A 72,089-nucleotide genomic window follows, 5' to 3' on the forward strand; every position below is an offset into this window, starting at 1 on the left:
AGGAGGTGATTATGGGATTAGCAGTTCTAAAAAGATCAATGCTAGGGAGGAGTAATACGTGGTTTTTCAATGAAGGCAAAGAAAAGGAAAGATTAAAAACTCTGCAAATATATGTGCCCGGACAACAAAAGAGTGCCTCATTGCCAGTGTATGTATCATCACTTTACAGTACAGTATTTCACGATAATTAACTAGTCATTATTTAACTGGTCAGGAATCTGTGAGCTCATTTGACATCCGCTTACCACTGCCGAGGAAGACTGAAAATACAAACACACAGAAAGACAAACGTGTTCTTATAATTTAAGCCCTAATTCCAGATTTAGCCGCCTCAATCTATCAGTAATTCCTTTGTTAAGGTGGGTGCTAAGTTCCTGAAGCATCACCACTATGTATGCAAATTTCTTAAAAATTAACAGGATGCCCTCACACCCCTTTCGGGTATCATGCTTCATCATTGGCCATCCTGTGCTGACCAAAGCCTTCTCTAATGGCAGGGGAGCCCTCAATAAGAGCTCTAAGTTACGTTTCTCTGATTAGCTCCCTGCTCAGACCAGACCTGGACTATGAATTAGTGACCTCTCTTTTGCTTCTACCCTAACACACTACACTAAAAACATGGAAGGCAAGGTAAAAGCACATTACAGCTGCACTAAGCTATGGTGTGGTTAGATGCAATTGTACTAAAAGAATGAAAAGTCAGTTGTGCTTCACTGCACACTTGCACTGCACTCAAATGGTTGCTTGTAAATATGTTTCCCGGGACGATTCAAATGGTAGAAGGGACTGGAAAGCCAGCCCATAGAAAATTCCCTGGAAACCAAAGGTGGCTAAATATTTCTGACCTAAATGTATTTCTTAACATTTCTGGTTATGCTACATTGCAGTGAGATCAATGATGAGGACTTAACAAATAATGCCCAATATGAGAAGCAAATGTGTGTGTGTTCAGACTGCAGTTTATGGCATACCAATCCCATCTGATGTAGCCTTACCTTCCCCAGTGTCCACACCTCTCAATGGTTATTCCTGTGAACACTTCCACCACATCCGGTTGTAATACCATTAGGACCATCCAACCGTGCTTCAACATAACAGTCACTTCATCAGGGTTAATGGATCAATTGTCCTGTTCGTGCAACAAATGTTAAAAAGAAAACATCTATCAAAGTCACAGTGATCTTAAGTAGTACATTATTATTAGAAGGAATAACTGGATAGCCTCTCAAGTTAAAATCTACATAATATTCAGCTACAAGATAAGGGTATCCAACATAATACCGTGTATTGTCTGTAGGGATAACTTGATATTTTCTTGAAATTAATTCTATTAAATCTTCTTCTCCCGGATAAGGGTATCGATATTGATCGAGCACATTGACAATTTCGGCTTATAACAGTTACCAAAAGTCAAACCCAGATCGGAGGATTACAGGGCAGGCCTGGGGTAATTGGCCTGAACAATAAGGTGTGACGTTTGTCTTATTTTGAGCTGCAAACTGGGCCAAGAACATCCCTGACTCACTAGACACTCAGGATAGCAATGACACTCTATCTAATGCATCTCAAGGATATAATGTGAGGGTCTGAGAGTTACAGCGCAAGCACTTAACTAAAGGGCCTGGAAGAACTTTTATTTACACATGCATAATTGGTGTAAATCTGTTTTTTTGTGTAACAAACTTTATGCAAAGTTACTGAAATTGTACCTTTATTCCACTTCTCGTGAAAAGACTCCAGTTTGGGGGGAAACTGTAACACAGGATGTATGATTTGGTCATTTTTGAGAGTGAGCTGCAGTGCTTTGAATGCAAGTAGCAGTGTTTTTTTGACCATGAGCAGTCAACAAACATTTCGGGTACATTTTGTACCCAAGTAGACTGTTTGGGTACTTTTTTAGCACACAAATACAAATCCACACACAAGTGGCAGTGTTTTGAATGTGAGTGACTAAAGTAAAATCTAAATTACATTTTCGATTTAAATTTGTATTGAACAGACCATTCGGGTACTTTAAAGAGTGTGAGATATATTTCACGTAATTACACATATTTCTACTGTAATTGTGCATAATTACGCTACAGCAAATTACATGAGTATCACACACCCATATAATTGATAGATAGAATTAATAGCTCAATACTATGCATAAGGAATATTCTCCACTTCGGAGAGCATGGTCTATGGATGTTACAACAGTTGCTACACAGATAAACAGAAACTTTAGATTATAGCACAGGTGCTGGCTAATTATGGTGAAATAGAGCAGTCTTCTTGAGTTCTGTCACCTGAAGGTCAGTCCGTATGCTTTCACTAAGCAGTTCTCTTTAGCAGGTTGCAATCACGTCAACAAAAGTCGAATAAACCTGTTAGCCAAGTTCTCAGTACATTGTTTGTTTAAAGTATAGTGTTACCTATGGTGAAGCACATCCGCTATCTTCAGTTAAGGGTGTGCAGTCTTCAACAGGCAGCATCTATGAGGTCTGAGTGAAAATGTAAAGAGAACGACAGGTATTTGTTAGTTGGTTGTTTCCTCATAAAACCTGCTATTGTGGGTGACATGACATTTATGGACTTGGATATTATGTCCTGACGCCCAGGCAGCCCATTTCTGATGCACACACCAAGGGCTATCCTGTAAAGTAGATGAGTTTGAGGTGTAGCTTAAATGCTTCTGTGACCGGGAATCCCCTCTTCATATGTGTGACATCAGTGCACCTGGCAGTTTACTCAGATCACACACCAGGAGATTAGGAAAGTAAAAATGACCAGAATAACAATGGCCAGGTACTCATGCAACAGCAGTTCCCCAATACCCTGTTTTCGATAGGGGAGGTGTCATTTTAAATGGAAGACTCACCCCTCTCAAAAAGCTGTCTCTTTTAGCTGAATTCCTGCTTGAAGAACACTGGGGAATTGAAAAAGACTAAGGGGCAGATGTACGACCCTAAATTACGGTCGCAAACAGGCAATCAGCCCGTTTGCGACAGCAATGTAGGGCATGGCCAAGTACAAACCTCATTTTGGGAATCAGTAAATTTTACTAATTCGCAAAATGAGGTTTGCCACTCTGTATTAGTAAGGAAGGTACCAAGGGCGTACCTTCCTAATAGTGACTCGCATTTGTATGTATGAATGTTTTGCAACCACAACTGCGGTTGCAAAACTATCCCAATTTACCACATAGGTAGGTGGTCAACCATTCGCAAATGAATAGGTAAAAAAATATTTTTTTTCCCAGGGATCACTGCCTGCCCTTAAAAAATGGAACTGAAAAGTTTCATTTTTCTTTTTTTTAAATGCATCCTGTTTTCCTTTAAGGAAAATGGGCTGCATTTAAAAAAAAAAGACTGCTTTATTTGAAAGCATTCACAAACATGGTGGTCTGCTGACCACAGCAGGCCACTTTCCCCTTGAGTGCTAGCCATTCCTAATGGGGTCGCAAATTGTGCCGGCCTCATTAATATTATTGAGGCATGCAAGTTGCGGCCCCATTAGGAATCGCAAACAGTGTTTGAGACACTGTTGTACATCACAATTTGTGAGTTGCAAATTGCAAGTCGCAAATGTGACGCAATTTGCGAGTCACAAATTGGTGAGTCGTACATCGGGCCCTAATTTTCCAAAAACAGAAATTCATGCACTGGACCTCAAGTGATTATTAAAGTGAAGAGTGACTGGTATATGTACGACTACACAAACAGGAAAAAAACACCCCAGATGTATTCCATGCCTGGTGGACTGATTAGGGGATTAATCCAACCAGGGCTCCAGTGTTCGAGAATGTTCTTTGGACAAAACAAATTATATAAATAGGCCTCTCTGACATCATACACAAGGATAGCAGAAAATGCTACAAAGGAGGAGTTTGCAATCAATTCCTAGTAAAATAGGTATTGTGCTCTGTCTGCCTCGTATTGACCAACTTGGTGATGCCATACTGGACCTCAAGGTTAAAAACTCTGGGCCTATGCATCAAAGGCTATTGCACATTCAGTGTGTGCCGGGAAATACCTATGTCCATAGAGTGTAATACCACCAGATAGATGGATAAAATAAAGGGGATTTAGGAAGGTTCACTCTAATATAGGCTATAGGCCTTCACATTTTTAGACTATATTGCATTGTGGGGAATGTGACACAAAGAACATAGGTTCAGATGAATGAAGGATTTTTCGATTGCAAACCTTGAGATTTACAAAATGATAAGTTTTCAGTCTACAAAATCCCTATTAATTATTTTCAAAACAAATGTTATCAGTCGGAAAGGTTTTCAACTCATAAAATGGGTTCTGCACCCATACTGAATTGCAATTGGGAAGGGAAGTTAAAGGGGTGTTCCTTCCAAATTGCAGTTTGATAACCTATGTATCAATGGTTGCCTCTACAATTCTGGTCCCAAACAACTGACCAGTTACCAACTGTTCAATGGACGTGGTGACTAAGTTGCAAAGGGGAAGGGTTGGCAACAGCAGGGAGAGTAGGCAGTGGTACAGGTGACCATTGCCTGTTCCTTCAGAAGTTTTTCAAACAGAAAACTATTTTCTTAAAGCTGCATTGGTTGCTCTAAATATTTTGTGATTACAAACATAGGTATGGTGGTATGCTGTACCTTACAGGCCACCAAACCTGTGTCAGTAGCCCATCACAAGGGTCGCAAATTGATACTCGCCTAGTTATATATTAGATTTGCAACATTTGTAGGGTTTTTGAGAAACCCTGCAAATGGTGATTTTGCACACTGACCCAGTTGGTTTGCAAAATTGGATTATATTGCCAAAAGATATGTTTCAATGATGAGTATAGTCTCACAGCGAAGCATGTGATAGAGGATATTAACTTACTTAAATGAGAATTTAATTGATGATACTCATTGGACCTCACAGGAGCTTTCAGGTTAAGGTCACAGATTGGATAATTAATTAGATGATGATGAATATAAAGGATAAGATATAGAAAATTCTGCAGAAACGTATGACCGGTTTGAAACTTGACTTCATGGAATAGACACTGAATTACATTTGCATTGGTGGGTGATATGTGCACCAAGAAAGGAAGAATGAAATGGATGTTCCTGCTAATCCATTTGCAGTGTGTTGCGGATGCGCTCTGTGATGGTCGACATTTGTGTTGATTGAGAAAGGTTTCACAGACCTCTAACTTTTGAGGGCATTTGAGGGAATTCTAGAAATTAGCCGTGGTCATAATGTTTTAGTCCATGTGTGAGAGTAGAGTGCAAAGTAAGTCATGTTAAACTATAGAAGGCCATACTGTACTGAAGGGAGACCTGATGCGAAATAAGATTAATCCTTCTTTCATTGTGAAGGTCGACTCAAGAAGGCAATAATGGGAATGGGAAGTGCTACTACAGATAGCCTAGTAGGTGATGATATGGTATATCAAGTAATTTAAAAGGAGTTTCAAACATTTGACTGTAATCATTGGAGAAAATATCAAGAAACATCACAGTTACTATCTTGTTTGCATGATTGACTCTCAATGGTTGAGTAGAAATTACTGACTAAATGCTTAAGTGAGAAATATGATTCTTAAGTGAAGACAACGATGACTCAGTGAGGTGAGTAGTTTAAAAAGACAATAGATATTTGATTTAGTCAGACAAGTTGGCCTAACAAGGTATAATATGGTTAACTATCAAGAAATAGGATGTGGAAGCATGTGGTAGTCAAATATTAAAAGTGAAGTGGCAGTCGAGGATGCACAGAATGCTATGATGGTATGTTGTATAGCACTATTGATAAAAAAATAATGAATTTTTGACAAAGCCCAAATGAAATGCTGATTGCAGGTTTGAATCAGAAACCATGTTCAATGTATGTGTCACATTTTAGAAAACGTTAAGTAAAGTCATCATCCCTTACCTTTGTACTAGTATGCTTACAGTTACAAAACTAACAAAAAGTAATAGCTAATTCGTAGAAGTATAGGATTATTTTCCCTACTAGATGTTATTAACAAAGTATTGGAAAGGCAAAAAGAGCTTCATGGGTTCATAATAAATCTATATTGAAATTTGAGAATAATGGATTTTGTAAAGGCCTCTTTGCTACCCTTAGTTGTCTTGCAATGCACAAGATGTAGGAAGATATTGTCAAATGTGCAGATAGATTATATTATCAGCTTTTGATTGAATGGTGGGCCCCAAGTTGTTCGTAGAAATGATGAGCTGGGGAATTCTGGTTTGTTATTGTTTATCACAGTGGCATTGAATGCAGAAAAGTACATCACAATAAAGGTAATTTGTAAACAGAAATTTTGGACCTTAATCAAATGGTCTTTGGTTGCATGTAGCCAGGGAGCATAGTGAAACCGCTGTAGTGTAGTTCCTATATTCTCAATAGGCACTGCTCATTGGAATAATATACACTATAGATTTGACATAGGATTAAGGTTAGTGTGTCTCTATCGAGTATACTAAACTTAATTGTGTGTGCCAGCTAGCTCAGAGGTCACTAGAAACTTTCTCGAATACACAAGTAGGGATTAGTTCCTGACAACCGCATAAACATGACAACTTTGTTTCCCCAAGAATCAAAACATATCTTCAGACTCGTGGAAACAATAGATAACTATTTCACTCAGTCAATCGTGCATGCTTCGTTTCTACAGAGTTGCACAGAAATAGAGAGACTAGCGTTTCAATAAAAAGGGGTTTATTGAACAATCTTCTTTCTCATGCAAGAGAGGTGAACTACTACAATCGTTAGACAGAATGCAAAGTATAATGTGTACAGTGAGAACAGTAATATAAAATAACACTGTGAAAGCATTGTCTGTTGCTATGACATGTAAAAATACATACATAAATAACACAGGCTAAAATACTCAACTGGTGCTTCTAAAATACGCCTACCCCAGTGTGCCTAACCTAGGTCTAGTACCAGGGAAGAAGTCGGAGTTTGTCTTTTAGCATAGGTTTTGTTCTGCCAAGAATTGCTAAAGATTTCTCTAGCTTCTAATCAGCTCCATACCTTAGAATGAGAGAGGTTGGTATCTCTTTCACGGACTCGATTTCCCAACACCCCGCTAGGGGAGTCAGAAACACTGGAGCTGGATTTCTCGGCAGGAGATGACAGCTTCTGGTCAGTGCATCAGCTGCAGTGTTGGCTTCCTTCGGCACTTGCTGTAGCGAGCTGCTTCGTGCAAGTAGGTAGTCGAACTGCACCGACCAACCCCGTGCTTTACTATAGCAAGTGAAGGTATATTTATACCTTGAAGGTGTTTAGGAATGCCAGCTTTGAAGTAAAGTCAGGCATATGAACGTTATGAATGAGCCCCTAAGGAATAGTTGTTCATGCATGATAATGAATTTCTTGGAGAAATCAATATCCAGGCTTGGGGAAGTCCCTTGTGCATTAAGTCTGGTTTTCCTAGAAATCGTTGTGACGTAGATGAACGGATGGAAGTACCCATGCCGGTATTTGGGTAGCATGGACTATGCCTAAATAAGGACTGGATTTCTATGCCTATATAAGGGCAATGTGAATTATACCTATATAAGGGCATGATTCGGGAAAAATGCATATGGAATCTAAATCGATACACAACACCCACTCCACTTTCTTATGTATGGCATTACTAAATTATTAACATGTGATACATATCTAAAACATAGCCACACAAGAAGTGTGAAAAAAAACACCCGAAATACATAGAAATGCATTCAAACTTGGTTGTGCACATAAAAGATGCATTGGTGTTGTACGCATTAAAGCAATGTTTCATTCGAAGCATATATTCACATTTTGAATGCTAAATGAATGAATCATGAAAATATACATTTATGAAATGGCTCGTGAATACAGAAGAAAAAAGGCAGAAACCATTTCATGTCAGATTACATTAAACTGTTTGTATTTGGACAAGGTCAAATATTGTCTCTTGGAAGTAATCCAATAATTCTCGTTCTCTATGAATAGTTCTACTTTAGGCAGATTACTTTGTGCCCAAAAATAAAAAAAATACAATTTTGAGGAAGAAAAAATTAATTATAGGAAAAGTTCTTTGTTTTTTTTTTTTAAATGAAGGTCAAATTCAAAGTTTCTCAGAACACTGTGTGCCAAATTCAAAAGTCAGTGTTAGTGCTTGGAGAAAACATGAAATCTTCTAAGTCTGTAAAAAAGTTGTCTATCATTGTAGGTGAAAGTTAGATTACCTCATTTAGAAGATTAACTGCACATGGATGCATTGGTCACATTAGCAATGCTCAAATTGGATGGTACCTGTGTGCCTGAAGTTTCCTTTCGTACCTCAGCGTCAGCATTTTGCGTCTGTGAGTTTTCAATGAATGCCGTCATCAGAACTGGTAGCAGTTGGGGACAACACTGCGCATGGGCCGTTACCAGGTCGAGCAAAGTATCAACATCCATTGGCATGACTGATGCGAGTGTTAGACAGATATCTAGCACGCATTCTTCTCCGCATAGCAAGCAGTGTAGAACAGGTAAGATGCAATCTTGCCCGATTGGTCTGAATGATAGAAACCATGTGGTATTTAATTCTCGTAAACGAGTTAACCCCAAAATGTGGACGATGCGCTCACAACACTTCATCTCCAATACAGCTCTCTCTATTGTTCTTGAAGTGGCACTCGTGATTTGGCTTGCCATATCATAGCAGTAGGAGCAAAAATAGTATCCCCGCAACGAGTCCCAAAACGAAAGGCAGTCTGCGAAACACAGAGTGCACAAAGTTTGGAAATATTCCTCGGACCGCTGAAAAAGGTGCTAATAGTCCGGAACATACGTTCTTAAATAGATGTACAATACACCTCGTATCAGACATGTTTAAGATACAACTTAACATTTCTGAGAAATGTATAGGGCAGTTTGTAGTTAAGAGGGCATGTATCTCGGCAGAAGTCCTTGCAACTTGCACATCATAGGTCTCTTTGGCCGAGGTCAGTGTACAGTTTTTTGCAAAAGAATGGCTTTCATTCTGCTTAAAGTAACAATTCATATAGAAGAGATGTTCAGTGAAGGCCATAAAGAGGATTCCCTGTCTGTCTTAGTTTTAGGAAACAATACTTGCATACAGCAAGTGACCCTGGCTGACACAGTTAATAGATATGGTATACCTGGCAACATGCCACAGCAGCTGTGATTGTTCAACATGAGGTAACTTCCATTTGAAAGTTGTCCATAAATTGGATCAATCACTGCAGCTGGTGAACCTTGCAGGTGGCAGGATACGTTGTTAGAGGAACCATCACAGGCCCCGTGTAAGTTTATACCCTGACAAAGGAGAGAACCGCTTAGTGCGTTTTTACAGTTTTTACCGCTAAGAAACACTTCACGTCCCCCACTCCAACATCTATGTGTGCACGGTAATTCCCAGGATGTCTTGATGTATTCTTCACCCAACCTTTCATATGTGCCTGTTGGTATGTGTTTTAGGCAATACTGAAAATGGAAAATTTTAACAGGCAGAGTGATTGTTCCATGTCATTCAATAGCTGTTTTTTCTGCTACCATAAATGGCAATCTTTCCAGTTTTTCAATGCTCAGCACCGTATAGTCTGCTCCCCTCTGTGCCAGTTTGATCTGTTTATCAGTGAGATTGAATTCTGAAAACAATGACGTTGTGTTGATTAAATGCCAAGGCACATAGCCTGAACTAAGGTTTTGCAACGCCCAGCCTAATAGCATGATAGAACGTAATTGCGACTGACCATGTTGCAACATGACCAAGTCCTGTTCCATGATGTCTATGGTAGAAGACACTATTCTGTCCAATGAATATATCCTGGACGACAGAGTTGTTAACCCATTTTCAACTACAGAGAGAGTTTTCTCTAAAATGAATACAATCAATTTCTCGTATTCTTTCTGCAGTCTCTGCTTGCATAATCTCCCATGCTTCATTATAAACAGCATAGATACCAGCATATATAAAACGTTTATGACTCGGTTTTCTTGGTCCTAGTAAGAATTCCCTAAGATCAGCGGCATCTTTAAGTAAAGATAAGTGTTGCTTTACATCCTTAAGTGTAGTTCTATGTAGCCAATCAAGGCAGAGCTTCCCTACACTATATGTTGTTACTATTCCTGGATGCTGTCTTTGAACATATCTTGGGTCTGGCCTATTGAATGTGAAACTCTGTGTTTTGTTCAGGAATCTATCTTGACAGTTGTTTGTGTCTGTGGGCCAGATCAACTATTTTCCCAATCTGGATCTGTTCTGTTGTGATGCAAAATAGTATGTACGTTGACCTCCCCCTCTGAAGTGTTACTGCTATCAGGCGTAGGTGTAGGTATGGACGGATTGTTCAGGTCTTTTATCTTGGCTATCCCAAGGCAAGACGTCTGTTGGACAGTGTAATTCAAAAACATAATTTGCTCAGTGATGATGCAGGCTCTAAACAAAGCTTCTACCCCTGAACCTGCCAATCGTTTGTACCCCAGACAGTTTTTGTCTCAATGTTTTTCTTTCCAAAAGTCGAAACCTAGTTTAGACAGTTGGGCATAAAAGGCTGCAGAATAGATCTGTTTTATATTGGTCAACATATTTTTCATTCCTGTTTTGTTTACATATTTAAAGTAAAATGATTCAGCGTTTGATGCATTGAACCCTGAAAAGTATGCAAACTTATTGGCAAACTTTTTTGAGTTACCTTTTGGTGGCGTAGGACAATGTTCTCATTGGTTAAACATTAATACATTTCTAGGATTTTCAGATTTGTGCAAGAAATGATGACCATAATGATTATAACAATACATTTGTTCATAGCTTGATGAACCTTCTAAATATTCATGATTTGTAAATACTGCAATGATTAAAGAAGAAGGGGTGACCCTGTGTCCCTCAGAACCTGGGTATTTAATACTTAAACAAAAAGGTGGTTCTGTTGGGTAAGACAGGTTATTTGAACAATGCTTATTAATGCAATCTAACACAAATGCTCTCTGAAACACACCTAATTTGAGAAATGAATGCTCAAAATACAGAGTCGTAGGATCAAAGGGTTATATTGTGCAAATTATAACAAAATTTCTTCCATTTCTATCCGAATTACTTCATTCAAGGATAACATACACTGCATGATAAGACCGTCATAAAAAGTGCAAATATTGTGACTTTGTGATGAAAAAGTGCTCAATGAGTGTAACAATATATACAGTGTGATGAAATTTGATATGTACTGACGCATTCATCGGTCCAGAACCACCAGGATCCCAATAGGAACACTAAGAATCCTTGGTTGAAATTCAATATATGGCCAATGAAACAACTTGTATATATTTGTACATATCGAATTCTCAGAAAACGTATTAAAGTTAATGAAATAGCCAGAGGCAGTTCTGTCAATTGTTGGAATTGTATCAGGATTCATTGAAATCGCTGGAACCACTCGATCACTTGTTACTTAATTGTAGACAGGTGTTTCTTAACAAACTGTTATTTGGGTTTCAAGAGAGACAAGTTCCATAGCTATGTTGCTTAGTCTTTCTTTTCGCACTGCAGATTCTTCACATGTGATGAGTCTCTCAGTTATAACTTCTTGGATATTAGCTAGATTAGGGTGTCTGCTACATTGGCGGAGTCCACTTGGCCTACTGCTTAGTATCGGCCACATAATGTGGTTTGACAAGGTCGATGGACACAAACCTGTTCTCCTTTTTACCAGCAAGGGGCGGCAGTAATACTGTTCTTGATCCGTGGATTGCTAGGACAGGTACTGGTTGTCTGTAAGAAGGCCCAAATTCCTTCTTGTCCGTGATCTTTTCTCTGACAAGATCACCAAGCTTTAGGATCCAGACAGACCTTGCTGGGACGGCTGGTTTTTCCTCAGTGGCAGTTGGCTTCAGGGGCACGTTGCTTTGTTTAAATCTTATTTCTTTTAAGTCCTGTAAAACAGCCAAATAATCTTTGATATCAAAATCATTGTGGTCCCCCACTTATGTCTGACAATCAAGGTCCGTAACCAGCATCCTAGTCCCAAAAAGGACCTCATATGGAGTGATACCCACTAGAGAACTTCTTGGCAAGTTGTTGAGACTACGTTGGACACTTATTAGATGTTTGACCCACCCGTCACCCGAACCTAATACCCTAGCTGTTATAGATTGCTTTATGTCCCATTTTTTCTCTCCACAACCGAATTTCCCTCAGGATGGAATGGACTAGAATACCGCAATGCAATGGCCAATTTGGCCATGGCCTCCTTGTAAGCTCGAGAGCTAAACGCAGGACTCTGGTCAGAATGTAGCGTGCCGACTGCGTATGTGCCGATAAAGACTCGCAAATCTTTTATAACAGTTCGAACATCAGCTGAGTGCTGAGGCCACATCCAAAAGAACCTTTAACACAAGTCCACTGCGACCATGATATATTTATATTTACCATCCCTCTGTAGGGGACAGCAGTGGTCCAGGTAAACGCAAGCTAATGGTTTATCCGAAATTAGAAGGGGCGTCTGCACAGGATGTTTCACAGAAGAGACTTTCATCTTTTGGCATATTTCACATTCCAAAACATGGTTTCTGGTTTGTTTCCTCATGCGGGGCCACCTGTATCTCTGTTTTAATAACAATACTGTGGCGGAAACACCTGCAAGTGCAGAGGCGAGCCCTTCGTGTGCCGCTAGGATTAGTCCTAATCTATGTTCCATGTTTGGAATTACCCTATCCCCCACTCCAGGGATTCAAGCAATCGGAACAATGTTCGCATCAGTTATATATCAGTATTTGAGTGGAAATCTTTTCGGTAATGTTTTACCACTGTCTTTGCTTGAAGCATTGACAGCTAGCATTATTTCGCTGTCTATTTTCATTTTTGAACGAGTGATTGCTGCCATGGAAGCCGTTTGCCCAGCTGCCTTCATGGCTTCATCAGACAATGAATTCCCCTTCAACGTGAACGGCATCACGTTGATGACTCAGCGTATGTATCACGTGAGTGTTTTGTAGTCCTTGTCGTAACTGAACTACTTGTTCCCAAAGCAGTCTATGCTTGATTGTGCCACCTTTTGCATCTTTGTAACCATTTTTAATCCAGTTTTGCATGTATTCATTATAAGATTGAATACAATAATACGAATCGCACACTATGAGTGTGGGGAATTCGCAATCCGTACTCTCAAGTGCCATCTTGAATGCTTGTAGTTCAGCTTGCAGAGCTGTACAATCTTCTAATGTTTGAGTTTTTGTGACAATTGGTCGGAATTTGCTATCACGTCGGCAACCTTTAACGATCGCGCGCGCCGCACTATAAGCTTGTTTACCCTCTGTAGCGGGTTGAGCTGATCCGTCAGTATAAATTATACATTTATACTGATCAAGAGGCAGAATTTCAGTAGGCAGAGGACACTCTTGTTCGTATTGTAGAAATGCTTGTGTTTTCAGATAAGGATCAAAAACGTATTCAACATCAGTTGCAGCAAGAGAATTAACCCATTGTATCCATCTCGGATATAAAGCTTTAGTATTTAGAATGCTTGCATTTGTCACTGCTTCTAAGGCAGGTACAGGAGTTACGACTATAATGCATTTCCCCTGTGAGAGGGCTCTTTCTTTTGCTACAGCAGTTTGAAGAGCTGTCAGAATTTGATCGGTTGAAGTGAATTTCATTTCTGCTTGTGATTACAAATGTGATTTGTATGTGATTGGTACTTTTTCACCTTCATTAAAAGGTAGGTAGGTGAATCCGCATTGACCTGGAATGATTCGAATCACTAAGTTGCGTATGTTCACGCGTGTTTGTAAATGTTTAGTTGCTAACATATCTGTTTGCAATGAACGCAAAATTTCTGTGTGTTTTTGTGTCCAATTTACTGTTTTAAAATCAGGTTTGATTATTTCGTAGAGAGGTTTAACCCTCTCTGCGTAGTTTAGAATGTAAGTTCTTCCACAATTTAATAATCCTAGAAGCGACTGTAAGTTTTTCAGAGTTTTTGGAGGTTGGAGCAGCGCACATTTTTCTAGAAAGTATACTGCCAGACTTTTGCCTTCACTTGAAAGTTCATATCCTAGAAAAAGGAAGTTTAAATGGGCAATTCTAGATTTTTATAATTGAATTTTTAACCCTCAGAGGCAAATCCAAGTATAATTGTATTCACCCTATTCAAGTGCCTATCCAAGTCATCATCTGTCAGATAGATGTCATCCACATATGATAATGCTTCATCATCATAAGTTTGTAGTAACTCTGTTACACTTGCTGAAAATAACCCAGTACTATTCTTGAATCCCTGGGATAGACGACAGAAGTGATGCTGTGTCCCCATAATTGAGAAAGCGGTCAAATAACTACTTTCTGGTGCAATGTTTTGACAAAAGAAACAGTTAGAAATATCTAATGTGGTTTTATATTTTTTACGCACAATGTTATTCACTAATGCTGTACTGTGTGCATTTTGCACTGCAAACGTTTTGCAACAAGAGTTTAGATCTCTGTAATCCTATACTAGACGATATGTATTGCCTGGTTTGGAGACAGGAAACAAAGGATTGTTCATTGACAAGGTGCATGTTTCAATCACCCCTTGGTATTCAAGTTGATCGAAGATCTCCCTGACCTGTTTTTCAGCTTCTTGCTTAACTGGGTACTGCCTTTGTGCAGTTGGTTGATTTTTTAGTTGTATTTTCTGGTGATGCGAGTCCTCATCCCATCCTACATGATTTTTGTATGACGCAGGAGCTTGGGCATAAGTATATTTTTAATGAATTGGAATATAGTTAGATATGGCTGGCATAATGATGTCCTCGCCATGTGGTCACTCCCTGACAAATTGTGGTGGCCAGTCTTGTTCAGCTAGAAGAATGTCATAACCCTTAGAAAGTCGCTCCCAAAAGAGTGCTCTCACTTTTCTTGGTATATCTCCCTCCATCCGAAGTGTTATTTCATATAACCAATGTGGAAACTAACCCTGGTATCTGCAGTTTCAACTTGAATAAATTAATTCAAGTCCACTGTCTCCAGACGATCCTTCAGGTTCTGGCGAGCTATTGTGACTTCTGCTGCACTGTCAAACATTGTCTGAGCCCATTCTCGGTACTTGAGTTGTGTCCTCAAGATCCTCGGCATGTCTGAGTTTTAGACCCGCTACCTTCTTTTTGGTAAGTTGAGGTTTCTTGCTTTTCTGAACATGTTGATCGTCTTTGGACTTCACGCGTTCTTCCTTGTTTTCTGACCTTCGTCTTCTTTCGGATTTCTGTGACGAAGTCTAAAAGATACGAGAGGAACGTGTATCAGTATCTTGATATCTATCAGGTTTTCCCTCCTTTCAGAGGGCTCCTTTTGAGGAGACCTACCTCTAGAATGAGAATGCTTCTCTTTAAAAGTTTTTTTTAGTGTTTTCCCAATTTCTTTTTAGAAGGAGTAGGAGTGTTTTTGGTAAAGACAGTTGTCTTTTAACTGTATAATTCTACCAGCCGCGGTCGGTAAGGGAGTACCTGCCGGGCGGTGAAGTGGAAAGGGGGAGGGGCAGGGTGGAGGTTTATAATCTATGGATTATGGAGGTTAACAGGTAATTAAACATATATATTATACATATATTAAACATACATGTTTTTCTCGTACCTGTAACTTCTGGCGACTGGACCCCTGCAATTCTCTCCGGAGCTTCGGCGGACTCCTGGACGGTTGTGGAGTGAGTGCCTGCTGCGGATGTTGGCGTGACTGCACGACGTGAGGATCAGCCCGTGAGCACCGATCGCCAGGAGGCTGCCTGCTGGGGCGGCAGCAACGACCGGGCAAGCCGGGGTCAGATGGGAAGCGCTGCCCGCCACTGTTCGTGAACGCCGGTCGGGGGGAGGACGCCAGGAGACTGACCACCGGGGTCGCAGTCACTGACATGCAGCCTGGAGTGTGCAGCCTCGAGGCATGGTGAGGCGCTGCCTGCTAAGGCTTGTGGGCGCATTGCGGGACGCCTGGACGCCTGGAGACTGTGTGAGGCGCTACAGAGGGCGGCATTGGGATGCGCAGCCTGCTGCTGCTTGTGGGCGCATTGCGGGAGACACTGTGAGGCGCTACAGAGGGCGGCATCGGGAAGCGCTGCCTGCTGCTGCTTGTGGGCGCATTGCGGGAGACACTGTGAGGCGCTACAGAGGGCGGCATCGGGAAGCGCTGCCTGCTGCTGCTTGTGGGCGCATTGCGGGAGTCACTGTGAGGCGCTACAGAGGGCGGCATTGGGAAGCGCTGCCTGCTGCTTGGGGGCGCCGCGAAACAGAGAGGAGCGGTTGGGAGCCTCTGACCTCTGAGAGTCCCGCCGCGAAGCGCTACAGAGGGCGGCAAAGCGCTACAGAGGGCGGCAAAGCGCCACAGAGACCGCGGAGGCTGTCCCCTGCGGCGGAGGTTCGGGGGCTGGGCGGATTGCAGCAGAAGTGCACCCGACCCCCCTCTCCCGTCGGTATACATGCTTGCAGTGAGCTGGAGGGATTCTATTGCAACGGAGCATCCCAGGGCTTTGGGGCTGGATGGAGGAGTAGGGCAGCGGGTCGGCCAGTGCACGGCACGGCGGTCCTTGGAATGAGCACGCTGTGACTGAACACGGAAGCAAGGAATCTATTAGCATCGCCCCCACCCGGAAACATGCTAAATAAAAGAAAACAAGCATACAAACGCAGGCAAAAAAACCAAAAATAAAATAAAAAGGATTGTATTTGCCCCTGAGGCTGGGTCTACAGAACGCATGACGAAGTGAAGGCTGATAAAGGTATTTACTGTGCCCCAATCGTTTTTGCTGGATTAGTTACTTATTTTGCCCCACTCGTTTTTCTTATTCATTCATTTTGAAAAAAACTCTTTTGTTCAAAATGGCCGGGGCCATAAACTGAGCACTCAATCCCCCCCCTGTACCGCCTGAACCCACGAGGCCCCTCAGCAGCTCCACTTTAGATAACAAAACTGAGATAAGACTCCCCATGGAATGCAGGACCCTGAGCCAGCCGGAATAGAATCTGAAACTGCTCTGCCCTGCTATGAAAACAGCAACAACTAAAAGAGGACTAATGACTCTATCCTCCCTACTTGGCGGCCATTTTTAGACTACTCTTTCTCCCTTTGGCGGCCATCATGAACTAGTCTTTCTGAATATTATTTACTATCGGTACCACAGACAGACTTTACATAGCTCTGTATTTAAACCTTGGTGTGCTTGAGTGTCTGCCTTCTACTGCAGTATTATATTACTATTGGTATTCTACATGTTATTTAACCTACACCCATTTCCACTTTTCCTCACCGACAGTGCACTGATTGCTACCTCATATTCTACCTCATATTCTACCGGCTGCTCACTAGTGTCATACTTGTTATTGCAGTAATTTGTTTGCACCTATATTAGATCCAGTAATTCATTAGTAGTTTAGCCCTATTTGTATATTGTATATGTTGTAAACTGCACATTCCTCACCTTTATCCCTATCATTCACTGCTCGCTACCTCACTTATTTGGTTCATTATTGTAAGCATATTGTAAGCATTATTGTGATTGTCTCTGCAAACGCACTGCATTACCTGTACTCACCTGTATTCACTTTACCTATCCGTCATGTAATGCATCGACTGCACATATGCCTATCGTCTCACTAGTGTATTTTCTGCCCGCTAGTGCCATCCCTGATCCTGATAGCCTGCTGTGCTTGCATGTGCATCTTGCTCCGGCATATCACCAACCCCTGCGCTATACTGCCACCATACCAACATGGAGCTCAGCGGCAAACACACATATAAAATAAACTACCCTCCCGTGCTCACCAAAAAAGCTACTAAACGCTTTAAACACGACTTCCTTAGGTCTCACTCAGAAACACCCTTTGCCGACACTTACTTCTCAACGGTCAATGGACCCTTGAACACCGACATCATTTTCCACACCACACGTAGAGCGCAATGGAAAAAAGTGTTCCTCGCCCTATTCACCGTCTCCACCTCCAGGAAATCCGCACATGGCCTAACACTCTCCATCACATCGTCCCAACTCCTCCCAGGCAGAACCACCGTCACTATATACAACAACGGGATTGTCTTAATTCAAGCGACAGACAGGAACCTGGAACTACTCGACAACATGTTCCCCTCTCTCAAAGAGCACCTTTCCAATCCTCGGACTTACACGCATATCACCCCCTGTCCTACCTCTCCTAACGTCACAGCTCCCACCCTTAACTCTCCTAACCCAGGTCAGCAGCAAGAAGACACGCACCTCACCTTCACACCCTGCTCCACAATCAATCACCTGCCCGTCTCAGCTAACCCTCCCCGCCCCTCATACACAGACATAGACCTGGTCCCCCCACACACCACTCGCTTTCCCAGCCCCCCTACTAACCCCCGTACCTCCGCACATCCTCCTGTCTCCCCCCCCACACTCTGCACCCCCGTACCTTCCCCCGCACATTTCTTCTCAGAGCACCCTTCCTCCCCCAATGGCACCCCACACAACATGACTCTCTCTCCGACTTCCGCCCCCCCCACAATTAGCACTCCCGCCACGCCTAGCCTGCATCCCTCCCTCAACCTCCCACCCCCCTCGCTCACTCCTCAATATTCCACCTCCTCCCCCACAACAGCCAGCCTTCACATCGCCCCCTTATTCCCTTCCCCCCCTAGCACGGATGCGCTTCCCAATAACACCTATCCTCTCGCTAACGCCCCCAACACCCCCATCGGCTCCGCCTCTCCACCCGGACTGCCCCCTGTCAACGTACTCGCCGGTTCAGCGCCAGTACCCTCCCCCAACACCGCGCCCATCATCACCCTGGACATTATTATGTCCACCCTTCTCCAATTGAAAGAAGAATTTCATTCCATTAAAGAGTTGCTCTTCACACACCCCATCAGACCCCCCCCATCACCACCCCTATCGCACCTAACACCACGTCCCCCTCACCGCCTACCCACCCTACCACACAACACTCCACACACCGGACCTCTATCCCCCCGCGCAACACCAACAATTGCAATCTCAGTACTATCAAGCGCAATACTCCTTCTTCTTCTACACCTAACAACACGTCCTCCACACCTCCTACTCGCCTCATCACACATCTTTCCCCACATTGGACTTCTACCCCCTCCTGCAATACCACCAATCGCCCCAGACGCACCACCAACACGATCTCTGACCTCGACGTACACAACCTTCTCCACTCTTACGACCCGGCTCCCCAAAAGCCACTTGCTACCAACAACATGTCCATCCCAACGATTATATCCAACCACCTCAGGCACCAAAAGGATAACAACAGAGGCACTGTCCCCAACAACCTCACTAATGTACCCCTCGTTTTGGAATCATCCTCCACCCTTTGCACCCCTAGCCTTAAATGCATACTTCTCAACTGCAGATCGGCCCAAAGGCATTCTATGGAGATCGCCGACCTCATCATGTCCCTGGAACTGGATCTAGCCATTCTGACCGAAACATGGCTGTCTGATTCCTCCACACCTATACTGGATATCCTAGTCCCTCCCAACTACTGTATCATTAGACTTGACAGGGACAAAAAGATAGGAGGTGGAATTGCCTGCATCTACAGAAGCAACCTCTCAGTCACCAAAGTGACCGTCTCCTCTCTTATCTCCTGTGAATACCTCTGCCTTGATATCAACAGCAAAAGCAAACCGGTATGCTCACTACACATTATATACCACCCACCTGGGGACAATTTCTCCTTCGTCCAACAACTCATGGATACAATTACAGCCAACTCAGGACGACAGCACACCCAAATTTTCCTTGGCGACTTCAATCTCCACTGGAATGACAACAGTGACACAGTGGTAAACAGCCTCAAAAGCTTTCTCAACGCACTTGATCTCAACCAAATATGCAACAGCCCGACCCATAAGAGAGGTTCTACCCTTGACCTCATAATCTCCAAAGAGGGCGCTATTCAACTGGAGTCAATCCAACCTTGTGACTGGTCAGATCACCATATTGTCTCCTTCATCATCAAGGAAAAAACCAGACTTAACTCAGTTCAACCACCTAAGCACAAAGTGTGGAAAAGAGTCTTGAAGAAACTCAACCCAAACACCCTACCACCTAACAGCTGCAATAGGCTACTTCCCCCTCCCGGCGATACAGACGTTCAACTTCTGACTGACTTCTATCTCAATACTATGTCCACAATAATCGATGAGGTGGCGCCCTTGCAACTGAAAAGAATCTCGTCCAAGAAGACCTCCAACCCATGGTATGACGGAAGCCTCAATGAAGATAGACGGGCGATGCGAATGGCGGAGCGCACTTGGAGGTCAGCCCCTTCTGCAGTGCACCTAAAAAGTCTAAAGAAACAGAGAAATGCCTACTTCAGGAAAATAAAACGCTCAAAAAGAGAATTCTTCAGCCTCCAGCTCGCCCAGGCTAAAAACCGTCCAAGAAGGCTGTTTGAGTTGGTCAGAACACAATCCAAAGAGCATCCCCAGACAATCAGCTCCATGGTCGTCTCTCCTTCCTGCGAAGACTTCTCTGCCTTCTTTATCCAAAAAACTGAGAGAATAAGAAGCGATCTCCTCAATGACGCTGCCCTGTACTCCAACCCCCGACACACAGCAATACCTCAACCTAAGAACAATGCCACCTGGTCATCCTTTGACACTTACTCCGTAGAAGAAATTGGCAGACTGCTCAGCGCCTTGAAACCCTCCAATCACCTCTCTGACCCCCTTCCTGCTAACGCTGTAAAAGACTTTTCCCCTTGGCTTCTCCCACTCTGGTCTAAGATTATCAATAGCTCTCTTCAACAAGGATCCATCCCTAACGCCCTCAAAGTAGGGCAAGTCACACCGCTACTAAAAAAACCAACCGCAGACCCCACTGATCTAAACAATTACCGCCCTATCACAAACATTCCCACTCTCGCTAAACTGTTGGAAAAATGCGTACAACTACAACTGACTAAACACATAGATAAGTTTGATCTCCTAAACGCTCATCAGTCAGGCTTCCGAGCAGGGCACAGTACCGAAACTGCCATGACTCACATAGTGGACGATGCCCTCCAAATCCTAGACCAAAACGATACCTGTCTCCTCATCCTTCTGGATCTCTCCTCAGCATTCGATACAGTTAAACATGAGAACTTACTCGAACTGTTAAACACAAGAATGGGCATATCTGGGACTGTTCTAAAGTGGTTCACCTCATTTCTACACAACCGGACACAAAGAATGAAAAGCAACAACCTGCTGTCCTCTCCGGTACCGGTATCGCTAGGCGTCCCTCAAGGATCCTCCCTCTCCCCAACACTGTTCAACCTAGTTATGGAACCGCTCACCACGTTGCTACAGGCTTCTAATGTGCACTTTCACATGTATGCCGACGACACCCAACTTTATCTCAAAATACAATCTCCCAAGGACATCATGCTGCTGAACACCACGATCAAAAACACCCAATCCTGGCTTGCAGAGAATCACCTCAAACTCAATGCTCTGAAGACCGAGTTCCTCCTGATCTCACCTCCCGCTAAAATATCCACGGCTCAAATATGGCTTAAGCAATTAACGGCTCTAAATGTACAGCCCATCGTAGTAGACTCAGCTAAATCTTTAGGCATAACACTTGACACCAATCTCAACATGCAGCAGCACATCAGCAAGGCAACCAAAGGAGCGAACTTCCAAATCAATACCCTGAGAAAACTTAAACCCTTCCTTCCGGCCAAAGACTTCCAAACTGCAGTACAATCAATAGTCATCCCGCACATAGAATACGGTAGCACCGCCCTCTGCGGGCTCCCCCTAACTACAACGGCACCCCTAAGAGCGTCCCTTAACGCCGCAGCGAGACTCGTCAAAGGCTCAAAAAAACACTCGCATATCTCCCCGGACTTTAAATCACTGAACTGGCTACCTTTTGAAGCCAGAATTCAACAGAAAATCGCATGCATGACACACAAGGCTGTGCATCTGAATTCACCCGCCTACCTCACTCAAAAGTTGACAATTTCGGGTGGCTCCCGAACTACTAGGAGCACAAGCAATCTTCTGCTGAAACCTAGAAGATTTCGGAAAGAAAAAACGTATAAACGCTCCTTTTCAGGTATGGCACCCAGGATCTGGAACGCACTCCCTCCTGAAACAAGGCTCATCTCCTCCAACACAATCTTTAAGAATGAAGTTAAAGCGATCCTCATGGCAAAATACACATGACCTATTCTACGTATCACTACGAATGTCACATGAGTATCACATGAATCTATACCCTGTATTATCGAATTACGTAATTGTATACGCTCAATCTTTGTATTTTGTTATAATGTGTGATGCACTTGGTTGATTATGTATATTGTTATATTGTTGACGCACCTGGTTGACTTTGCACACTTTACCCTCTCCACCTCAACGATCCTTACTTCCCTTCTACTATCGCACCTGTGGGACTATACATTCTGCACACACCCACCTCAACTAGGCCCACCTTTAAACTCTAAATACTCTAAACACGCTTAAGCAAGTATATGCTCCCTGTTATTGCACTTTATGCTATTGACACAATTGTTTGTCTATACTCAGTGTACCTACACTACCACACCTGTGACCTACCTCATGTCCTTTGACCTACCCATGTAACTAGCACCTTGTACCTAACTACCTCATATATTACTTTGTATATACGCTTCTTACCTTGTATTTTTACTCTGTATTCTTACTTGTAAAGCGCTCTGATATCTGCAAAGATCTTGTTCGCGCTGTATAAAACTCTCAAAATAAATATAAATAAATGCAATGCAGTGCGCGCAACAAAATTTGTTTTATTTATTTATATGTTTACTTACCTGTTAACCTCCATAATCCATAGATTACTGACCTCCATCCTGCCCCTCCCCCTCCCCACGTCACCGCCCGGCAGGTACTCCCCTTCCGACCGCGGCTGAATTCTACTAATCTTTGTATACTACTAAGTAATTCATCATCAGACATTGCTTCAATGACAGGGTCAGGTGTGAACCGGCTATGGCAGACCATGTTGCTCCTGGTCTACCTAGTGGACCGAGCCTGGTAATGTGATTTAAATGTTTTAGGGCGCCTTTAAACCAGAGCTTATGCTCTTGGTATGTGAGTATAATTTCTATATCCTCGAAAGGAATGTATTCCTCCGGTGGTTCATCTTCTTTGTAAAAGTGAAACACACGTGTTACTGAATTTGCTTCAGGGACAACTATCCAAGAATAGAATACCTCTGTCTGGTGATATTCATGTGCCTTTATCACAAAAACTGCCCTACCACCTCTCGATGTTAGGCCATGTTTTATAAGTTTTATAGTGATGTCTTTCCGTAAATTTAGAGGAATGAATATAGCATCCTTGTCGGTTTCTTGGAAACCTGTGAAGTTAAAAGCTGCATCGGATGGATCAGCCGCAGCTCCACCGGTTTCGGTGTTGTTGCCGTTATTCGACATTGTTTAATGAAAAATTGAAGAGCAAGTTTCAAGGAAACAAAGATAAGGTGCACAATATTTTGAAACACTGTATCCTTCAACGTTGAACAAACCAAAAACTAATACATAGGATTTTCATCCTACTCACTGTGGCGGATATAATCCTTTTACCCACTCCAGACGTCTATTGGAGTATTTACAGGAAAAAGGGGTCTCTGAAAAAAGCACGACTAAGTTACTTTAGGATCTAGCATTAAATTAGTGCCTTACGAAGCGTTGGGCGCCATGTAGTGTAGTTCCTATATTCCCAATAGGCTCTGCGCATTGGAATAATATGCACTATTGATTTGACATAGGATTGAGGTCAGTATGTCTCTATAGAGTATACTAAACTTAATTGTGTGTGCCAGCTAGCTCAGAGGTCACTAGAAACTTTCTCGAATACACAAGAAGGGTTTAGTTCCTGACAACCGCATAAACATGACAACTTTGTTTCCCCAAGAATGGAAACATATCTTCAGAATCGTGGTAACAATAGCTAACTATTTTACTCAGTCAATCGTGCATGCTCGGTTTTACACAGTTGCACAGAAATAGAGAGACGGGCGTTTCAATAAAAGGGGTTTATTGAACAGTCTTTTTTCTTATGCAAGAGAGGTGAACTGCTACAATTGTTAGACAGAATGCAAAGTATAATGCGTACAGCGAGAACAGTAATATAAAATAATACTGTAATAGCATTGTCCGTGGCTATGACATGTAAAAATAAATACATAAATAACACAGGCTAAAATACTCACTTGGTGCTTCTAAAATACACCTACCCCAGTTTACCTAACCTAGGTCTAGTACCAGGGAAGAAGTAAGTGTTTGTCTTTTAGCATAGGTTTAGTTCTGCCAAGAATTGCCAAAGATTTTTCAAGGTTCTAATCAGCTCCATACCTTAGAATGAGAGAGGTTGGTATCTCTTTCACGGACTCGATTCCCCAACACCCCGCAAGGGGAGTCAGAAACACTGGAGCTGGATTTCTCGGCAGGAGATGACAGCTTCTGGTCAGTGCGTCAGCTGGAGAGTTGGCTTCCTTCGGCACATGCTGTAGCGAGCTGCTTCGTGCAAGTAGGTAGTCGAACTGCACCAAACCACACCGTGCTTTGCTATTCCAAGTGAAGGTATATTTATACCTTGAAGGTGTTGAGGAATGCCAGCTTTGACGTAAAGTCGGGCATATGAACGTCATGAATGAACCCCTAAGGAATAGTTGTTCATGCATAATGATGAGTTTCTTGGAGAAACCAATATCCAGGGTAGGGGAAGTCCCTTCTGCTTAAGAGTCTGGTTTTCCAAGAAATCGTTGCGACTTAGATGAATGGATGGAAGTAGCCATGCCTGTATTTGGGTAGCATGGGCTATGCCTAAATAAGGACTGGATTTCTATGCCTATAAAAGGGCAACGTGAATTATACCTGTATAAGGGCATGAATCGGGAAAAATGCATACGGAATCTAAATCAATACACAACACCGCAACACTTTGCTTTGCACTTCTCAGAACTCCTCCTTGCTCTAAAAGGTGAAAAGGCCTTCCCCAATAACCAAGTTGACCCACAAATTCAGATACTTTTCTTTGATGGTGATGGATCTTTAGTGAATGCTTAAAAGTCTTATAGATATCTGCTGAAGAACCTTTTTCAAATTAACTTAAAACAATTCAAATGGTCTATTAGTAGAAAGGTTTGGCAGACAATAGTGTTGTTATCAATGGGTTGCAGCTTATATATGTGCACATTGCAACTTAAGTCCATTGCAAGTCGTGATACATGCTGACAGCTACAGAAGTTATTAAGCTCTACTTGGGCACAGTTTGAGGTATTCATCTGGTGGCAATTCCTAGCAACAATAGTTTCTTTTATATCTACTCATGATAATGGTTAGGAATAGTCAATCCTCCCACCAGGACAGGGTGAACGGCAGCAGATACCAGTTCATCTTCAGTTATTAGAAGCAGCAAACAAGTCAAGTGTTTCAATATAAGCTGAAAATGGGAAGGTCGGCCTACTATCTATGTATCCCCTCACTGCATCACTCTACTGTCCTGTTGAAATGCTCCATGTCAACCTTTCTGCCAACCTGCCACCAGGATCTTACGGAATTTTAGTTCATTGAGTGGCTGCGATTGGGTTCTGCATGAAGATGTGTTCACAGTCACCATCTTTGAGCCCAAGATTCAATGCATAGAAGTCCATGGAATATTGAATAGCGATGGTCAAATAACCCTTGGCTAGGGGCACCACATGTACTGGTTTTGCAGTGAGGCTGCATGCAGCTATGCCCACAGTGACTGAGACAAATTACCCCTTCTACTAGCTGTGGGACAGGTTATCTGGTCATACTACAGCTAGCTAATAGTCTAACCACCTTCAAGCTCAACATGGCATCCAGTCTGTGGTCTGGTAGTACAACAGTCGAGACCTGCAAAACAGGTTTAAGAAACGTAATTGAGCAGCCTCTCTAGAGTTATCCGGAAGCAACTCAATGCATGTTTGGAGTAGGACCTATTTTGGGGGAAGAGATTTAAATAAAAGTATTTAAATAACAGGATGCAACTTTCTATGAGTGTGAGGTCATACTCATTGATACCCTTTCTGAAGTGGAACTGGGGTGGCATAGCTGAGGAGCGTAAATGGTTCTATGATCTCAACTGTGTTCTAAGAACACAATACAGTCAATAGTTGTCTATGGGCTTGATCACAAAATAATATTGATTGAAGCTATATCGTGTCCTAGGTGGTTGATTAATGCAGTGCTTCCTACAAACATATCTTTCCGTCATATTTTGAAAGTAGGATTCTTGAGGTGGTAATGGGTGAAAAGAATATTTATGCATATTTGCTTGGTTGAATTTTGTTGTGGTGGTGATGTGGTCTGTTGTTTTTTGTGCTGCTATCATTTTATGATTAATTACTGCAATGTGATGATGTTATGTTGCAGTGTGGTTATCGTGTTGCATTCTATTTTAACTGTTGTGTTTTCCTTGTATGTTTTTCATTGTGATGTTATATTGCCTTGCATGTTACTGTTTTATGTACAGTAGTTTACTTTAGATATGTCAAAATATACCACTAAAGCTTCAGTTAAAAGCACCACATAACTTCACAGATCCAGTGACAACCATTTACCACTGTGTAAGGTAGTAAGGTGGCACTGCAACAGCTCTTCATCCTATTAAGTCAGCCACAAACTGTTGCAGAAACCATGTTGTAAACCAGTATTACAGTGCTTTCTTTATGTGATAATACCCTGGGGGGCAGATTTGCTATGATTGATTTGATGCAACAAAGAGCAGTTACCAAACTGTCTGTGCTGCATCAAAAAAAGAGAGCAGAATAGCACCATGACTACTTTTCTCCAACATTACACCAGCGACGAGGAGGCATATTATTTTATATAAATTCCTATTACTAATGTTAATAAATGGATATTTTATGTCAAGACCCGGAGGCTAATGTTATGCTGTAAATCCCTTTATTGCCTCAAAGTTCATGGGTTGTTTCATGGGAATCCCCATGTAATATCCACGCAACACACCTTTGACGCAAAGTAGCACAAAGGTGTGCATAGTGCTAATTGTGTAACTGTAGGACTATTTTCAAGAGCAAAAATAGGTTTACATAGATTGTAAGCCCCAATTCTACACGTTGCCCCTGTTATTTTCACTTTTGTGATGCACACCAGAGCAATATTCTAGTAAATCCAGGCCAATGTGTCCGATTTGCTGCATTTTATGCTTTACATCATTTATTTGTATCAGTTCAGTCAAAAATGCATCTGTTTCCATTAATTCTACCATTCTGTTTTATAATATGTATAAAACTACGATATATTACATTACGTTTTCTGAGACACACCTAGTTGGTGTAATATTGCATGGCGAATGCTCTCAGTGACTGTTGGTGATCAGATCACAGACTGTGAGTTTGGGAACTGAGATGCTGCATCTGTAGCTGTGCTTTCGGGTCCTCCCCTATAGAGAAGAAAAAATACACTTCCATAACATTAAATAACAATCCTGCTGTAAACTGCAGAAACGACTTGGACACATCATACACTGTGTCTCTTAGAACCGGCATTATTAAAAAGAAAGCTCTGGCAAGTGAAGTATAAAATATATATTTAAGCCATTACAAACCAAGTGCACGGATTGTATAATATTGAAACCTATTCTGGGCACTTTCAGTGACATCGTTTCCTCCTGGATGAAGGAAGACCAAGGTCCAGAATAAATGAAAACATATAATTCTTCAGAATGACACCTTCGAGTACCAAAGGTCATGGGTTTGTTTTTGCCTCTGTGTTCACATACAAACAGGACCCCAGTTCCATTGATGCTTTGGACGATTGTGTCAAATTGTATTGGAACGGATAAAGCCTGTGTGGCAGATGCTGTTTACTTTGGACTGAACACAAAGGCGCACGTGTGGGAGTATTTTTTCACACATCACTCTCACTAATGAATTTACTTGTTCTAGTTGGTGCTGTTATTTCAGTCTTTCGATCTAGCGCCCGTGGAATGCACTAAGATGGAGAGAAGTGGAAACTCAAGTACCGCACACTAGTGATGTATCCCTGAGGGACAGACAAATGCCCATCAACCCTGGTGTGCGAGAAGTTCAGATTGATTCCAAGGTCATCCAAATCTTGTTGTCTGTCAACCATCAATGACAAGAAAAACTCACAATACAACTAAAATATAATCATTTTGTTGCACAGTGGACAACATTTCATTGGAAAGTGTGTTGACAGCGCCAACTCACTTAATAATAATACCCCTAAAGTAAGAAGTTAAGTATGCATTGTATTAACAACCAGGCAGCTTATTTATGAGCCCTTTGCGCCGCCATTTCATCAATTTTGGTGACGCTGCAGCGGTGTAAAAAATGAGCCACTTTGCCTCATATTTACAAAGTGACGCATCTAAGCAAATGTGTCACTTTGTAAAGCCCTGCGCGACCTTATACCTTATACCTGCGGCATGTATAATGTATGCATGGTGGGAGTGCCACCGCAAAAACGGCTCATAGAAGTGGATTTCACTGCGTCAAATCCTTACGCCTGCCTCACAGCGGGCGTAAGACTGACACAGGCACTTTCACATGGGGAAAGCCCATGTGAAAGAACGCATTGCTGGGGTTGCGCCAGTTTTTAGACACACTCCAGCAATGCGTAATTTCTGTGCCGAGAGATACGTCAGGATTCCTGGCGTATCTGTCAATCCTTGCGACATGGAGCGCCGTACAGTAAATACGGTGCATCCATGGTGTTGCAAGGAAAGGGCACTGAAAAGCAGCGATGCAACACTTTTCATAAATGAGGCCCCAAGTTTATTTTGTGTGAAGCTTGTGCTTTATACTCTTTCCCTGCGTCACAAAATGTAAAATTAGTGAATGCACTCAAAATAACATTGCCCTGCACGCGCAATCAATATTTTTTGATTTATTAAATGAATGACAAAATCTCAAAGTTAGTCTCCTAGGGATGAGCAACCCAAGCAAATAAGATTAATATAACCTAGTCAAAATGTAGTCAAACAAGGCATGTCATTTTGCAGGTACGAGTACACCTCCCATTCAGTTGAAAGGCACTGCTCATAATCCAAAGCATTCAACAGACAGAGCAACAGTTTAGCAAAATCAATCATGTCCATGTAAAGGGCAATAATCTGAGGAGAAGGGGATCATAAATGACAGCGATCATTATATTATATGTTTTAGAGGTTAAAGTTCACTCCTGATATGACGCATAATGGGAGTTACTGCAGGGTACTGGATCGTGAGATACTGAGTGGGAGGCGGATCCCAATGGGATAAAAATAAAACATTTGTAAAGGCATATGTACATCTTTCACCCTAACGCAGAACGTGATCAAAATTTTCGTAAAAAAGAAATCCATAGAGGCTCTTTTTTTCGCTGGTTTCTTTGGATGTTATCAGTACTACCAGTCGTATTTCATTTTCCGCTATCCAGCTTTTCTAACAGTGGGAGGGAATTTCCTCCAAGGCCTTATCAGCTTGAACCACAACCCCTGTTCTGGCTTCTGGTTCAATGACAAATTACACTCCCTTAATCCTGATCCAAGCAGGTTTTAATAGCTGTGCATTTAGTATGCATGGCTTTAAAATGATTCTGATAAGGGTGACTTCTGCATGTATCCAAATTATGCAGAAATGGATTTCACTGAAGCTTTTCGAGAACGGCTAATGTTTGCTTCTCGCTGAGTTGTGGTGTGCGACTTGTTTTGCTTTAATATTAGTCTCAAAAAAGTCATTGCATTTTGGTAAATGTCCTAAAATGATTACACGCCATTTACATTTTTCATTGTCTGCCTTTCAAATATTGATCTCCCATAGTTATATTTGGGACATTTGATGTTTCATTATACACTGATTACTTTGGTTAACCTTTTGCACCTACAGCAGAACTTGATTGTAGCATAGGTGAATGCCTATCTAGCATTTTTGCCCCTGAGTATAAATCCATGCTTCCACGCCTATAGCCTGCATATGTTACATGTCAATTTCCGCTGTTAGGTGTTCTCCCCGCTTCTCCTGCTGATGATCTCCTCACATATTGCAGATCATGCCTTTAAGAAGCCACCAATGCTCCTAGTTAATCTTTGGTTTCGAGAAGGATATCACTCCTATCATACTGATGCTGACAACTGCGATCTTCTGCCCTATTTCTAGCTAGGGATCCTCGGTTCTTCCGCCACAAGCTGGGTGGATGTTCTCTGGCTGTTAAGGCTGCCCAGGCTTGGAATGCCCTCCCATTTCTACTACGCAATACTCAGGACCCGTTAGCCTTTAAGAAACTATTAAAAACTCACCTGTTCCCAGAGATGTTGGCTGTGCAGTTTAGAGACTCTTCTTGGTTCCGCGCTAGGACACTCCTCAGAGTAGCTATTGCGCGCTATAAAAGCACTTAACAATAACAATAACATTCCATTCAGAAACATGCGTCACTCTATAATCATTTCAATAATTCCCTCTGCTAAGTGCTTGCTCATAGAAAGCAATAGCTCAAATATGGGATTACAAAATGTAACCATCTTGATGCACAAGCCCCAATAAAGCACACAAATCTCAAACACCTCATGCTATTCAGTTCATCACGCCCTCATTCACAAGCTAGTAACTGACAGCAAGCACTAGGTGAAAGCCATTACTCTTGTTACGTGGTGTTCTGGCCAAATTCCGCCAATCGCAGATTGGTGGACTTTTTTTCCTGCAAGACCCCAGAACTGTGAGATGGTGAGGGTGAGTGAGGTTTGGTGTACCCTAGCGTGGTTTTCTAACATGGGCAATAGTAGGTCTCCCTGAATGGTCGTGGTCAGAAGGCTGCTTCTCAAGTAATTTTGCCACAGCTCGAGCAGATTTTGTACTCGTTTGCACTGATTTGTCAGTGCTGCTTACTCTACCCTCACTATTTGTAGTGTGAGCAGCGCAACATGCATATTTCCCATTCATTGGTGTAACTCTACGGACTCTAGCTGAGTTTTATGTACCACTGCAGATTTCTGCAGATTGAAACCCTGCAAATTACGCCCACTCCTAATGATACCTGGATGCAGTCCTCCCCTGAATACTATTACCAGTTGTAAAAAGATCTCCAAAATAGGATGCAGAGGCTCCCAGTTATTGTGTAAAAGAACAAGGACCCCCTGGTGCTAATAGCGATCCTGGCTCCCAGTTATCCCCTTGTATCACCCTAAGAATCACTGGTGAGCTCTCAAAATATTGGCACTGATGCATAGCCCCTCCATTGCAGCCATGTAAACACATAGCTAGAAACGCACACTTCCAACCCCCAAGGCATGTGTAGGCTCAGGTTCACCCTTAGATGCATAGACCCCCCTTAAAAACAGCCATTGTGTTATGTGGATCTAAATATGACCTACTACATACAGCACTAGAACAACAATGGACTTAAAAATGCCCCACAAATGATCACAATGCAAAACTTGCAATCTTGCTCCAAAACCAGTCAAAGACACAATGTAACTGGCACATAATCATCAACTGTCAAGGTCACACACCTCTATCTTACAGGACATGCAGGAGTGCTACTGATCCCACCAATTCCTCTGAGAAACCCACACCAATCATAGGTACTCAATGTGTGTGTGTAGCTCGTTGGAGCAATGGGGGTTTGTGAATTGAGGATTGTTAGAAGTTGGCTTGGTATAAGATGTCCACTATTCTAGTGGGCACCGTGCACCAGTCCAAATGACCCTTATTGATGGTAGGTTATAAAGTCAACCTTATAGAAAGCTATCCTAGTGGTAGCTGTGGAGAGCAGTCCTCGGGCTAAGACTTAGAGGCGAGTTAAGCTAGTTATTTTACCAATTAGAATCTCTTGAATGATTAAATGAAAGCACACCACACGGGGTATATATCAAATATATATGTATTTATTCTAAACACAACCCCTCTGGACTCTTTATGAGGTCAGAGGTAAAAGTACAATACAAGGAACTTAATTAGCATACGATAAGTTGCACAGTATACGTTATGCCCTAGGGACCTCACACACCATAGACTACAATTGTGGTATAAGAACCACGTGAGAGTTAGAAAGCAGGCCTAGGGCCTGTAGAACCGCTGGGCTACCTAAAATCACTAAAGGTTAGGATGCAGGAGGCCCATGGGGGATGCGTGCAGTGTCTAAAAAGAGCCGCGCATCACCGTTGACTTTCTATGGAGAACGAACAAGTTACAATTTTAAAGATTAAGGGCACTTCTAGGTGAACTACGATGGAACCCTTTTAGACTAGGACATTTCGAGAGTCAAGACCCATGGGAGCACCGGAGTACTCATGTTACCTCACCCAGGGAAGCCGGGTGCAAAGGTGTCTTTTGGCGTCGTGTTTCGTCGTCAATTCCAATGGAGAGCTGCAAACAAATGCTGCTGGCGACCAGAGATAAAGTGTCCCGGTGGATCCAGGGGTGGGTCGGAGATGTGAAGAACCTGAAAGCAGAGGGGACAGAGTCTGGGTCACTAGCCAGTGACCAGGATAGCGAGGAGAAGATGCCAGCTGATGTCGGGTGCTTTTAGGGGAAAGAGGTGAAACTTGTCTCTTCAACCACGGGGACCAGGAGGAGTCGGTGATGAGCAGGAGCTGGATTCGAGCTGTTCCACAAAGGATCTAGTTGACTGCGGTGTTGGAATCCAGATTGGACCAAACAAGCCTTAGCAACGGCAACCCACGCATGATGTCAAGATTGGCTTGTGCAAACCAGCAAGGTCTGAGGGACTCCTCCTTTGGAGAGGAGTGGGAGCAAGTATGGAGCAACCAGGAAAGCTCAAGAAATCAAAGATGGCCCTTTGTGGGGGCTCGCGAGCCAACGGACTAGGAACTGCAAAGGGGCCTCAAGCGGAAATGCACAAAGCGGGCCCACGGGACACTCGTGGAGTGTAGGCCTCTGAGCTTCAGTGCAAAAGGTGCTCGGGCAGGGGCTTCTTATAACCCAATGCACAACTTCTGCAGTAGCAAAAATGCAGGATGTCCAGGAGTTCCGGTCCCACATCTCTCGTGTCCGCTACAGGTCTCAGGTTTGCTGGGAGCACAGGTCAGCATCAGAGATATCTGGAAGTCCATGTCCTGTGTCACAGATTTTTCGGGATCCGGCGGTAGCCTCGAAAATGCAGACCGGCAAAGATGCTGGTGGTGCCTGTTTGGACAGAGTGGTCACTCCTTGACCACAAGGGAGATTTCTTCCATCTTCCAGTTGATATGGAATGTCGAAGGTCCAGAAATTATGTATCAGAGTTTCAAAGGGTCATCTAAAGTCCTAGGGACTGGGGTTCTATACTTATAGTAAGTTTAGGGGTTGGACTAACTCTAAGGTCCCTCCTATAGGTGGACCTGGGGAGGGGTTGGTAACAAACCCTTCCCCTTTGTCCAGTTTTGCGCCAGAGCTGGGGCTGAGTGCCCCAACAACCGGTTTGAACTGGGAAATGCATGGAGCACCTTGTGTGCCCCAAGCAGTCTCTGAAAAGCATTCACTGAATGCATCCCACCCTGCCCCAATACACTAAAGCCTGTCTCGGGAGGTGCTGGCACTTCTCTGGACAGGAAATCTATTGTCCAGGCCTCCCCTGCCGGAGTTTCATCCAGCAGCAGGAGGGCCGACTCGTGTCTGTGGCAGCAGCATCCATTTTGTTATTCTGGGGCTCTGTTTAACTTTAACCGGGTTTACCAGTATCTACATGTCTTCTCCCTTTAGAAGGGTGGAATGCTACCCCCGCCGCCAGAACTGGCGGGGAGGGGTAGTATTCCAAAGTGTTTGACACCTTACACAACATGTTTTGATGAAGCCAAACCAAAGTTAGCATTAACCACAAGGAGTATAATGCACTTAAGAGTATATAGTATGGATATATCATAGAACAGCTATAAGGAGATGGTTCCGAAAGCTGCAGAGGGGCTCAGCTCATGCTAGTGCACCCTTTCACACAAAACCAAGCACTCTGCCTCCAGGATTGTCAAGGCCTGTAATAGGAGTGGCTTATAGGTTAATATGTATCTATATATATATATGTATATATAAAATATATAGATATAGGTATACTGTATCTAAGTAAGGGGGCTTACACCACCTTACCCAGGCTGCAATTGCAAACCTGTGGTGTCAGTTCAGTTTGGAAGGCTAACCAGGGTGGGGCACAATACATGATGCAGCCCCTGGTAGGCCTAGGGTGCACCTATGCCCTGGGGGCCTAAGGTACCACATACAGGGGCTAACAAGGGTGACCCAGTAACCAATCTGGTATGTACCTAAAGCACATGGTATCAATTTAGAGAGAGAACAGCCAGGCTGTGGTACTGATTAGCAGGGCCACAGCCATACTAAAGTAAAAAAAACAGTGAAACACAGCAAAAAGTGGGGGGTAACCATACGAAGCAGACCCTACTCTCCTACAAAGATGCATTGTGAAAGATTTGAGGAATATTATCTGTTGTCAGTTTTCACATCTGTTTGGCTTTTAACGTGCTTGCAACTAATGCTTCTTAGGTTTACGAGCAATTTACTTTGTACAATGCTAGGAACAGTTATCAGCTTACCCTTTCAAAGTAAAAACATTAATCTTGTACAAACAATAGTATGATGCTGAGATCTTCTTACCAAATTACATCATTAAACTCAAATTCCCCTTCTCAGGTTCTGTCTTTGAACAGCATCCAACTATAATGAATGGAGAAGCAGCAATGTTTTGTCATGCTGCTCTCATTTCTAATTGGCCGTTCTTGTTTCTTCACCAGTATAAAGTGTTTCTCACAGATTTCACAAGCTACTAGGCCTTAATATTTATTCAGATCCTGAAGTTTTCAAAAACTCACAAAAGTGTTTTCTTAATGTGATGGGTAGGTTTCAAGGGGAAAGGCTGTTGCTGAAACTAGTAAGGTCAAATGTCATCAAATTAAGAGACACTTGGGGCTTGCTTTGGAGCCACCCTGCTTAGCAATGCTCTGGGATGCTCCGCTGGTGCATTTATTACCTTCCCCAACACTTGTCAGTCACTCACCCCAACCTTGGCTGCTCTTCTGAACCTCTCTTTGCCTCTTGGTGTTGTGCAGTTGGTTGGTGCCCATTGCTCAATATCCTGGATTTGCAGGACCGCATTTTGGGTGCCAGTGAGTCCCCCCGAATCCCTCGCCCACCACCTTAAAAGGAACCTCCCCCATACTCAGACAAAGGCACCAGACATCTGTCATTCACCCAGCCCTCAGTGGTTGGCCCACCAACCTCCTGCAATAAGCCTAAAAAACTTTAGAAACCAGACTAATTCAACAGTTCTCATGAACAAAGCCTTCTGGTTCCATTTTCAAAGACCTCAACTGCCACTCTCGAAGGATACTACAAGAGGACTATTAATAAGGCCAACTAAACACAGATTCTAACACCATTCACTCTGATAATCCGGCCTACCCCCCTCTTACCCAGCTAACACTGATTAACTAACCCCTCTCTAAGATTCCAATTCCTCACTTGTATATTTCATGTTTCCATATGTTGTCCTAGTCCCTGTGGATACCAATGAATTAGCTTGATCACTCAGACTCTGAGAGTATAATGTTGCCCTCTCCCTGCCAATCTCTAATCATATTTGACATATGACGTATAACGGCATATGACATATAACGGCCCCTCGCGGCGGGATGCCTGGCTTTCACCTTGCGGATACCCTGCCGGGGTTATCTCACAGGGGAATACCAGGACGGGTTCCCTAAGCAAGCGCTTAGAAACCGCTTGGTGATTTGCGCTATATAAATTCCTGTACATTTACATTTACATTTACATACTTTTTGCAGCTTTTGCACCCCTCTCACCCTACACTGTTATTACTAGAACATCTATACATGTCGGAACCCTACCTCCCCAATCTTCCACTATGCCAGTTTAGCAATGCCCTGTCCCCTGCCAATCGCATTAATTTTCACAAACGTTTTGCTGCATCTGCAACCCTCACCAGATATACTGATACTGCTCTGACATCAGCTCGCCCCTAAGCAATCCAGTTCCAACAATTTTCCATCCTGCTCCCTTCTCCAGCTATGACTACCTCCTTCGCCCCCACAGATCCCACCTGTTGAATATTTTCTTTCAATCAATCAATCAATCATGCCATTTGTATAGCGCACTACTCACCCGGGAGGGTCTCAAGGCGCTTGGGGGAGGGGAATGCTACTGCTCGAACAGCCAGGTCTTGAGTTGTTTCCTGAAGGCGAGATGGTCCTGGGTCAGCCGAAGGTGGATGGGGAGGGAGTTCCAAGTCTTGGCAGCCAGGTAAGAGAAGGATCTTCCTCCGGCGGTGGCTCTTCGGATGCGTGGTACGGCTGCGAGGGCGAGGCAGGTGGACTGTAGCTGGCGGGTGGGCGTGTAGAAGGTCAGGCGGTCGTTGAGGTACTTGGGGCCCAGGTCGTGGAGAGACTTGTGTGCGTGGGTGAGGAGCCGGAACGTGATCCTCTTGTCGACGGGGAGCCAGTGCAGGTTCTTCAGGTGGCTGGAGATGTGGCTGCGTCGGGGGACATCCAGGATGAGTCGGGCGGAGGCGTTCTGGATGCGCTGGAGTCTTTTCTGTAGCTTGGCTGTGGTTCCGGCGTAGAGGGTGTTTCCGTAGTCCAGTCGGCTGGTGACGAGTGCCTGGGTGACAGTCTTCCTGGTCTCGGTCGGGATCCAGCGGAAGATCTTGCGAAGCATACGCAGGGTGTTGAAGCACGATGAGGAGACGGCGTTGACTTGTCTGGTCATCGAGAGGGAGGGGTCCAGGATGAAGCCCAGGTTGCGTGCGTGGTCGGTTGGCTTGGGTGCGGTGCCCAGGGCTGGGGGCCACCAGGAGTCGTCCCAGGCGGAGGGCGAAGTTCCCAGGATGAGGACTTCCGTCTTGTCCGAGTTCAGCTGTCCTTCATCCACTCGGCGACGTCTTTCATCCCTTCGTCTAGGCAGGTTCTGGCGGTGTCGGGGTCTCTGGTGAGGGAGAGGATCAGCTGGGTGTCGTCGGCGTAAAAGATGATGTTGAGGTTGTGCTGGCGTGCGATGGCTGCAAGAGGTTTCAGGTAGATGTTGAAGAGGGTGGGGCTGAGTGAAGATCCTTGCGGGACGCCACAGATGACTTCGGTGGCCTCGGAGCGAAACGGGGGGAGGCGGACTCTTTGTGTTCTTCCGGCGAGGAACGAGATGATCCACTCCAGTGCCTTCTCTTGGATACCGATGTTGCTGAGGCGCTGGACTAGGGTGCGGTGGCAGACCGTGCCGAACGCAGCGGAGAGGTCCAGGAGGATGAGGGCCACTGTTTCCCCCTTGTCGAGCAGGGTCCGGATGTTGTCGGTGGCTGCGATGAGGGCGGTCTCGGTGCTGTGGTTGGCTCTGAAGCCAGACTGCGAGGGGTCGAGGGATCCGTTCGTCTCGAGGAAGGCGGTCAGCTGTCTGTTGACGATCTTCTCGATGACTTTAGCAGGAAAAGGGAGGAGCGAGATGGAGCGGAGGTTTTTGAGATCGGTGGGGTCCGCTGTAGGTTTCTTCAGGAGGGCGCTGCTCTCGGCGTGCTTCCAGCTCTCCGGGAAGGTGGCGGTGTTGAAGGAGGCGTTGATGATGTTCCGGAGTTGGGGTGCGATGGTGGAGTCGGCCTTGTTGAAGACGTGGTGTGGGCAGGGGTCGGTCGGTGATCCGGAGTGGATGGTGTTCATCGTGCGGGCTGTGTCTTCGGTGGTCACCGTGTTCCAGGTGCGAAGGGTGGTGGTGGGGGGGCGTTGGTTCGACGGTTGGGTGCGTGGGTGGGGCGCTGAAGCTGTTGTGGATGTCGGCGATCTTGCGGTGGAAGAACGAGGCGAGGGAGTCGCAGAGGTCTTGTGACGGAGTGATGTCGTTGGTGCCGGTGCTGGGGTTGGAGAACTCCTTGACGATAGTGAAGAGCTCTTTGCTGTCGTGGGCATTGTTGTCCAGTCGTTCCTTCAGGGATTTCTTCTTGGTGGTGTGGATGAGCTGGTGGTGCTTGCGGGTAGCGTGTTTGAGGGCGGTCATGTTGTCGGTGGTCCGGTCGAGGAGCCAGGCTTTCTCGAGGGTGCGGCAGGTCTTCTTGGAGTCCTTGAGGTCATCGGTGAACCAGGATGCCTTCTTGCTTCTGAGTCTGCTGGGAGGGTTCTTTAGTGGCGCGAGGTCGTCGGCGCAGGCGGTCAGCCACTGTGTGAAATTGCGGGCTGCTTCGTTGGGGTCCGTTGTGTTGGCGGGTGGGCTTTGGCTGAGGGAGGTGGTGAGCTGGTCTGCGGTGATCTTGCTCCAATTCCTGTGAGGTACCTGTTGCGGGTGGTGGTGTAGTGTAGTTCCTATTATACCAATAGGCTCTGCGCATTGGAATAATACCTCCAATAGTATAGACCTAGACCAGACGTTAACTAGGTCTTCTACTGTCGATATTAGACTTAAAGTTTTGGGTTTTCCAGCTAGCTCAGAGTTCACTAGAAACTTTCTCGAATAGGCAAGGAGGAGTTGAACCTCCCTGGATAGACAAGAAGGGATTTCGTTTCTGACAACCATAGAACATGACAACTTTGCTCTCCCCTAATCAAGACTGTATCTCTAGAGTCGTGTGAAAACAAAAGACAACTTATTTTACTCAGTCAGTACGTGCATTCTTAGTTTCACCAGATTGTAGAGAAAAGGAAGAGACGGGCGTGTTCAATAAAAGATGTTATTTATTGATCAGTCTCTTTTCTCGTACAAGAGAAATGGATCGATATTATCGCAATACTTATGGTTAAGTAAAGTGCATACAATAAAAGCAGAATTATAAAATAATACTGTAAAAACATTGATATGGTTTCTAAGCCATACGTTATTTAAAATGGATAGAATAGATACATACATATAAACATTTGACTAATCGTACTCAACTGGTGCTTCTAACTTACGCCTACCCCAGTGTACCTGACCTAAGCCTAATATGTGGGCGGGGATAGAAAGTAGCAGTTTAAGTTAAGTTTGTTTTGCCAAGTGACTGACTCAAGAATTCTCTGCAAGGGGTTATTCAGTTCCGTACCTTGAATCTAGGATGATTGAGGGATGGTATCTCTCATCTTTGGTCTCGATATTCCAGGCTGCCTGCAAGGGCTGCTCGGAAGCGCCGGAGCTGGATTTCTCGGCAGGAGAAAGGCAGCGTCTCGTTCTCAGCGCGTCAGGAAGGCGGGGCAGTGTCAGTGGGCTTCGCTCTCTGCTGAGCTTCGGCAAGTCTCGCTGCTCCGATCTCGTCACCACCACGTGTGTTTGCTTAAGGCAATATCGGTAATATTTATACCTGTAAGGTGCCGAGATTGACGTAAGGATGGACATAGATACGTCAATAAGGATGTCATACGAGCTGGTCGTTAGCACATTCTTTTACTGAAGTTCTTTGAGAAATCAAAACAATGGCCGCAGGGATTTTCCCAGGTTGTCATAGGTTTGATTTGTTTTGAGAACTCCGTATGCCTTATCAGGGGCTGGAGAAATATAGCTTGCCTAATTAGATGGCAAGCGTTATGACCTAATCAGATAACGCGCTCCTGTGCCGTGGTCTGGCGTAATCAGATAACGGTTTCTGCATCATGGGATGGCTGCTAGTTAATTTGTTAACCAGAATAGGGTCAGGAATAGGGGGATCGATACAGAACCTATAGGAATACATCACACCCACTCCACGCTAACTATGGCCATATTTACGAATCTAGGCATAGTAAAACATACTGTCGAGTATTGTGTATACCTTACCACCCCAAAATACACATAATGCATTTTGAAATTATGTAACATACGGGAAAAAAATAGTCATATGTACTATATGCACTCAAGCAGTAGAATAATGCTAAAATAATCACGCATATGTATACATTATTAGTAATTGAATATTAGAATTACACATGAAATGGCTCTTAATACAGAAGAAAAGTTCGAGACCACTTCATCACAGTTCAAAAATATTTATGAACATACCAGCGGGCAGCTAATGTCTATGAAGTTTCTAAAAATAGAAATTAGTTCTCTAAGAATAGTTCTTACTTTAAGCAGAAGAAAAGTGTCCCGTAAAATGTAAAAAAATATTTTGGGGCTGCTAAAAAAATTGCTGTCCGTGGACTGGAGGAAAAGTTGATCTTGCTACTTTATTATTAAAGTTGAAGGCCAAATTCAAGGTGTCGGGAACGCCGTGTGCTAGCTTGCTCAAGAGTCATTATTTCTGCTCTGGTGAGAACATCATATCATTGAGACTGCTGAAAAAGCTGTCAACAGCTTCCTGTGAGAGTTCCACTAACTCGGAAGAGGATGTAACCATGCATTCATGTGCATGATTGTCTCCATTGACGTTTTGAGTAGTATTCCTGACAGAGGGTTGTACCTGATCGATGCTGTTTTCATCTTGATCTTCACTACCCCTTAATCGTAGTGGTGAAGTTTCCACGAATGCCGTCATCAGGATTGGCAGCCGTTGAGGGCAGCACAATGCATGAGCCTTTACCGGACCCAACAATGTTTCTGCATCCATTGGCGCATCCGATTGTAGCGTCAGACAGGTGTCCAACACGCATTCTTCTCCGCACAGCATGCACCTTAGTACAGGTAAAACACATCTTTGCCATATTGGCCGAAATGAAAGAAACCAAGTCATGTTCAGGTCTCTAAGCCGGGTTAGTCCCAGGATTTTTGATATCCGGTCCCGGTATCCAATGGCTCGGATTGTTTCTTCCCTTGTCGCGGGTGTTTTGTTTGTGACATGGTTTGCCATAACGAAATATAAGGACTAAGAATAGGATTCCTGCAATTAGTCCCAAAAGGAGGGGAACTCCTCCAAAAATCGAATGGACGAAGTCTGGAAAAATACCCAGTATGGCTTTGAATGGTGTTAATGCCATCGAAAATACTGTCTTAAATACATTTGAGACTCCACTGGTATCAGAAATATTTAAGATTTCATTCAGGATTTCTGCGAAATGTATGGGGGAATTAGTTGATAATAATGAGCGACTAGGAGATCATACGTTTCTTTTGATGACGTGAGCCTGGTCGGCGTCTGAAGAAGCACTGTTTTCATTCTGCTTAAAGTATCAACTCGAATAGAAGTAATTTTCAAGTTAGGCCATGCCCTTGCCTCCCTGTCTGGAAAGGAGCTGGGGAACAATAAGCGTCCACAGCACATGACCTTCGCAGTCGTACTAACGAGATAAGGAACCCCGGGCAGTAGACTACAACATCTGCGATCCACAATTAGAATGTAACTCCCGTTATAGAGTCTTTTAAAGAATGGTTCTATCTCTGTTGCAGGTGTGCCTAGCTGGTGACATGAAAGGTTATTTGAATTCCCTTCACAGGCTCCATGCAAACTAATTCCATTACACAGAAGTGTACCGCTTAGTGACCTCGCACAATTATTGCCACTAAGAAACACTTTCTGTCCTTTATTACTGACACATGCATGTGAATAGGGCAAGTTCCATGTTGTCTTAATGTACCCTTTACCCAATTTTTCGTACATGCCAGCCTGTATATATTTTTGGCAGTATTGAAACCTGAAAGTAGATATCGGAATATTAATTATCCCATGTATTATCCATTCAATGACAGGTCGTTCTGACATTGTCAATGGTAATCTCTCAAGTTTCTCAATGCTCAGGATTGTATAATCAGCACCCTTTTGTGCCATACTGATTTGTTTATCAGTAAGGTTAAAGATATTGAATAGTGACGTTGTGTTGATTAAACGCCAAGGCACATAGCCTGAACGCAGATTTTGTAACGTCCAGCCAAGCTGTACAATAGAACGCAATTGAGACTGACCGTGTTGTAACAACAGTAAGTCTTGCGATATTATGTCGATTGCTGATGACACAATGCTGTCCAATGAAAAGATTCTGGAGGACAGAGTCATTAACCCATTGTCCACTACAGAAAGCGATTTTTCCAAATTAATACGGTCAATTTCTCGTATACTTTCTGCTGTCTCAATTTGAGTTATCTTCCAGGCCTCGTTGTAAGCTGCATATATAGAGGCTGCTATGAAGCGTTTTTGACGCTGTTTGCGCGGTCCCATAATGAAATCACGCAAGTCAGCACCATCAGTAAATAAAGTTAGGTGTTGCTTAATCTCTGTCAGTGTGGAAGTTTGTAGCCATTGAAGGCAGAGTTTGCCCACACTGTAGGTGGTGATTATCCCTGGGTGTTGTCTTTGGGAATATCTAGGGTCTGGCCTGGTCAATGTGAACCCCTGTGTTTTGTTCAGGAATCTGTCTTGACAGTTATTAGTATCTGTGGGCCAGATCAACCATTGTTTCCAATTAGGATTTGTTCTGTTTTGGTTTAATACAAAGTTTACGTCTATCTCTTCATCTGCAGAGTTATTGCTGTTCATTGTTGGTTTTGGAATAGACGGTTTATTTAAGTCTTTGATTTTGGCTAATCCAAGACAGGTAGTTTGTTGAATAGTTTCATTCAAGAATATAATTTGTTCTGGGATCATGCAGGCTCTAAACAATGATTCTATACCTTGTACTTGCCATTCTTTTGTACCCCAAACACTTTTTACTTCAACATTTTTGTCCCAATAATCAAAACCAAATGTATTCATTTGTTCAAAAAATGAGTCCGAATATATCAATTTCGTATTTGTAAGCATGGTTTTTGTTCCTGTCCTATTTGACAATTTGAAATAAAATGTTTCAGCATTACTTGTGTTGAACCCTGAAAAGTATGAATATTTGTCATAAAAGGTTCTTGAGCTTCCTTTTGGAGGGGTTGCACAATGTTCCCATTGATTATAATTTAAAACATTTCTAGGTTGTGCTGATTTATGTAAAAAATGGTTACCATAGTGGTTGTAGCAGTACATACTATCATAATTAGACGAACCCTGCAAATAATCATGTTTGGTAAATTTAGCAGACATCACTAGGTCAGACATCATGTCATTAATACTTTCAAAGTCCCAATCATCAGCAAATGAGTTTGGTTTTACAAAGTCACTCAACGAGATCTTGATTTGGTGTGGATATTTGAGGATTTCAACCGGACCATAGATTTCATAGTCAGTATTGTCCCATGCTACCCCACCCGGTATAGGATTGGCTGTGAAGTTGACTGAAGAAAGTTCTCTTTTCTCGACGTGTGAAGACGTGTGTGGCTTGAGGATCAAGTTGATTTTCTGGCTTGCTGTGTCCATTTTTGCATATTTTCCCTCAATGAAGCGTCCCAAACATAGTATCATGATGAGCCAAAGTATCAGGATAAATACACCAAAGGACACTCAAAATTCAATCCATGGAGAAATCAGATAGGTTTCTTTCAGCTGTTTCAAAGGTTCCTTAGCTTTGTCTTTAAAAGTTTTTGCTGATGGCTGTGTCTTTGATTCACTTAGATCTTCAGAAGAATCATCAAAGTTGATGAAGTAGCCGGATGCCGTTCTGTCTATTGTTCCAATTGCTTCAGGATTACTGTTTCTTGCAGCTTCAGCATATTCATTTGTTACTTCATTGTAGGTTGGTGTGTCTCTACTAAGTGTTTTTATTTGGGTTTTCAGAGGTGTGAGTTCCATTGCATTGTTGCATATTCCTTGTTGTTGTTCTGTAGGCATTTCGAATGTGATTAGCCTTTTAGTTACCACCTCTGTACTTGTAGCAAACCTCGGTGTTCTACTACTTATTGGGAGTCCACTTGGCCTACTGTTTGTTATCGGCCACATGATTGTGGTTTTACCAGGTCGATGGATACAACTCGGTTTTCCTTTTTACCAGCAAGCGGCGGTAGTACAACTGATCTTGTCCCGTTGATGGACAAGACAGGAACTGCTTTTCTGTAAGAAGGCCCAAATTCCTTCTTTACCGCGATCTTTTCTCTGACTAGATCCCCGATTTTTGGAATCCAGACAGGTCTTGCTGGGATAGGTGGTGGTTCTTCAGTGGTTGTTGGCTGCTGTTTCAACTTTATGTTGCTCAGGTCTTTTCTTGTTTCGTTTAAGTCCTGTAAAATAGCCAAACGATCTTTGATATCAAAGCTTTTTTCTTTCACCACTGAAGTCTGACTGTCAAGATCTAAGACTAGCATCCTAGTCCCAAACAGAAATTCGTACGGACTGAATCCCCTCAGAGAATTTCTTGGCAAGTTGTTTAGACTATGTTGGACACTTATTAGATGTTTGACCCACCCAGCTCCCGAACCTAATACCTTTGCTGTTATAGATTGCTTTATGCCTTGGTTTTTTCTTTACACCATCCCGTATCCCTCAGGAAGGAAGTGAGAAGAATCCCGCTTCGCTATGCTCATTTGGCCGTGCTTTCCCACAAGCTTGAGGGCTAAAGTGAAAACATTGGTCAAACGTAGCATGCTCCTAGCGTATATGCCATTTAGACTCGCAAATCTTTGTATAACAGTTCTGGCGTCAGCCGATCGCTGGGGTCTACATTTATAAGTGGAAACTAGTCTTTATTTGTTAATGGGACGCATTATTTACACTTGTTTCACTGATTATTGTTTAGCCCTTATTGAGTGAAACGCCATGGTATTACCCCGTTCCTCTCGCCGCTGCGATCTCTGTTGCAGCCCGGGCATTTTTTTACAAAAATGTGATGATGCAGGCTCATGCCTGGCCACCAGTACACTGATTGTAGTTCTTCCAGAGAATCTTTTAGTTTGAGGTGTCTGAGACCCTCGCCCATATGTGCGTCTGCTATTAACAAAGTTCTCCTGTCCTTGTTTGGAATTACTCTATCCCCCACTCCAGGGATTCGAGCAAAAGGAACGGAGTTCGCATCGATTATGTATGTATATTCGAGTGGGTAACTGATCGGTAACGCTGAGCAGTCGCCTTTTGATGACGTTTTCACCGCCAGCATTGTTTCACCGTCAATGTATTTTACTGCACGCTTTTTCCTAGCTACGGAAGCCGATTTAGTTGCTACCGCTGTGGCTTTCTCAGCCAATGAATTCCCTGCAACGTGAACGCCATCACGCTGATGACTCAGTGAGTGTATCACGTGAGTCTTTGGTAGTTCTTTTTTTAACAGAACTATTTGTTCCCAAAGCAGTTTTTGCTTTATTGTTGCACCTGTGTCATCTTTGTAACCGTTTTGAATCCATTTCTGTAAATCACTGTTATATGATTTGACGCAGTAATACGAATCGGACACTATGAGTGTCGGGAATTCGCGATCTGCATTATCTAGCGCCATTTTCAATGCTATTATTTCAGTCTGTTGTTCTGAATTAGTTTCTACTGAGTGTGTTTTTGTTAATAGAGGTCTTAGTTTACCTCCGCGCCACACTTCTTTTGTAATCTCACATGTGGGGTTGTATGCTTGTTCACCCCAAACGGGGGGTTGAGCATGTCCGTCTGTATAGATTACACAAGCATACTGTCGTAATGGCAGAATGTCGATTGGCAGAGGGAATATTCTTTCATATTCTAGATATTTTAGTTCCTCTAGTTCTGGATCAAAGTAGTATTTTACTTTGTCCATTGTAATGGAATTCACCCATTGTATCCATTCCGGATTCAATGCTGTTGTTGGTAAATTACACGGGGTTGTTAATGCCTCAAAGGCTGATTCTGCTGATCTGACTGTGATGTGTCTACCGTCAGCTTTATCTTTTTCTCTAGCTATTGCGGTTTGAACTGCATGAACAATGTTTTCTTTAATGCTGAATTTCTTTTCAGCTTTAGTGTACAAGTGTGATTTGAATGCAATTGGTACCTTTTCTCCCTCATTAGAGGTCAGGTATGTGAATCCGCATCTTCCTGGGATGACTCGAATCACAAGGTTGCGTGTGTTATCAAGTGTTTCTAATTTTGTTTTAAGTAACATATCTGTTTGTAAGGATCTCAGAATTTCTGTGTGTATTTGAGTCCAATTGTTTTTTTTTAAATCTGGTTTTATTAGATCATAAAGGGGTTTGACCCTTTCTGCGTAATTTACAATGTGTGTTCTTCCAAAATTTAGGAAGCCTATGATTGACTGTAGGTTTTTTAGTGTTCTAGGTGCTTGGAGTACGGCACATTTCTCTGAGAAATTGTCAGCCAGGCTTTTGCCTTCACTTGATAATTCATATCCTAAGAACAGGACTGTTAGATGGGCAATTCTAGATTTTTTAAAGTTGAATTTGTAACCCTCTGCCGCGAACCCAAGTATTATGGTGTTCACTCTCTTCAAGTGAGTATCCAAGTCATCATCTGTTAGGTATATGTCATCGACATAAGATAATGCTTCGTCATCGTATGTTTGTAGTAACTCTGTTACTCTCGCTGAGAATAATCCTGGGCTGTTCTTGTACCCCTGGGGTAACCAACAGAATTCTTTTTGAGCGCCATTTATTGAGAACGCTGACAAGTATCTGCTCTCTGGTGCTATATTTTGACAAAAGAATCCATTAGAGATGTCTAATGTTGTTTTATATTTTTTGCGCACTATGTTATTCATTAGTGCAGCACTATGCGAGTTTTGTACTGCAAAAGTTTTGCAACATGAGTTAAGGTGTCTGTAATCCAAAACTAGACGATATGAATTGTCTGGTTTCGAGACAGGAAACAAAGGGTTGTTCATTTGTGAGGTGCAAGTTTCAATCACCCCCTGGTATTCTAGTTGATCTAGAATTTCTTTTACCTGTTTTTTAGCTTCTTGCTTGATTGGATACTGCCTTTGTGCAGTAGGTTGTGATTTTAACTGGATTTTGTGAGGAGGAGACTCCTCATCCCATCCTACATGATTTTTATATAAAGCAGGAGCTTGAGCTACTGCCCACTTTCTTGCAAGTGTATATTTTTTATGAATTGGAATATGATTTGAGAAGGCAGGCATAATTATTTCTTCGCCATGTGGGCACTCCCTGACGAACTCTGGTGGCCAATCTTTTTCAGCTAGAAGGATGTCATAGCCCTTGGAGAGATTATCCCAAAAAAGGCCCCTTATTTTCCTAGTCTTATCCCCTTCTATACGTAAAGTTATTTCATATATTTTGTGAGGTTTGCTAACTCTGGTGTCTGCAGTTTCCACCTGAATGTATTCATTCGTGTCCACTGTCTCCAGATGATTCATAAGGACTTTGCGTGCTATGCTCACTTCTGCTGCGCTGTCTAGCATTGTCTGAGCCCACTCTCCGTTTTTCAGCTGTGTCCTCAGTATTCTCGGCATTGTTGAATACTTTAATACTGGCTACCTTCTTTTTTGGAAACTGTAATTTTTTATTTGGATGAGCAGGTTCCTTGTCTTTGGACTTGACGTGCCCTTCCCTGGGTTCCGATCATCCTCTTCTTTCAAATTTCTGCGAGGAAGTCTGAAAAGATGGAGAGGGACGTGTATCAAAATCTTGATATCTATCCGGTTTCTTTATGTTATCCCTATTTCTAAGGTTGTATTTTTTCACAGAGGGCTCCCTTTGGGGAGACTTGGGTCCTTGGTCCGGAGATCTTTCTCTCCGCCGAGGAGACCTTCCTCTGGACTGGAATCTCTTTTCTTTTGGATTGGATTGTTTGTTTCCATCCCAGTTCTTCTTTTGACTGTTTAGATTGTTTTTAATAAATATTTTTTCAGGACTTTCAATTATTTGGGGCTTCACTGGTATTCCACCCAAACTATCTCTACCTAGTTCTTCATAGGATTTTTCTATAATTCTGGCAATTTCAGCTGGTTGGTCTGCTATATCTGTCTCTTTTAACCTCTGGCGGATCGCCACATTCGCTGCTTCTCCTTTTATGTTGGCTAGTAATATTGCCGAGACCTGCTTGAAGTCTTTTAGTAATTTCATACCGAGAGTTAAAGCGGGTTCTGGACCGTATTCGTCTTGAATTTGTTTTAGCACATCTGGTATTACCGACATGGATGGTACACCGTGTGTTTTTGTGTAAATGGAAGCAAAGACTGTACCCCAAGTGTCACAGTCCTCCACGTGTGGTGCGATTCCCATTGGAAGACAGATAGTCAGAATCCTGTGTTTATCCACAGGGGTGGTGTCTGGAAACACCGCCTCTATTTGGGTGATTTTTTGTGCTAACCAGAATGGTATTTGTTCCCGTTTAGCTGGTACTTTACCTAGGCAGGACTGTATGTTCTGTGGTGTAATTTTATTTGTGTTCCCCTGATGTGGGGTCAGCTGTGGATTTTTAATTGCTGGTTGGATTGTTGAAGTCCGCATTACATATTGGACTAGTTGTCTATATATTTTAATTAATTGTTTTAGTTGTACTAAAACATCTGCTGCAGACATTCTTTCGATGTCTGGATGTGGTGTGTATCCGGCTAGGACCGGACATGTTGCTCCTGGTCTACCTAGTGGACCGAGCCTGGTGATGTGTTTGTTGTGTTTTAGGGCGCCATTAAACAAGAGCAGGTGCTCTTGGAATTTAAGTGGTACTTCTACTTCCTCGAAAGGAGTGTACTCATTAGGAGGTTCCTCTATTTTATAATAGTGGAACTCCTTCGTTACAGCATTTGCTGCTGGAAAGTTTATCCATGAATAGAATACCTCTGTCTGCCGATATTCGTGTGCCTCTATTACGAATATGACTGTACCACCTCTTGGTGTCAGTCCATTTTCTATACGTTTTAACGTTATAGATCTTCTTATGTTGACCGGAATGAGTTTTATATCCGGGTCCGCTTCTTGCATAGTATTATCAGCTTCTATTAGTTCAGCTGCTACTCTAGCTCTCTCTCTTTCATCATCACTTTCTGGCATTTTACTGTCAGGAAGGTTATTCTGTTTGTTTGCAGATCAGGTTTCTTGTGGAAACAAAGATTAGATGCACAATATTTTGGAACAGTGTATCCTTCAACGTTGATTGAACCAAGAACCATACATAGGAGTTCCCTCCTGCGAGGTTTGGCGGATTTTACCTCTCACCCACCCCAGACGTCTTTGGAGTATTATGGGAAAAAGGGGTCTGAGTGAAAGAGCACGACTGAGTTACTCTAAAGTCTTGCGTTAGTTTTATCGCCTATCCAAACACTTTGGGCGCCATGTAGTGTAGTTCCTATTATCTCAATAGGCTCTGCGCATTGGAATAATACCTCCAATAGTATAGACCTAGACCAGACGTTAACTAGGTCTTCTACTGTCGATATTAGACTTAAAGTTTTGGTTTTGCCAGCTAGCTCAGAGTTCACTAGAAACTTTCTCGAATAGGCAAGGAGGAGTTGAACCTCCCTGGATAGACAAGAAGGGATTTAGTTTCTGACAACCATAGAACATGACAACTTTGCTCTCCCCTAATCGAGAGTGTATCTCTAGAGTCGTGTGAAAACAAAAGACAACTTATTTTACTCAGTCAGTACGTGCATTCTTAGTTTCACCAGATTGTAGAGAAAAGGAAGAGACGGGCGTGTTCAATAAAAGATGTTATTTATTGATCAGTCTCTTTTCTCGTACAAGAGAAATGGATCGATATTATCGCAATACTTATGGTTAAGTAAAGTGCATACAATAAAAGCAGAATTATAAAATAATACTGTAAAAACATTGATATGGTTTCTAAGCCATGCGTTATTTAAAATGGATAGAATAGATACATACATATAAATATTTGACTAATCGTACTCAACTGGTGCTTCTAACTTACGCCTACCCCAGTGTACCTGACCTAAGCCTAATACGTGGGCGGGGATAGAAAGTAGCAGTTTAAGTTAAGTTTGTTTTGCCAAGTGACTGACTCAAGAATTCTCTGCAAGGGGTTATTCAGTTCCGTACTTTGAATCTAGGATGATTGAGGGATGGTATCTCTCATCTTTGGTCTCGATATTCCAGGCTGCCTGCAAGGGCTGCTCGGAAGCGCCGGAGCTGGATTTCTCGGCAGGAGAAAGGCAGCGTCTCGTTCTCAGCGCGTCAGGAAGGCAGGGCAGCGTCAGTGGGCTTCACTCTCTGCTGAGCTTCGGCAAGTCTCGCTACTCCGATCTCGTCACCACCGCGTGTGTTTGCTTAAGGCAATATCGGTAATATTTATACCTGTAAGGTGCCGAGATTGACGTAAGGATGGACATAGATACGTCAATAAGGATGTCATACGAGCTGGTCGTTAGCACATTCTTTTACTGAAGTTCTTTGAGAAATCAAAACAATGGCCGCAGGGATTTTCCCAGGTTGTCATAGGTTTGATTTGTTTTGAGAACTCCGTATGCCTTATCAGGGGCTGGAGGAATATTGCTTGCCTAATTAGATGGCAAGCGTTATGACCTAATCAGATAACGCGCTCCTGTGCCGTGGTCTGGCGTAATCAGATAACGGTTTCTGCATCATGGGATGGCTGCTAGTTAATTTGTTAACCAGAATAGGGTCAGGAATAGGGGGATCGATACAGAACCTATAGGAATACATCACAGTGGTGGGTCATGGATCTTTTGAAGCTGAAGTGGACGCAGCTGTGGTCGGTCCAGTGGAGTCCGGTGGCGTGGCTGAAGGTGATGTACTTGCTGGAAGAGAAGACGGGATCAAGCGTGTGGCCGGATTAGTGGGTGGGGGTGTTGACCAGTTGCTTGAGTCCGAGGTTGGGGAGGTTTTCCAGCAGGGCGGTGCTGTTGCGGTCCTTGTTGTTCTCCAGGTGGAAGTTGAGGTCCCCGAGGAGGATGTAGTCAGTGGAGGGGAGGGCGTGCGGGCTGATGAAGTCTGTGATGTCTTCGCTGAGTTGTGTGCGTGGTCCCGGGGGTCTGTAGACGAGGGTGCCTCTGAGGGTCGTCTTAGGGTCGGTGTGAATCTGGAAGTGGAGATGTTCGGCTGCGGCAAAGGAGTCGTTGGCGTCGGTCGTGATGCGGATGGTGTTCCTGTGGACGATGGCGATGCCACCTCCGGTCTGGTTGATGCGGTCCCTGCTGATGATCTTGTACCCCTCCGGGATGGCGATGGCGATGTCGGGTGCAGAGGAGGCGTTCATCCAGGTTTCCGTGAGGAAGGCGACGTCCGGTGATGTAGTGTCGAGGAGGTTCCAGAGTTCCACGGCGTGTCTGTGGACGGAGCGGGTGTTGATCAGGATGCACTTGAGGTGGTTGCTGCTGGTGTTTGTCTTGGCGGGTGCGGGGCAGGTTCGGAGGCAGGTGAACTTGCAGGTGCAGCAGGTGAAGGGTCCGTGGGTGCGTCTCGGGGTGGCTCGGCAGCAGGCGTGGGTCCGGCCGGCATTGAGTGCGTTGAGAGTGGCGGCGTCGTAGGTCAGTCGGGTCGTCTTGTCTCGGTGGGGAGGGCCAGGGGTCCTGGCGCTGGGCGCGGGCCAGGCGCAGACGGGCGCAGATGGGCTTACCTTTCGCACACCTTCGGCGCTCAATCTGCGCTCCCGCTGTGTGCGTCTGCTGCGCGGTCGCTCTGGGGGAGTCATAAGTAAGGAGCCGGGAGGGAGGAGCAGCTGGGTGGCGGGAGCGGGGCGGCGAATGGAATCACAGGGGGGCGGGACGCAGGGAGGCAGCGGCGGGAAATTCCAAGAAGCAGCGGGCAGCGGGAAATTCCCAGGAGCAGCGGGAACTTCCCAGGAGCAGCGGGCAGCGAGCGAAGGAATCTGCAGGCAGGAGGCGGCAAAGGCAGGCAGGAGCGACAGCAGTGAGTGGGGCGACCAAGCCCTGTGGAGGGCTGAGCGGTCACACTCTGTGGTCCCCTTAAGTAAGGAGCCGGGAGGGAGGAGCAGCTGGGTGGCGGGAGCGGGGCGGCGAATGGAATCATAGGGGGGCGGGGCCGCAGGGAGGCAGCGGCGGGAAATTCCAAGCAGCAGCGGGAAATTCCCAGGAGCAGCGGGAAATTCCCAGGAGCAGCGGGCAGCGAGCGAAGGAATCTGCAGGCAGGAGGCGGCAAAGGCAGGCAGGAGCGGCAGCAGTGAGTGGGGCGACCAAGCCCTGTGGAGGGCTGAGCGGTCACTTTCACTTATCATCCACTTCCATTGCTATCTGCAAACTACTCTCAGCACCCCTGAACCAGCCCTCATTACAGAACACTGATACAAGAGGCTGCACTCTGCCAATCTGCCGCCCTATCCCCTTTACCTTCCACCTATCTCCACCCTTCATACCTCTTCACCTTCACCCCATCCAGAAAGCCTCATCCTAATGTCTACCTGCCCAAATCAGAGCCCAAAATCCAACCTCACCAGAGAAGGTACTACAAAATAATTTACCCCCCACCCCCAAAACTCTCTAAAGATGTTGTTAAGCACTTCAAACACAGACTTCTCTGGAGACTTCCAGAAATCCTCCTCTCTGACAAATATTTCTGTGCAAAATAGGACTACAAAAGACGGACTACACCTTTTCCTCCTGCACACCTGCTGACTGGACTAATATGTTTGTTAACTACCTGAATGTAAATCGCTCCACTGCATTCCCCTGAGGTCACAAACGTGCTATTGGCCCATCAATTATTCTCAACATACAAGCCTCACTCTCCATCTACAACAATGGCAAATTAATTATCCAAGCCTTGGACAGTAGCCTGCAGATATTCGACCTTCGATTTATTCCAGAAACATCAATCCTATCCCCTAAACTTCAATTCATCATACAGGTCCTGGCTCAGTCTTTCTTGAAAGAATCCTAATCACAGCCACTGGCACCTAACATATCTTTATGTATGTTAGGTGTCATATCATTTCCACAACCACACACACTACTCTATCTCCCAACACTACCACTCACTACCTGGTTGCACCACACTGTGACCTACTCTCAGTTTTTGACCTAAGTGATCCACCCATTATGCTCCCCATTCTCCAAAACCACCTGCTACATACCACCCACCTCTTCTCCTTTCAGTTCTACCACTGACATCTGGAACAATCCTACCCCTACTCTCTCACAGCTTCACCCGTCATATCCCCTAGTAGCCTACCCCACCAAATTCCCCAAATCCTACCCCGCCTATACAGCTACCTTTCCTTTCCCAACAATCCTCTCCACCATCTCAAAAGGCTACCACTATATCACCTAGTCACTGTGTAAACCATCCTCACAAAACAGACTCTTGCTCTGCCCATTGTACCACACCACACCCACCACGAACTACAGAAACAGGCCTTCAGTCAGATATAAGAGAATCCTTCACTCCCTACCCAACACTCTCCTACTCGACTCCAGTTATGATCCCTTTCTACATACAGGCAAACATTAAGAACTCCCGGCTGAAATCTCTATTGTCAACTCTTTGGCCCTCATTACTAGTTAGGCAGAATAGAGGGGTATTTACCACTAACGGTAAACATCATTTACACAGAGTGAGGTATTTACCATGTGTGGTAAATACATCCTATTCCAACGCATTAGCTTACAAATGAGGCATTACATGCAGATTCAGCATTTAACAAACTGAGTTCTGCCTCTCCTGCCTTTTTAAGCGCCTTTTCCAAAGTTTCCTCTCCCAAAAAAGAACAGCTTCTCTCCTCTCTAACTTCCTCCCTCCTAAACCCCAATGATATATGCCCTCTTTGGCCATCTATACCTAACCTCAGCAAACTAATCCACACAATAAGAGCTCTCAATGACCTCTCAATCTTTAACATAGTAAGTTTACTTGATTACTGTAAACTCAAGAGCTTCTCTTTCCCTAATTTGAGCTAATTAAACATAAAGCTACTTTGAAAAGCTACTTTAAGAGGCAGCTTCAACAACCTAATCTAAGTTCATATGCCCCCTCAATTTCCACTGAACAAATTCTCACAAACCTCAAGTGCATCCTTCACAACAGCTGCCAAACACTGTACCAAGCTAGTGGACATAATTCTCATCACAAAAACATAGCTCACTATACATTCACCTCCTGCCCCTCATTTACATACTGGTCCTTTTCAAATTTCAGTATCCCCAGAAAATCTATTCAACTCAGTCATCCTGTATCTAGGAAGTACTCTTCATTTGAATGCATGGGTGTTGAGCCTAGAGCACAGATTCTAACCCACACATACTCTTTCTCATGTACCAGCATCTAGGTAACAACCTCATTTTTATTGAAGAGTTATTACAGTGCATCTCAAGTCAAACTCTTGTTTTCTGAACATCCTCTTTGTAGGTTGCCTTCGACATACACTGGAATAACTAAAGAAATCCCCAGGTAACAGAGTTGAATCTCCTCAATATCAACAACCTCTCAGAACTCTGCAACGATCAGATACCTAATAAGGGAGGCACACTCAAACTATTTAGTGCAATAGGAGAGAACATCTCTATAGATTCCATACAATCTGTCAATTGGTCTGACCTCAAATTAATCCATTTCTCCTTGTCCGTAATGAGAACTAGATCAAAAGGCCATGCAATTTGACCTAAACTAGAGACACAAGGTACATAAAACCACATGACCTTGAATGAGAATTGATGCTCATATACCCAATCTCATCAAAGGTCATTCATCAACACTATTGACCAGTCACTACAACTCTACCATGGTGAACCTAATGGAATATCTACATCCTCTCCTAAAACTTAAAAGGCAATAAAGTAAGTACAACCATCAATGGTTTTCCAGGAACTAACTGATGACCGTATACATCTTCATCTGCATAACGTAAATAGAGTCAAAACCTGTAAGCCCTGAACCTCCTTTCACTTCGCCAAACAAGGAGACAATATACAAACAAAATCTTTTTTGCTAGATAGAGATTTCAATTGGATCAGGCCAGAAATCATCCCAAAAATGGTTTGACATTATCAAACAACAGTCAGACTCAATATTACACGTCAACATCAATACCTCCACAAAATAATGCGAATAGCTGGATAATTCTTTTGTGAGAAAATCAGAGGGAACTAATCAATCACTCTCTTCCTATCCAGCAGATGTCCACACTCCAGAAATACAATGAAAATAAATACTATTGGACCATGCCCCAGATGGTCACTGACTCAGAGCTAAAGCAGATCACAATAAACTCAAAACCAGCCATGCACTCTGCTGACCTGTTCCCAACCTCCCGAGTTAAATCTGTCAACTCAAACATTACTGCATCTTGGACCCATGTATCAACTGCCATCTCTCTCTCGTTGACTTGGTAAGGTTCTGGTTGCCTGAAGATCGTACAGGTCACCCCACAGCTGAAATAGACTTATGCCGATCTCAGAACCTGAATAATCACTGCCCTATCACCAAACTCCCCGATTAGATAAAAATCTAGGAAAGCGATGTCTCTGTCTAACTTACTAGTTAGTGTTCAATCAGGCTTTATAGAGGGCTCTTTGTCTGAAACTGCCAAGCAACAAATCACTGACGGATCCTTTTATCTCTTCAACAAAGGAAGCTCATGCTTCCTAGTACTCCTTGAAGTGTCAGAAGGCATTTGATCCAGTCAACCACTACATCCTGCTTTATACACTCAATGAAAGAATAGGAATAAGTGGCACTGTACTAAATTGGTTCCAATCCTACCTCAACAGCTGCTCTAAACTAAGGAAGATGCACAATTTTCTATCTACTTCCTTCATCATATCCCACGGGGTGTCAAAAGGATCCGTGCCCCTCCCACCCATTTCAATCTACCCATTGAGCCCCTAACCACTATTCTCATGAAAAACAATCTTTCCTACTATCTTTACACTGACAACAAACATCTTAACAGGAAAGTGTCCTCACTGGATGTTAAACTCTGACTGAACAATCCTTAGAGATATACAATCCTGACTATCCCTCAACCACCTAAAACTACACACTGTGAAGACAGAATTTCTCCTCATCGCCCCACTTCTCATCTTTTTCTGGTAAATCTAGGCTGTATTCTCTCAACATCCTAAGCAACACCTGAATATCCTTGAATGGATCAAATCACCTGGAATCATGCTTAACAAGAACCTGAACGTGCCAGCACATATTAACATCTCCCACAAAAGCTGCCCAATACAGGCTCAAATGTCTAAAAAACATAAACATATTCATTACTGAATCAGACTTCAAGAACACAGTTCAATATATAGTCATCTCCAAGTTGGACTAGAGAAATGTGCTATGCACGGGTCATGCTAAAACTCATTGGGCTCCTCTGAATACTACACTCAATTCTACAGCGTGAGTGGTTTGGGGTACTAGGCTCTTTGACAGCATCACACCAGTACTGATTTAGGGGTGCACAAAATTTGCATCATTTGCTTTTACATCATTACGTAAAGTCATGTTAAATTACGTGTAATTATGGGAAAAGCAAATCTCATTTCACACTATATTTTAGAGTCAAATGCATGCTCATTTCAATTTCTTGCACCCAGACGCATTAAATAAAAGCACTGTGACCAACAGCCTCTTGTGTTCTGTTCATGTGCATTCATGGTAAATTTTTATAGCGAAATGTGCAATTCATGGAAATTTTTCACCACAAATTGTGCACAATTATGCAGTGTAATGGCATAATTACAGGAATTATGCATAAGAAGCACCACATGAAATTCTTGATATTGTGGAAATTGCAGCAGTGTAATTTAAATTTCACCTAGGCCTCTACTGATCCTGCTAAACTTGCTCCCAATTGAAGCTCAAAGATCTCTATTAACTCATTGTTCATACATAAAGCCCAAAATGTCTTGCAGAAGCATTAGTCAGAGCCAGAGGCACTCACTCCCTGAGAAGCAGACAATGTTTGTGCCTTGAATCCCCTGCTTCGTTGCTGTCAGTGGATCAATCCCAGCTTCAGCTACAAAAATGAAATCCCACTTATTCATGCAGCATATAAAGGATACCAGCAACAATGTCCAGGCTAAAACCACCACTCATCCTAGATCTCTGAAGAGGTGTTGAATGATGACTTATTATTTTCAGATTCTCTCTGCCCCCATTTCAATGGCTAGCTGCAGGAGAGTAATCATGAACCCATCAAGAAGGGCAGGGCAAGAAAATATAGATTACGTCATACTTCTTTCAACCCCACATCCATTGAGCACATTCAAATGCCCCTAAACTACCCCCTGCTCCGTCTATTAGGTGGTCACCACTTCAAATACTTGGGGTTAAACTGCATAGGCCAACCTTCTCCCCCTCTTGCCATACATCTAAAAACCTTCTAAGCTGAAGATTTCCTGTCTGACTATTTTTGGTCTAAGTTAAACATTGCAGGATAAGATCCTGGAGATATGTGGGGGGAGTAAGAGGGCATGTCTCAACCTTGAGTGCATTTGTCTACGCTCATAAGGTTTTCTCATTGAACATGCAGTGTGTATGTGCCTCCTATTTCACACTGTCAGCTGTTCAGTGTAATGACTTATCTCATCAATATTAATCATTCCTGGTTGCTATGATCTAGAATATTGGCTAATGGTCCTAGCCTGCTTTACAATGTAACCTGGCGCTTCCATATAACTGCTTAGCTGGAACTGAATCAAAGAGCCATATGAACATGGAAGTCTGACTTGCATGTACACATGTCTAGATTGGTAAACAGCCATTAGTATGCGGCTGTTTGTATGCATGCCATTACTTCGCAAGCATTACTACGCATGCGATGTAACAACGCATAGCCTTTAGCATGTGTACTGTTACATCGCATGCGTAGTAATGCCGCATGGGTGGGGGGGTGAGCCGCTCTTGGAGGTCACCACAGTGGCCATTTGCTCCAGTGAGGATCTGAGAGTGTGCTGCTGGTGCTTTTCCGGGTCTGCTGCTGCTTTTCCGGGTGCAGGCCAGAATCTGCAAGGGTGGTCTGTATGCGAGTCCATGCAAGATACTAGTTTTTGGAGGTGTTGCACAAGGACGTAGGTGAAGTTCGCTGGAAGAGGAGGCACTCTGGGACGGTAGTGGCGCCGGGGGCCACTCTCTCCTCCTGCCATCTAGCCCCCTATCCGCTTTATATCCTACCTGCCCACGAAGGAGGAAGCCGTGGAAGCAGGAAGGAGAAAGGGGGAAGGGGGAGAAGATTGGAACAACGCGTGGTAAGAGGTAAGTGGGGCTGTGTAGGGTCATGTAAGGGCTGTGTAGGGTCATGCAAGGTTGTGTACTTGTGTTAGTGTAGTGTAGAGTAGTGTCAGGGTCGTGCAGGGTAATATTTGGGAGTAGGGACAGGACTGGAGCTAGGAGCAGGGTTGTGCTGGGGGTAGTTTTGTAGGGTTTGGGGTAGTGTTCTGATGGTTGTGTAGTGTAGAGTACTATTTTCGGGTTTAGGGTAGTGTTGGGGTGTTGTGCAGGGTAGTGTTTAAGAGTAGGGACAGGACTGGGGCTAGGGGCAGTGTCGTGCTGGGGGTAGTGTTTTAGGGTTTAGGGTAGTGTAGTGGTGTTAGTGTAGTGTAGGGTAGTGTTTTAGGGTTTAGGGTAGTGTCAGGGCGTGCAGGGTAGTGTTTAGGAGTAGGGAAAGGACTAGGACTGGGGCAGTGTCGTGCTGGGGGTAGTGTTTTAGGGTAGTATTATGGTGTTAGTGTAGCGTAGGGTAGTGTTTTAGGGTTTTGGGTAGTGTCGGGGTCGTGCAGAGGATAGTGATTTAGGGTGTAGGGTAATGTAGTGGTGTTTCAGTAGTGTAGCGCACTGTAGTGTTTGAGTGTTTTGGTAGTGATTTAGAGTTTTAGATGTGTAGGCTAGTGTATTTCTATTTATTATTTAATTTAGTGTTGCATTTTAAACGTTTTAAAAAGGGGGTTACATGTCTGTTTTTAATATGTCACGTTATTCCGCATACCTAGGCAAGTTTTTACATCACATACATTACCACTTTCAATGTAATGGTATGCAAACTAAAAACTTGCGTTGTAACTGCTATTGCTAATAACTACGTAGTAATGGCATGCGAAGTAATGGCATGCAAAATAACGTGTCATATTCAGATTTTATGTGTGCAAGTTATATATTTTCTACATGAACATTACCCAATGATTTAGTTATTTTGTGCATTAGTAAATGACGCTCAGGCAGTGACAAGTCTGGTTTTCAGGACAGGGTTCCCTTGAAATTTTGGAATTCCGAATCAGTATTTTCAGAAATACTCTATCTGACCCAGTTACACCCTGAAGGAAACACTTCCAAGATTGTAGAAGGTGTTAGGGAAAGGGTTCCGAGGTAGGGAAATAATTTCAGAGAAAAAGCAGTGGCAATTCACAATGCTGCAATGTACAATGCATTTTTATGTTAATTTGTGACTCATGGAGTGCACATGCACCTGGAAATATTTCGGTGAGGTGGAATCAGTGGCTCAGAGGCAAAAGTTAACATTTAGCTACAAATAGCTGTGTCTTCAAGAATTTCCACTACCTTGAAGAGATAAAGGATCAAAGACTTTAAGGGAGAATATTCCAGAAAGTGGGTAGAAGAATGAATGAATTCCTTTCACAGAGATGAGCCTTCCAAATTTGGGAAACTTCAGGAGGATTACAAAAGATGATCAGAGAGATCACACCAGGACCTAACGGTTAATCATATCCTGAGAATAGGCAGGAACACATCATCATAGGACCTTAGCATTTGTCCCGAATGGCAAGCCAATAAAGAGTTCAGAATGGCTAAGCTAGGGAGAACAAGTCACCAGTTGGCTGCTTGGTTCTAGATGACTTGGATTTGTTGCAGCAGAAATTTGGGACGACCCAAGGAAATGAGGGCTCTGGAGGACGTTGGAAACTCCAAAGTCAAGGGGCAGTGCAAAGAAGAGAAAGAAAGAGAGACTGACTGAAACCAACCCAAAAATAATGATGTGAACCCAGTTATAAAGGGTTAGTGATAGAAAAAGCTTGGAGGTAGTTGAATTAATAGGAATGGTATAAATTGTCAACCTTTGCAGATAGATATAGAATAGTCGGGGCACTGACTGTGTCATTACCCACTTCTATCCTAAGTTTATATACAGTCGTCATCAGGAGCAATTCAGTGCTGGACCGAGGCTGCAAACCTTCTTTGACATCATTAGAGGTATCCTTGAACTCAGAGCAAAAAGGGGCTTTGCTACTTACGGTACGGAAAATATATGAGCTGTTGGGAATTTAGTGATAGTGCATAAGTTTGCAAATTCTGATGGAATAACCTCAAGCTTTTTTTAGAATGGGAATTATCTGAATTGATTTGAACTGGACAGATATTATATCTAAGGTGGAGAAAATAACTTATTTGGGCCACATTAACCCGTTGCCTGCTGCCGTCGGCCATTGGCCGACGGCAGCACTACCTCGCTGGTGCTGCCGACGGCCAATGGCCGACGCGACCATGCCCGTTTTTTAAAACACCCGCACTGCCGCAAAAAAGCGGAAGCAGCCAACGAGTTAAATGAGGCAATGAAAATGTAAGCATGGTAACTATTCAAGGCTCAACACAGGGTCCGACAAGCGCCATCATGTTGAAGTTGATGTCAAAGGAGAGAAAACTGGGAAATGATGTAGGATGATGAAAGCGCCCCAAGAAATTAGAGGACTTAAATTGATCTCTTATGGTTTTAATTTTATTAGAAAATTATCCATGGCGAGCCACAAAGATCCTGGGAGAGAATAATTTAAACTGGCATAACTGGAGGGTATGTTAATTACTTGATTATTTTTAATATTACTTCTTGATATTCTAGCGGAAGGTGTTATTATATTGCATTAGAACTCCATACCAGGGGGCATGGCCAGGCGCCCAAGGAGGATGGTCGCATCTACGTAGGGCTCCCGGCACCAGAACGGAGAGGACCTACCCCACGGCACCTAAATGTGAAGCGGTTTGTGGGGAACACCACCGCACCGACGCTGATTCTGGGGTGAAGACGTCCGCATGCGTTTAAAGTGGAAATAATCATTTTTCTGCTGGTAAAGTAATTCCTGAGCGTTTTTTCGGTGCCACGGCCGCCATTTTGAATTTCGTAATGCAAGCGGTGTATGCCTTTCTGCCTCACTTGGTAAACAATTAGCAGCTTCATTTTGCCCCACAGCTCAACTCTCAGCCAGGAACCTTAATGTCTATGTTTTCAATAAATTCCGTTCAACAATCCTTTTCATTGTTCTGTCAGCCCACAGCTGCTGAAGGATATTTGCAATGGCTGCCAGAATTCTTTCTTCATTCACATCGAGGATATGACGCATTTTCCAGCGTCCAGATGAACTGTTCTTCCCTATCTCTTACTTTCACTCACTTGCTTAATTGAAAGCTGGTCATCTCTCACCTAATTATGGGTTCAGTTTGATGGTCTTCGTGAAGCAGTTCTGAGAGAGGATGTAAGGGGTCTGAGGCAACACCATTCATGCGCTCATGAGTTATGCAGTACCCTTCCTCTGAGATAGTTAACACTTGATAACCTACATGATATTTCAACTTATTTGATTGCATATCTTTTATTATAAGAATTGTGTGCCCCACTCTGAGGTTCCCCCTTTCTACGTCCGCACTTCTTACATTACATTTTCTGACTCTAACTCCAGACCTTGCTTCTGGGCTCGTTTTCTCAGTACATGGGCAGAACAAAAGGCTCTCTGCAAAGCGTACCTGCACCAAAGCGCTCTTTTATTAAAAACTCCTCACTCTTCTCACGGCTGTCTAAACTGGAGAATTCACAGTTGTTAGAGCTGGATAACGCAAACGCAACAATGGATTCTACACCTGTGGCAGAAGGCAAATCAAATGTTAATAGGTTGAAAAAAAGACCCTCCTTCGCCCCCCAAACCAGCTTCCCCAGTCTTAATGGACGTATTGCTGCAGGAGATTAGAGCACTTAGGCCTGTCATGGAGGAGACAAATTCCAAACTACAAGCTCTCTCAGATAACTGGATGCAACTAGACACAAGACTTACCGCAGTTGAGCATAATGTTTCTTCCCTTAGCGATACTACTAAGAGTGTCCCTTTTTTGCAATCCCAAGTCACGACCCTCCAGAAGCAGGTCGAAGACCTTGAAAATCGCAATAGGAGGAACAACCTACGTATTTATGGCCTGGGAGAAGGGTCCGAAGGCACAGGCTCCATCGCATTTTTCAAATCTTTCCTCCCTAAAATATTACATATGCCAGATGACATTACGCAGAATATACAACGCACCCAAAGATTGGGGCGAGCTTCCACTACTGCTTCACCTTTGCAGAGACCAAGAGGAGTCATCCTTTATTTTCTAGAATATACGGACTTGCTAAAGGTATTGACAGCAGCTAAAGCTATTCATCGCATCACGTGGTCTGGTTCCACATTGTTCTTTGCGCAAGACTTCTCTAAAGCCACGGAGGCCAGACGTAAAGCTTTTCTGAACTGAAGACTTGACTCACGTTCCATGGGTGCCAGATATGGTCTTTTCCATCCATATCTCTTCAAGGTCACCTACAACAACAGAACAACGACTTACGAAGATCCAGTTTGTCTGCAGAGTTTCATCTATTCGCATAGGATGGATTCTATGACTTCTTCAGGATGACCCTCACCGTATATTTCATAAACTATTGATGTATACATTTGCATTGTTGTTGCTCTTTTAATTATAGTTCTTTTGCAACTAGTTTTTGGTTATGTTGATGGCCTATCTTTAACAGTTCTTTAGTTTACTTGGCTCCTTCTACGCTGTGTGGTTGATTTAAATTCTCTGTGTCCTATTTATAGTGTTTCTAAGTCGTGTTCTTATTGTTTTTACTTTCTTAAATTTCTCTCTCCCGCTAAGTTATATTTCTTGTTTTCTGTTTCACAGCTACGTTTAATCGTTAAATGGTCTTTCCCGAATCCTGCTGGACCCTCCCTAGATGAGTGTCTGCTCCATGTGGCTCCACACACCTCCCCACCCACATTTCCCTTTTGTAGGTATGTTTTCTGTTTGTCCTTTGTTATTTGTGTAGTTTTGTCTTTGGTTTCTCAAAATGTTTTGAACTTTACAATCAGATGTTTACCTGATGTCTTTCTTATTCTTATTCTTATTCTCTTGCATATGCCCGATAATACTTCTATGTCTATTGCTGCAGTTTCGACTGTCACCATTTCATTCCTCTCTCTTTTCTTACTTACTTTATTTATCTTCTCTTTTCTCAATAGGTTATGTTCACTTCCTTGGTTTCGTCTTCATTTCTGGTTCTGGTTATCTGATTCCTATGCTTTTTCTTAGTATGGTACTGAATTCAACTTTAATTTCTTTCCTCTCTTCTTTCACATTTTATTTTATTTTATTTTATTTAGCTCTCACAACGTATTGGACCGATGTTTTATTCTTCTTGATCAATTTATTTCTAATAATCTAAGTCATTAAAATTGATTATTTGGAACGTTAGAGGATTGCACTCTCCCATTAAGAGGCAAAGAGCCCTGACCCACTTAGCCAAATTGGATGTAGATATTGCATTTCTACAAGAGACCCATCTCTCGGATGCTGAAGCATTACAATTAAAAAACGGTTTGGTGGGGGAAGTTTTCTCTTCCCCAGGTGATGGTAAATGTAATGGAGTGATGATATTTTGCCGCAAATTCCTTTCGCACACACTGATATCTCAAGAATCTCATGTTGCTGGCAGATGGTTGAATGTTAAATTGTCTCTTACGGGTGTTCCAGTCTCTTTCCTAAACATTTATGCTCCCACTTGTGGTGATTCTTCTTTCTGGCCTACATTGGCCAAGCAAATTACTCACTGCATAGAGGATAATTTTATTCTAGTGGGTAACTGTAATCAAATTTTTGACCATTTTATTGATCGGAATCTAAAGCCTTGTTCTTAATAAACCTCATGAATCTTATGCTTTCACTATCACTCAGCATAAATTCCTCGATGCCTGGCATCTCTGCAATCCGACCACTAGAGAGTACACCTTTTACTCCCCTACCCGCCATTTTCAATCAAGACTTGATTATAGATTTGTCTCCCATACTATTTCACAAACTCTCACAAATGCAGAGATTGGACCCATTTTATTATCAGACCCTGCCTCCATTAGCATTGACCTCCTACCCAAAAGTACAGGCCCCAGAAGATGGCGTTTTAAAAATGCCCTTCTTTTAGATCCAAAATGTAATGCCTCCTTTACTACCTTTTTTAATGAGCTTCTCCACCCTATGGGGTGCATTCAAAGCCACAGCGAGAGATTTCATAATTGACTTTGTTGCCAATAAACGTAGGATTGCCCGTAAATTAACTAAGGATCTCCTTCAGGATATCAAGAGACTGGAGAACTCTTATTATACTGCAAATTCGAAGGATTGTTTAACAACTCTAATTAATGCCAAATTGCAATTCAATAGGAAATCAATGAAGATGCTTCACTGTGCTTATTAAAATCTAGTGCAGCATTCTATGAGGGGAAAATAAAGCAGGGAAAATATTGGCCAACTACTTAAAAGTTAGACATAATAAACTGAACATTGAATCTATCTATGATACACAATCAAACCTAAAATTCAAAGACACTGATACTTTGAATGAATTTTCACTATTTTATAAGTCATTATATGCTTCTGAAACACATCCCACTGACCATTCCTCCTTGCCCTTTTTCTCCAATATCCAAAAACCTCAACATACTCTTCCAGATCTATCATCCCTGGAGTTGGATCTTACACAGCACGAACTACTGAAAGCTCTTCAACTCCTTAAAAAAGATAAATCCCGGGGCCAGATGGCTTCACTGTTGAATTTTATCTCCAATTTTCCAATTTTGTAATGCCCAAATTGTACTCCCTAATAAATTCCTTTAATTTTTTTAGGCAGCTCTTCTGGTTCCTTCTCAGGAGCTCACATTTGCCTTATTCCCAAGGAAGGTAAAGATTCTCAATACTGCAAAAATTATAGACCTATATCCTTGGTCAACTTTGACTACAAAATGTTTTCCAAAGCATTAGCCACACGATTAGATTCCTACTTACCAGACTTGTTGCGAAAGGAGCAATCTGGATTTGTCAAAGGTCATTTCATAACTGATAATACACAACTCTTTCTTAATGTTTTATCCAAATCTTCTCACTTCACACATTCCCTTGTAGCGATAGCACTAGATGCCGAGAAGACGTTTGATAGAGTTGAATGGACTTATTTATTTCATACTCTTAAATGGTTTGGTTTTGGCCCTAAATTTATATCTTTAATTTCTCTTCTCTACTATAATCCTCGTGTGGCTGTTTGTGCCAATGGTCTGATTTCCCCATACTTTGATCTAGGGAGAGGTGTGCGTCAAGGTTGTCCTCTTTCCCCATTTCTTTTTAATTTGGCTTTAGAACCTTTTCTATCCAAATTACGCTAAAACCGAAATATACATGGTTTTCAAACACTAAATTCCCATATTAAACTTGCCGATTATGCTGATGATATTATGCTATTTATGTATAAAGCAAATGACTCAATCCCTGCCTTTTTAGCGGAAGTGCAAGCTTATTCCAATATTTCTGGTTATAAACTGAATTATGATAAATGCACGATTTTGCCCTTAACTAAGTATACTTTTAAATCAGATTTTAGTGCTTCCAACTTCACATGGAGTCCCAATCATATTAAGTATTTAGGTTTACATGTTACCCCCTCAATTTCGGACACAGTATCTTTATGCATGAACAAATGTATACAAAAGATTTCAGACCTAGCTGCTAAATGGCACCCTCTTTACCTGTCCTGGCTGGGCCGTCTGGACACTATAAAGATGATGCTCACGCCTATAATTATATACACTATTTCTAATATCCCTGTCCCTATTCCCACAACATTTTTTAAGAAGATTAATTCCATCCTCTCCTCTTTCCAATGGAACAACAAGAAATCCTTAATGTCTTTATTCAAGCTACTTAAACCCAAAACAGAAGGTGGAGTTAACTTTCCCGACTTCCCGGCGTATCAAAAAGCATTCCTTTTACATCAGGCTTCTCTTTGTTTGCGTGACCCCACAGAAGATTGTCCTTTATGGACTACACTTGAGTGACTTTTTCTGTCCCCCTACTCCTTTGAGGAATATCTTTCCTTTTCACGTAAACCACAGGCCTTATCCACTCCCATAATCAAAATGACTTCTGGCACCCACCTCCCTCACTGCTCATAGCACTATAGACTCCTTCATTAACTCAACAATTTTGCACAATAAAAATCTACTCATACGAAACAAACCATTCTATTGGAAGACTTGGCATCAGAGAGGCTTAATATGGATCCATCAGTTACTTTCACAATCAGATTTCATACCTTTTTCCTCACTTAGTCAATCTTTCAACCTACCAACCTCATTTATTCATAAATATAATCTACTTAAGACTGCTGTGATGGACACATATACCCAACTATCTAATACGCATATTGTTCCCATCGCTCCAGATCCTCCTTCACAACTTCATACTCTATTACAAACTATGCCCAAAGCTTACTCCATATATAGGTATTTACACTGCACTGACACTGTTAGGCAGAAATCCAAAATAGAAGAGGCATGGGAACGAGATTTTGCTTTATCTTGGCCAGTGTTCTTATGGGACAGCTTATAGACTAAGATACGTAAATCATCCAGGGCAGCTAGTATAACGCAAATCCTGTTTTTTGTTTACAACAGACTGTCCTTAACACTGTAAAAAGTAAAAAGTTTACGACTGTACCAGATGTTTGTTGGACATGTTCCTCCCCAAACGCTGATTCACTTCATATGTAAGTATGGTCCCAAATCAACCTAATTTTTGGAACTCAATTTTCTTTTTCTCCTGCTCATGTTTTCTTAGGAAGTACCTCACCTTTTTTGGAACTTGGGAACTTTAATGTTAAAATTATTGATTTGCTTTTAGCAGTAGCATTTCAGCAAATCTCTGCAAAATGGAAAGACTTTACGAAAATCTCTTTTAAGGCAGGGTGGTATGCTGTTTGCCACAATCACAGATTGGACACCTCTTTTGCATATCCCATACACATGGCAGTAAAACGCCTCAATTTGTGGTCTCCGGTTACATTATACCTTGATGCAAGTGCCAGATGATCTTTCCAGCTACAACCTATCCAACAAGAGGTTCCTCAACCCCCTTAACCCCCAACTGTTCCTAAACTGTTTGTTACTTCAATGTTGTTAAAGTGTTACTTTTACTGCTTCTTCTTTCTATTTTAATTCTTGAGTCTGATTCATGTAACTTTATTGCAGCTAATTCTTTCGTAATGATATGCATTTAATATTGTGAACTGTGTATTGACACCCTTATTCTCTAATAACATTTTTTCTGAACTTAAAAAAAGAACTCCATACCAGTTCTACTAAGAAGATTTGTTTTTTTAGGGCGAAGATGGAAAATGTTCTTAAATACTCCTAAAAACCAGTGACCCTCTCAGTTTTCTAGGGAACTTTTAGAACTTTTTTTAAGTCTTGTGAGGTTGTGTACCTGTAGGCGCGGATTTTTTACTGTGTTTGTGAATCTGGCCATTGTGCACAGTAGTGCACTTGTGTCTGGATTTTAGAAAGGGACGCATGATATGACATATTTGTCTGCACTACGTTACCTCCATCACTTTAAGGAAACAATACAATATTGGAGGAAAGCAAATTTAACTTACATTTTACAGCAGAATAAAATCATCAGAAGTGCACCCTATCACACCTGTCCCAGTGGCTTTACAATTGATAGCTAGCATATTACAATTGTTTAGTTCAAGAAGTATGAAAAACGCATAATTTATATTGGTAGAATGTTGGCACTGCTTCCATTCAAGTAACTAAAATGATTGAAAGTTGAGGAACAATTAAAGGGACAAATGACACCTATTTATAGGGACATCGTATCATTATAACTGCATTTATAGCTAACAAGCTAATTTGTAATTGGCATCCTTGAACAAAGCTAAACATGGAATTAGAGCTTTTTTGTATCCCTTGTTTGCAACTTATAATGTGTTTTATAATATGTTGCTTCCTCCTCCATCCCACCTATGTACAAAGGACAAATGAATTACTTCCAGGAAAGAAAAAATGTCCTGGTTGGAAACCTTTATCCTGAACCTGAATGGCTGTAGTCATGTTCATTATAATTTATATGCAAAGAAGTTGCTTATTTAAGAATCCGTATGATGGGCAACATTATAGCATTGCACACTTCTGAATGCAAAGAAAACATACACTTATTTTAAGTTTACAGCTTTCTACCAGCGAATTAATATATATCACATAGAAAATACAGACTGTGAGAGCGCATATATATTGCAATTATAATTACACTGGTGCTTCTGTTGGCAGGTGTTGACCATTATGGCCAGGGAGTTGCCGATGTCCCATGATTACTTACCATTACCTAACCAAGATCAATGTCAAAACAATGTCATGAGCCCATTTCTTATTTTTTTTGGGTTAGGGGTCGTAAGACCCCTGGCTGTATTTATTATTTTCACACAAAAAACATAATCTTTCAAATTATTTTACACATTAACCACGTTATTTACATCTTGTTTACATATGAGGCCTAGCCTTAACAGAGACTCTAGTACATGGGAATCACCTAACCATAACTAGTCTGTTCCTGTGCAACCAACAAAAAGATTCTAAACCATTCTGACAGGCTCTGTTCCACTTCTTTTTACTACTCCTCCATCCCAAAGGATGGGGCTCCACCTTCCCTCTCTCGTTCAGGGAGCTCTCCCGACTCAGACGTTCTTGTGCAGGGGGCCCAGCTGCACATAGGATACCTACCGCATACTACCCCCTACACCGACGTTCCTCATCCCCCAAGGACCAGTGCTAGGTTGTGCCCAAAATGCATCTGTGTGGGTGTTTGATAGGTAAGGACCGTGTGTCAGCGGCTACCCAGAAACCCTGCATGCGTGCCACATCCCTTTGCCCTGGTGGCAGGGCCCCTTGGAGGGTCCAGAGACTCTGAAGTTAAATTTGGTACAAAAAGGATGCCTTAAAGGGACCTAAAGTGTCCCCCAACCAATCTTGACATCACCCGCCACAGGCTAGCATAGTTTACCGACTATCTGGCCTCACTCCACACATGGTGTGAGTTGACCTAGCCATACAAGCTAATTTTCCAGAAACATTGCATTACCTTCTTTTGACAGGTGTACTCCATCCTGTATTAAAAACGCTCTCCCTTGATGCATCCATGATGTATGGATAAGAAACGAGTTGTCCTGAACAACTTATCCACCTTCCGGTTCAACCATTTTACTGACTCATTTATAGCTCTGATCAACTTACTACCTCTCCAACTCAACCTCAGGACAATACTGGGTATGCCCAGACATGGGTCCCTAGCTCACTTTGCCACTGGATTCAAGCTAGCCTGGCTGATGAGGGCTGTTTGCCTGAAACCGGCCCCAGGATGCTTGTCTCCAGTCTAGTGAAGACATGGCTTGACAGTTCTGACTGGATTGTTCCCATGAGGCACAGGGTCAAGACTGATTTGCATATAGCTATGTCTGAACTGGGGTGGCGAAGTGAGCTAAAGAACACTTGGCAGCTTGCTGATTAATGCACTCCAACTTAGGGAAGAGTTCAAGGTAACAAATGTTGGCAACCAGCCCTGATTCTACCCAGTCTCCTGGCCATCGCTGTGCACACCAGGCTGTCCCTAAAATGGCACCAAAGCCTATGCTGCCTGCAGCATCTGTAAAAAGATCCAAATCCTTATTTGTCTGTGAGGTAGAGACTGGCCCTCAAAACCTTAAATTGCCCAATGCTGTCTTGTTGGGAGTACCAGAATCAGAGAGCCAAAGGGTTAATCCTTCAACCCCTCCCATGCAGGCTGCTGACATGCACACCCAATGGGAGAGCCAATTGGCTGCTCATGACGGCTCTGAAAAGGAAGGCCCACAGGAATCAGGTGTGTAGAAGGAGGAAGACGCAGTGAGAGGGCGACTGGCCAAGAACCGAATAGGAGGAAGTCCTTGAGCCTGGCATCCAGGACCAGAACTCCGTGGACGAAAGCCCCGACGTCTGAAGCTAGGAGTGGAGGATGCCCCAGGAGAGCCTGAAGTCCTGTCGCAACTCAGGGGAAAGTTGTTGCTACCACTGTGAGTGCTAGGGAGAAAAGGGAGAAGGGACGGGGGAAGCACACTGACAACCACTGCACCTCTCTCGAACCTCTCATAACCAACCGAGGCTAGTATCTTGGACACCAATTCTTTTTATTTTTGTTGTTTTATTTTTTATTTTCTTTGAGGTATTGTTTTTATTCTCAATTTCTTTTTCTCCTTCATAAACAAAGCAGTGCCAAGCATTCCAGAAAAGGGCAAACCGTGCGTGCTACTCAACCCCACCAGCTGGTACTTACCTGCAGACTAGGGAGGGGGGGGAGGGAACAAAACCGGACTTTGGTTGTTGCGCTTAAGTTTTCTATAAGTTCACTCACGGAACGGATACATTTACAGTCATATGAGAGCTTAAGAGAATAAAACAAGAAAAGGAACGTTTTAGTTCAACCCCTTTTCCTTGTTTTCACCCCCCCAACAGTTAAGTGATCTTCTTTGGTGTGGTGAAGGCTATCCTGTCCCTAATAAACCCATTAGGAAAGACCCCCATACCCACCGCTCCTTTTATTTTTTTCTTGAGCCACCTGGGGATGTTCGTACTCAATGATCTGCCCTGTGAAGAGAAAAAAAGAAGACATAGATCAGCAATGTGGATGAACATCGTAACCGAAGAAAGGACAAAACAACGTAACAACCAAACCAAAGTGCATCCAGAAGAAACAAAGCACTCCTTGCAAGAATATTTTAATATAAACCCATTTCTGGTCTAAAATTGTTATAATAAATTGGACAAAATTTAGAACCTTATCTGGCCTCCTAGATTTTGTCTCCTCCCATCCCTCTGGCATGGTTTTGACATGGCTTCGCCATACCACCGTCCCGTTAAAGTCCTTCAAAAATGTCTCCCGTATTCTCATGTACTGGAGGACCTCACTTGTCAACCTAGTATGATGGTGCCTCAACTTCAGACCAGACATGGCCTGCGTTATAGACCTGGAAAATGGATGGCCCATGGGTATAATGCGGAGTGCAAAATTCAACTGCCCCACTAACACCTGCAAATGATGTAGTGTCACCTTGGGAGCCTCTAAGCATTCTTCCAATGCCTTTGTGAAAAGGCATTCTCCTGTGGGAGCTAGGATACACCAGCAATTCAATTGTGGTTGCCGGTCCACATGTCTTTACTTGCGCAAGTGGTACCCTGAATGCACTCATCAATTCCTGGAAGCACTGCAAAGCCCTGCCACATTCCTCTGTTCCAGGCAGACTCAAAAATAAGAACTCTTCCAAATAATGGAGTGCCCATTGGTGTCCTGATCTCTGCCTAAAAACGAATTCCAAGAAGGTACTAAACCTCTCATAATCAGCATATGAGATGGGACTGCCCACAGGCATACATTTGTCAAAGTAGAAGGCACCCTCAAATTGAAAACCCAATAAATGAAAGTCATCAGTGTGCACTGGAAGCAGCCGACAAGTGGATCCTCTATCTGCTTTTCCCAGCAAAGTCCCAGGTCCCAGCTCTTGGTGCATTGCAATTGCCTCGGCTAGTGAGGCATACATGACTGAGCACCGTGTCCCGTCGATAGCCTCTTTGCCTCGCTGCACCCTCAGTGCTGAAAGGTTGTGTATCAGACAATGCTCCCCAGGTCCTTTTGGGAACTATCCCCAAAGGGGAGCATGCAAAATTCTCAAACGGTATGTAATCCAATGAACCTGTTTCCTCCCCAAATTCCTCTCTTTTGTAATGCTAGGATTAGGCCTTAAAGACTGCTGGTTTCTGCAATAGGCCACACCTACACAACCAGCAGTCGGAATCCTAACACCATTCTTAAATCCCTTATATAAAGACTGTGCTGCCGTTGTGTTGCTGTAGATGTTAAACCATGACACCATTGATTGCCAATTAACCAGGGAGAGGGCCTTGACAAATAATGTGTACTCTATGCTTTGTCATTTTTTAGGCCGCAAAAGAACAACAGTTTCTTGCACGTCTCTGGGGCTCCAGAATAAGTAATTTTATTGAAGTCCCAGCATGCCCCCTTTCTTGCCCCGTCCCCTGAATTGCTGTTTGGCCCAGAGCCCGCCCTCTGTGGATTCAAGTGTCGTAACCATGCATTCACATCTATGTGATCCTATCCCAAAGGGGGTCATGTGGCCTTGATCCACCTGAATTCCTTGTTATAATCCCTCCAGGCAGTGCCTCCAAACTATTCATGTGCACAAGCTATCCTATTTTGGTAGCACACCACCCCCTCCCCCCAGAGTTGGGAACCTCTCTGCTAGGATTGCCTGGAAGACCTCTTGGCCCTTTCAAATGGTCGCTCTCCACTACCCCTGCTGAGGCATCTCCCAATAACGTTGCGGACCACACTCTTACCTTTGAGAGCCAAGTTAACACACTGTATAAGCTTGCCACCAACTCCAGCTGACCTGCTGTGCTGACTGGGGCCATAAAGCTATTATCTATCTGTACACTGCTGCTGATTG

This window comes from Lissotriton helveticus, chromosome 8 (assembly GCF_964261635.1).
Source record: "Lissotriton helveticus chromosome 8, aLisHel1.1, whole genome shotgun sequence".
In the NCBI taxonomy this organism is placed as follows: Eukaryota; Metazoa; Chordata; class Amphibia; order Caudata; family Salamandridae; genus Lissotriton; species Lissotriton helveticus.